The sequence below is a fragment of the Rutidosis leptorrhynchoides genome, chromosome 8, assembly GCF_046630445.1.
Source record: "Rutidosis leptorrhynchoides isolate AG116_Rl617_1_P2 chromosome 8, CSIRO_AGI_Rlap_v1, whole genome shotgun sequence".
In the NCBI taxonomy this organism is placed as follows: Eukaryota; Viridiplantae; Streptophyta; class Magnoliopsida; order Asterales; family Asteraceae; genus Rutidosis; species Rutidosis leptorrhynchoides.
The window spans coordinates 292,779,524-292,851,612 of NC_092340.1; the positions used below are offsets into that span (position 1 = coordinate 292,779,524).

The following is a 72,089-nucleotide window of genomic DNA, read 5'->3' on the forward strand; positions in this document are numbered from 1 at the left end:
ATTAATATTGTAAACTTTATAAAAACAATATATTTAAAATTGTAAATATTTGAAAAATTAATATAAGTTTAGTATGAATTTATAAATTTTTAAATTAAGTTTGGTGTGAATTTTTAATTTTTAAAATATACATTTTTAATTTTATGCATTTCAAATTTTAAGTTTGGTGTGAATTTTTAATATTAATTTTGAATTTTATATTTAAGTTGTGTGAATTTAAAAACAAAAATTTACTTTATCTCATTAAGTTAAGAATATGATTTTTAAAATTCGTCGTAAGTTGAAGACTAGGTCTTTGAACCGAAATTGCTTTACCCGAGGGAGGGACGAGAACTTTTAATATCATTATTTTTAATCTTATTGAATTAGAGTATGCCAAAAACATTGAAAAAACCCAAAAATCTTAGCTTTTAAAACAATCGCTACAAAAAGACAAATTTTAAAATTTTGTCGAAGGACGGACTAGGACATCGATCCGAAACGACCTCGTCCTAAATAACAAGGGAAACAAAATTTTAAAATTAATTACTTAATTGTTTTAATAAGTTAATGATTATAAAAAAAAAAAAAAAAAAAAAAAACCAAACTCCGCGAGTCGCGGAGTTTGGAGGGTAAATCCCCGCGACTCGCGGAGGGACCAATTCCCAGAAAAAAATAAAACGTAAAAAAACAAAGCAGTTCACTCCCCCACCCAAAAACACTGCGAAGAACAGCGAACAAAAACCCCAAAAACCCGAAAAATACACCCCAAAATCCCAATTTTTAACCGTTAATCACCAAATTTTTTGCTAAAATCATGTTGAGAAGGATGCTATCTAAGAATTACTCAAGAAAAACGGTAAATTTCTACACCTAAACACCATTTAATTCGAAATTTGATATTCTTGAGCAATTTTGTCCCCAATTTGATTTTGATGCTTTTTAGTGTAATTAGGCTTAAATTGTTTATGTATTATGCTTGTATAACCTAGATTGATGCTGTTTAACATGATTAGAAGCCTTAAACTTCAAATTTTGAATAATCTAGGGTTTGTGTTCTTGAGCAATTTGGGGCTTTTTGATATAAACAGGTTATGGCCGATTTTTGTCATGAATTGTTGCTAAATTGAGTAGTGTAACATGTCTAGGTAGTTAAATGATCCAAACTTTGAGCCTAAACATGATTTTGAGAATTAAAGTGGACTTTTTCAAGTCTAAAATTCATGAACTTGATTTTTGAAAGATAATGCCATTTGAGACTTGTTTGATTGCTAGTAATGATTATTTTGACATGTTATTTGAGTTGAATGCTTATGAACTTGGCGAAAATTTTTGTATATGCTTATTTGAAAAAATGTAGATTTGATAAAAATGTGAAAATAAGCTTAAGTTTGATATAAATTGATAATGTCATTGTAATTATTTTGATTGATGATTTTGCTGACACTAATGCATATTTGGATGCACAAAAATTGTGTTTGATATGTTTTGCAGAATGAAAGGGGTGAATCTTCATCCCAAGCCCGCAATGCTCCTGCTGAGAATTTGGAACAACAGGAGGTGGATAACTACTACAAGCAGGATATACCTCATCCAGTCATGACCTTTTCCGATATGCATTTGGAAGAGTTGCACCCGAACCTGAGATTTGACAGACTTTGGATAGATTATCCAAAATATCAAAGGGGTTTGTATACTCTTCATTCCAAGGTTGTTGAGGTACCGAGGGTCATAGAATGGGGACCCTTAGAAGCTGTAGAATTGGCCGGGCCAATTAGGGAATTACTTGTACAGAGGTATGGTAATTCTTCTTTTAATGACTGGATATGTTTATTCACCATACGTAGACCTGTATATAAAGTATGGTGTGAAGAATTGTTATGTAGTATAGAGTTGAATGATCGGGTAGCTAGTTTAACCGATCGTTCTTTTATTAGATTTTTGTTAGGCGGTTCGATGCGCCACATGTCTTTACTGGACATGGCTCAGGCTTTACGTATATATACGCCTGAGGAGTTAGCGTCTACCGATTGTAGAGGATTGATACTAAACGGTAGAAAGATAGATGAGAATTTTGATACACACGGTGTGTGGAGTCAAATGACAAGCCATCACCGTTTCAAAGGGGGAAATTACTCTTATTTGGATATAGATAGAGCCGAATTAAGAGTGATACATAGGTTTTTAGCTAATTCGATTACACAAAGGGGTAAGAACAAAGAAAAAGTAAATGAACAGGATTTGTTTTACCATATGTGTATTCGAGACCCACAAAGCGCTGTAAGTATACCATATTGTGTGGGTTATTATTTATCAGCTATGGTTCGGGGGATGCGACCACATAGCATAATAGGAGGTGGTATTTTTATTACTTTGATTGGTGAATATCTCGGTGTGGATATAAGTCGGGGGGGATTATTAGTAGAAGAACCAGAACCCCGCGATACTATATGTTTAAATGTATACCATGGTGCGAAAGTTTTGAAGAGGCGAAATAACGCCGCAGTACGATACCATGGTAGACATCCACAGGTGGAGAGAAACCAGCAGCAAGGTAATGTAGGAGGGGGGAATGAGATGCAAGAAATGCATAGGTTTATAGCTTCTCAGGAATACGAAAATGCTAGACAGAGAGCATTTGAAGATTGGCAAGTTCATCAGAACCAAATCATAGCTCATTGCCAACATATAGGTAGAAACTATATTCCTACACCGAAACCCATCTTCCCTCCTTGGTCTATAGAGATGCAGCCACCGTATCCTACGTATGACCCTGCCGAAGCATTCTATAGCACCTATGGGTATGCCTGGAACCCCTATTGGTACCAATATCATCCTTAGTATACTTATTATTTTTTTTATTTTTTTTTATTTTGTAATTTGTAATTATTGATACGTTTAATACTTTTATTAATATTGTAATCATTTTTATAATTATCTAACTTTTATTCTTAGATTTTAATAATTTTTTGAATGTGGGGTAATATACCAAACTTCAAAAATATGTATATATGTTTGCAGTTTATCTTATGTACACAACAGGGTAAAACAACGCATTTTCAAAGACTGGCATTAAGTTCAGCAAAAGCAACTAATTTTGACGACAAGATGCAAAATATATGTGAAATAACAACAAGACGGAATGAACAAATGATGTGCACCATTTATCATTCAGCAAACAAACGCCAATATATTTGGAAACTTTGGTAAAAATTTAATCATTTTCACACTAATCACCCTCAATAATTTAAATTGTTACTGATTTCTTGCAAATGAGGGCATTGCAAGATCTTAAGTGTGGGAAGGGGTTAAATTCTTTCGGATTTTAAAAATTTTTTACTTTATACACTTGGTTACCATTAAAAATGCTAGTAAAGCAGTAGTTGTATTAGAATCTAGTGCTCTCTGATAAAAAAGAACAGCCCTAGTCTTATATACTGATTACCCAATTCTAGTAAAATTTTTCAAAATTTTCAATTAAATGAATTCAAAATCATGTTTATACATATTTATGAACGATAAAACTAGGTTTTAACACCGAAATTATTGTTACCTCGGAAAGGACATAAATTAAGAAACAAACTAAAATGTCAAAATTCATTTAAAATGGAATAGAGGACGATAAAAAGAAAAATAAAAAGCCAAGTGTGGGAAAATTTACCAAGTTATTTTAAACATATGTCACATATATCTGTAACAAATAACTGAAAATACTTTTGCTTTGGACTAAACTAAACTGTTTTACCCGATGAAAGAAAAGAAGAGATGGATCTACACGATGAATCAATTCCATCATTAAAAGGAAGTAAAGTCTTCTGAAAAAGACACGTGCTTCTTGATTTAGGTCATGAAGTTGTCGTCCAGACCAGCTGTAGGTTGACGAAAAATCTAGAAAAGTCATCACTAAAATCGGTTGGAAATCCACGGACCTCAGCATTAAACAGGGTCGCCATGTGGTCAGATTTATCCTAACCATGAGAAGGATTTATCTCGTACAATGGGGGGGCACCATGCAAATTAGCTGGATAAGACTAATGAATCAGATCCCCAGAAAGGATAATCTCCTTAAAGATTAAAAATCAGCTTTTAAGACTGATATTACTCAATCCTAGAGATTGACCTTAAAGATTGAGAATTACAAACTCATGGAATTCGATGATATCTAAACTCGAGCTTAAACGAGAAAATATTTTGATCAAAATTACAAACCGATTTGTTTTCTGAAAACCCTATTTTCAATGCGTTCATTACCATTGAACGTAAAATCCTAGGAATTCACCTGGAATTCATTAGGTCACCTGAACTAAATCGGGTGTCAACCGTAAGAACGGTGGTTGCATAGTGGTCAAAGACAGGACCTTGTGCCATACCGAAAAATTATAAGGGTGAGCTTTACTATTGCTCCTACCAAGGATAGTAATTGCGTCCGACACGTTATAGACCATAATTAAAAGCATGTCAGGGGACATTGCCTTAACAGTTGCTTGTTCAACGCTTTCCTTTACAACCGGACGGTAGTTTACCGAAAGGTAATATACGGAACAAGTAAACTGGACGTGTTGCTTTCCAAATACAAGGTTAGCAAGTGGGTGACACAAAACAGCAAGTTTTGAGCTAAAATTTTCAAATCTGAAACCCACCAAACCCACAAAAATATTTTGCAAACACCGGTAAAGGGTTATCCCGGAAAACTTATCTAGGGTAAAAACTAGATTTAATTTTCAAAAGATCAAATGTTTTCATAAAGATCCAATTTCCTTAATGGATCTAAATTTTTATAGTCATGTGGGACTGTAAACCATATCGTTACTACCATTGTTTATACCGCCGTATAGAAATCACTTATGTACAAAGTGTGAAGAATAAAGAAGTGATTCTAGTATTTCAAGACAATATTGCTTGAGGACAAGCAACGCTCAAGTGTGGGAATATTTGATAATGCTAAAAACGAACATATATTTCATAGCATTATTCCTCAAGAAAGACAAGCTTTTAGTTGCAATTGTTCTATTTACAAGTGATATTCGTTTAAATAATAAAAGGTGAAGACAAAAGACAGATTCGACGAATTGAAGACGCAAACGATCAAAAAGCTCAAAAGTACAAAAGACAATCAAAAAGGTTCCAATTATTGATAAGAAACGTCTCGAAATTACAAGAGTACAAGATTCAAAACGCAAAGTACAAAATATAAAATTGTACGCGAGGACGTTCGAAAATCCGGAACCGGGACCAGAGTCAACTCTTAACGCTCGACGCAACGGACTAAAAATTACAAGTTAACTATGTATATAAATATAATATAATATATAATTAATTATATTAATTATATATATATTATATATATATTATAAAACCGTCGGCAGAGAAAGACTCCAAGGGTGTGAGCTGTAAATTCATTCTCCGCGACTCGCGGAGTTTGAAGAGGATTTCACCGCGAGTCGCGGAGCCCCAAATTTCGAAAATCCCTATAAAGCCAACCGAATTCTGATCAAAATGAATAATCTATTTCTCTCTTCTCTCATATATACGATATATATATATATATATATAATTTATATTTTAATTTTAATTATAATTATAATTCTAATAATAAGGGTATGTTAGCGAATATTGTAAAGGTGTAAGTCGAAATTCTGTCCGTGTAACGCTACGCTATTTTTAATCATTGTAAGTTATGTTCAACCTTTTTACATTAATGTCTCGTAGCTAAGTTATTATTATGCTTATTTAAAACGAAGTAATCATGATGTTGGGCTAATTACTAAAATTGGGTAATTGAGCTTTGTACCATAATTGGGTTTTGGACAAAAGAACGACACTTGTGGAAATTAGACTATGGGCTATTAATGGGCTTTATATTTGTTTAACTAAATGATAGTTTGTTAATGTTAATATAAAGATTTACAATTGGGCGTCCCTATAAATTACCATATACACTCAATCGGACACGATGGGCGGGGTATTTATATGTACGAATAATCGTTCATTTAACCGGACACAGGAATGGATTAATAGCCACTAGAATGATTAAAACAGGGGTGAAATTACATTCAAGGGTAATTGGTGTAATTGTTAACAAAGTAGTAAAACCTTGGATTACACGCAGTCGATAACCTGGTGTATTCATTAAACAAAGTATTAAAACCTTGTTACAATTCGAATCCCCAATTAGTTGGAATATTTAACTTCGGGTATAAGAATAATTTGATGAGGACACTCGCACTTTATATTTATGACTGATGGACTGTTATGGACAAAAACCAGACGGACATATTAAATAATCCAGGACAAAGGACAATTAACCCATGGGCATAAAACTAAAATCAACACGTCAAACATCATGATTACGGAAGTTTAAATAAGCATAATTCTTTTATTTCATATTTAATTTCCTTTATTTTATATTTAATTGCACTTCTAATTATCGCACTTTTATTTATTGTTATTTAATTGCACTTTTAATTATCGTACTTTTTAATTATCGCAAGTTTATTTTATCGCACTATTATTATTCGCAATTTCATTATCGTTATTTACTTTACGCTTTAATTTAAGTCTTGTATTTATTTTATATTTTACATTAGGTTTTAACTGCGACTAAAGTCTTAAAATCGACAAACCGGTCATTAAACGGTAAAAAACCCCCCTTTATAATAATAATATTACTTATATATATATTTGTATTTTTATAAAAGTAAACTAATATAGCGTTGAGCTTTGTTTAAAGATTTCCCTGTGGAACGAACCGGACTTACTAAAAACTACACTACTGTACGATTAGGTACACTGCCTATAAGTGTTGTAGCAAGGTTTAAGTATATCCATTCTATAAATAAATAAATATCTTGTGTAAAATTGTATCGTATTTAATAGTGTTTTCTGCTAAAATTAATAACTATTTTATATACACCCCCTACGACATCAAATATAATCTTGTCAAGTTACCCCGAAAATGAGACTGAAAAATGGTGTCTCGAACAGGTTCGCCGGTAAACGCTTCAGGTTCATTGTCAAGAGGTGAATTAGGTTGGTGGAAGGGATTGCCTCCTGCGCGTTTCCATTAATTAAGTCGACTACGAACCCATCAGATGAATTGATAATGGCTGATTGGTTGATTCATACCGATGACGCTGTTTTCGGAGCTTAGGTGAACATCTATGTCAGAATAGCTGTCGGAATAACTATCAGAATAGCTATTGGAATCTGAGGGACTCGAACTGGTTACAGGATTCATCTCGTACGATCAGCTGAAGGATTTTCGATAAGAAATAGATTATAGGATGTAGATTAGTACTCTGTAATATATAATTTACATATGCATATATAATACTAAAATCCCATAAGTTACGGGGGAATCTACGGAAGTTGTCAGGCAAAGTTACAGTAACAGATACGCTAAGATATGAAGTAGCAGATATGCTAAGATATGAATTTTGTCTATACAATATTCATGCAGTCAATGCAGTAAAACGTGTCTAGACTAAGAATGATAAGCAAGTGATTCTCTAAGAATGATAAGCAGGTAATTTTTGACACAAAATGATAAGCAAAACTTTTGACATGCAGACACGGTCGAAGTCCAGACTCACTAATGCATCCTAACGACTTATCAGTTAGACACACTAATGCAGACATGGTTCGCTAAGACCACCGCTCTGATACCAACTGTGAAGACCCGTCCTAATCCATCCGGATGAAGTCCACATCGATTATAAACGTTTCACAACAGTTGATTACATCGCGAGGTACTTGACCTCTATATGATACATTTTACAAACATTGCATTCATTTTTAAATGACAACTTTCATTTCATCGTAAGTTGACAGACATGCATACCATTTCATAATATATCTAAACTATAAATGACTTGATAATATTCTTGATGAACTCAATGACTCGAATGCAACGTCTTTTGAAATATGTCATGAATGACTCCAAGTAATATCTCTAAAATGAGCAAATGCACAGCGGAAGATTTCTTTCGTACCTGAGAATAAACATGCTTTAAAGTGTCAACCAAAAGGTTGGTGAGTTCATTAGTTTATCATAAATAATCATTTCATAATTTTAATAGACCACAAGATTTCATATTTCTCCTAAACATACGTCCCATGCATAGAGACAAAAATCATTCATATGGATTGAACACCTGGTAATCGACATTCATAATATGCATATAAGAATATCCCCATCATTCTGGGATCCTCCTTCGGACATGATATAAATTTCGAAGTACTAAAGCATCCGGTACTTTGGATGGGGCTTGTTGGGCCCGATAGATCTATCTTTAGAGTTCGCGTCAATTAGGGTGTCTGTTCCCTAATTCTTAGATTACCAGACTTAATAAAAAGGGGCATATTCAGTTTCGATCATTCAACCATAGAACGTAATTTCGATTACTTGTGTCTATTTCGTAAAACAGTTATAAAAGTTGCGCATGTATTCTCAGCCCAAAAATATAAAGGGTAAAAAAGGTAAATGAAACTCACCTAATGTATTTTGTAGTAAAAATACATATGACGACATTAAACAATTGAACAATGCAGGGTTGGCCTCGAATTCACGAACCCTTTTAAAATTCGCCCCAAAAAGATTTGCCCAAGACCGGGCTCGAACCCCCGACCTCCTGCATAACCGCATCATTCTCTAACCATTCAAGCCACTGCCTGTTTTCTGTTTTATGACCCACCCTTATTTATTTAAACCATATCTATTTTCTGTTCCATTTTCATCTTCTTCCCTAAACAGCAAATCGATCAGAGCTTCTAACCAAGTTAACAATTACTTTGATTTTTTTGTTTTTGATCTTTCAAGAATATATAATGAACCTATTTCATTCCATGATTTGATTGAAAACGAAAAGCAAATAATAAAACAAAAAAAAATAAAAATAAGAAAGCTGCTGTCGCAGCTTGTTCAAAAAAAAAATATATGATTTCATAATTTAGAACGTTTTAGCTTAAGATTCCTACACGAAATATGTTTTAAAACTTTCCTATAATCTTTCTCAAACCTCAATTTCACTTAATTCATAACACTGAATTCGAATTTCAATGAAGAACAATGTTTGACTTTTTGAAAACTAAACTTTGACTCGATGATTCAAACTCGATATGAAGAATTAGCACTTGCAAATTTGCAGAGAGTTTAAGTAAAAGATTTCTAACAACTTGGCATTATTACATTTTGGAATTTAATAAGAAATCGACTTTTGACAGTTTGAGTTTCATAACAGAGAATATCGGCTTTCTTTAAAAAAAAACGTTTGATTTTAATCGCACACTGGTTGAATTGGTTTTTAATTGAGAATGTTGAGGGAAGGACCGAATGAATCCCATAATATCAGATGTTGAATGGCTATTTAATAGGAGATTGATATTCACAGAATTATTATATCGTACAGCAAAAAAATAATAATAAAAAGAATAAAAAGTATGAACTGACCCCTAACTGAATTTGTCTGTTGTTCCTTGGATTGAATATTAATTGTACTAGTTTAGGGACACAAAACAAAAAAAGACAGCATGAAAGCACACTAAACTGATTCCAAATTCCTTACATACGATTTCTTTTAGATATTTAATATTAATAATTAATTAATTGGATTAATATTAATAATAATAATAATTTTATAAATAATAATAATAATCTTAATAATAACAAAAATAAAAAAAATCACCTCCAATTACAATAATAATGGTATTACTAATAATAACAATAACATTAGTAATTAAATATATCCAATTTCATATATACATATATATATATATATATTATATGTACTTATAATAATAATATTGATATTAAGATTACTATTACTAATAATAATGAAAGTAATAACATAAATACTATTATAACTTAAATGTATCAAATTTTTATATCTATATATAATAATATTCATAATACTGATATTAATGAAAGTAATTATAACAACTATATTTTAACTTATAATTAAACTTACTATATTAGTTATTAATATTACATATTATTACTTATGTAATATATATAATAACATATTTTAGATATGTACCATTCAAACATTACAATATATATAGAAGTCATATATCTATTCATTTCAATAACAAGTTAATTATATTATATTACATTTTAATTCAGATGATTAAAGTGTACTTTATTAATTTAATATATTATATATATATGCTTGTATTTATTTAAATATATATATATATATATATATATATACATATATATATTTATATATATACACAATTGTTCGTGAATCCGTCGGGAATGGTCAAAGGTTAAATGTATTCATGTATTCCGTTCCAAAGTTTTCGAGACTCAACAATACAGATTTTGCTTATCGTATCGGAAACATATAAAGTTTAAGTTTAAATTTGGCCGGAAATTCCCGGGTCATCACATAAGCAAACAGCGGAAGACTTCTAGAAACCTGAGAATAAACATGCTTAAAAGTGTCAACACAAAGGTTGGTGAGTTCATAGTTTTAATGTTGCCCATAATCTGTATATAAAGGTGAATCACAAGTTTTCAATTGTTTCATCCAGAAACGTTTATCAAAATATTCTACGAAATTGAGCACCCTGGTAACTAAACTTAACGTATATATAATTTATACCCTTTGTATAATCATCTTAATAATACACGCAAACTAACGTGTACGCTTCTCAAATAGCATACGTCCGTTAAAAGGCTAGTGCTCTATCTCGGACGGGGATATCAAGCCCTATGGATCCATATATAACTACTCGCGCCCACCAGTTCTTATAACTGGCGGTTACTAGTTACCAAAGCTAAGGGTTTTTCGGTTCAAACTCAGTGTAGAATTTAGTATGTACTTGTATCCATTGCGTTTAAAATAAAGTGCATGTATTCTCAGCCCAAAAATATATATTGCAAAAGCAATTAAAAAGGGAGCAAATGGAACTCACCTTAGCAGCACATAAGGTCATTCACCAAAAAGTGACCGAAACTCGAAATGCAAAATTAACCGTAGATCTCAACCTAGAGAACATATGTTGGTCAATACATGTCTAATAAGCTAGGTTTGGTCATAGTGTATCACAATCCTAATGCTCAAGATTATCATGTAAAAGTCAACAAAAGTCAACTTGACTCAAAATGATATCCAAAATCTATACTTGTTTATTATATAACATAAATATAGTCGTTTTAAATATATTTATCGGTTTTTATTAAAGTAAATAATAAAAATCATTTATAAATAAAAAAAATATATTAAAATTTATATATGATAAAAATATACTTTTATAAAATTTATGAAGTTCAATTAATATCGTAAAACTATAGTAATAGGTATTATTAATGTAATTATATTACGCGTGGTAAAAATATCTTTGTATCATATTTATTTAATAAAATAAAATTGACAATAATAATAATGTGTAAAAGTTGTATTATTTTGTAATAATAATAATTACGACGATAATAACGACGATAGTAATAATAATAATCATTTTAATAACAATACAAAAATTCAGTTGGTCGTATCTTTTAATCCGTTCATCGAAATCACACGAATTCTAAATGAAAAGTTCTTAATTTTTCGCCAGCTTTCCAACTACATGCATATCTTATACATTATCTCAACCGCATATGTAACTAATTCAAGATTCAACCTAACCTATCTAATGGCAATATCAAAAAGTACAAGCATGCATAATCCTATATTCTCGAGCACTAGTCAGGGATATACTATTAATATATAAAAGTTAATTTATGAGTACTCACGTATTAATATTGAGATTCAATATTACAGGAAAGGTACGTAGACACAACGGAGATGATAAACACTAGTTTGACCTCATGAGCATACCCCCGAACATTACCCATAACCTCCATAGCTATAGCCCATAATTTTCTTAGCTTCATCCCGCTCATAAAATCCGTTTTGAAATTAATGCACTCATGACCTCGTCGTAATATTTTATGTATATTACTAATAATAATGCTACTTAAAATACTAATACTAATAAAATTAATATTAATAAACTTAATATTAATAATAATAATATTAATAATATATATAAATATTTATGTTTCTGGGAAGATGTGTGATGAAATGAGTTACCAGAACCCGAATTTCGTTCGACTTAAATAGATGTTACCCACCTAACCCTCTCATGCGATCGCATGAGAAAGTGAGGGAGGCCTCATGCGATCGCATGAGGTCTTGTTACCGGCTCATATGCACTAAACAAAAGACTGCCGACACTCAATTTACATTTGGTTAACATAAATAATATTAATTAATATATAATATATTAAATCTTTAGAATTAATTAAATATTATATTATATTTACGTGCGTAGTAAAATTGTAATTTTTGTTCAAATGACTCGTACGTTGTCACTCGACTCATGTACCACTTTCGGTTTTTCGAACGCACTTTCGTATGTTTAGAAAACTAGCCTTTTACGTTACGCGACGTGTACCTTTTACAAAAATTAGACTTAGACAACGATGAATCATTTTATAAGATATGTAACTTATATATTTGAGCGTTGTGGTCATTTGCTTCTATAAATCAGTGGCTCGTTGTTTATCAAAATATATTATTTTAAATCAGGACGTTTTATGACTAAGTTAAAATATATATATTTTTATTTAGAATTGTAAATTTGTACGTAATATATATGTTTGAAATATTTATCTAATGATATAAAGATAAAGTTTAAATTTGTTCGAAAATTTTCGGGTCGTCACAGTACCTACCCGTTAAAGAAATTTCGTCCCGAAATTTGATCGTGGTCGTCATGGCTAATCATAAGAATGTTTTTATGACGAATATGAGTTGGTATATAGAGTTTTATCACTATTGAGTATTATAGATAAAACGATTCGATTAATTGAAGAGTACGAGTGAAGTTATCACAAAAGAGTGAAATGAATAAATGCATATTTGACATATCTTTTGACGTAGATAGGATTGATTTTCGGATTTTAAGGGATTTATAGAAAGTCTTCGTAATAAGATTTGATTCTTCGATAATTAAGGAAATTAGGATCTTCTTTGATTAAATGCGATAACCTATTTCGATTGCTCTGTCGGATATTTTACTATAAATTCACCCCATTTGTTTCTTTATTTCCATAGCTCACCTTCTATTCTTCCTCCCCCAACTCATACTTTAAAGTATTCGTCAATATGCTTCATCCAGTTCTGATTCTTGATATACTCCTAACTTTCATATCTGTCATTCTTCTTTTTCATCTCTCGCCGGAAGAATCTATTCACTTCTACTATACTCTTGGTTTTATAGTGTTTTTAGTCCTCCCTTGTCTTTATATTGCTATATGCATCGATATATACGGTTTATAATTTCTGGGTGGTTGTTGGGTTTTATATCTTCCCTTATATTTCGATGTCTCTGCTTCTGTCTTTCCATAATCATTGACACCCACAGTTAATACTCTCTCCAATTTACTGTGATTTATATTCCCATTGATATTTTGAAGCTTCATGCTTTTGTTTTATCTTCCCGACTTTAAATTAAGCGAATAATGGTCCAGAATACATAGATATTAATTTCGGAATGAACATAATTAATGTTCTAAGAAGGAAATTGTAATGACACGATCTTGACTTGTCAAATTACCAGAATATCCGGAAAAATAGAACTATCAAAAAGATATGTTCTTATTGTGTTTGGAGATGAGGTAGAATGTAAGAGTCGTGTAACATGGCACATGATGACGTTATGATCTGTGAATCATCACGTTCCATTTATAAACTCAGCATGACTTACTGTAATATAATCACGTTGATCAAGTGTCATTATATTATACTAACTCATGTTTCAGCTCCCAACACCACTTCAGAAATATTCATATTTTAAACTCGAAGGTTTCAGAATTTAGAAACTAAAATAGTTTCTTTTATGATGTAACACAGATATCGCAAGGAGAAAATTGATTTCCGATAAGAATGATTATGGAATTATCTCCAGAAATATGGAGGATATTTATAATAAAAGATACGATGATATCTTAGAATTTCTAATATCAGAGGATGATGAAGAATATTGTCCGCAAGGGTTTAGATTCGGAAGTAAGGTATTCGTTAATAGCTTTAGCAGATACTGAATCATTTGGATTCTTTGAAGGCGGGTTTCGTCCTTGTGATTTATCCACAGCCTCCTTCATACTTTTCTTAATCCGTTTTCCAGTTCCAAACCTTTTGTTTTTCTGAGCTTTGCCAACACACTATTCTTTATCATCAAACTTTTTACTGTTAAGGTCGTTTACAGTTTTTGCTGCTTCATCAGCACTTTTCAAAATTTCAAGAACTAGTTCACAGTTTTAGAGTGTTTTTCAGAAACTTCACATTCAAAGTATATAAGTCCAGAAGATAGACGTTGTACGTACACATATAACTGTTGGCATAGACATGCTGCGAGATTTTCGAAATACCGATTGCTAATTCCCAATGAGTCGTATGGCAATTCTCGTTACAAGATGCGGATGAGTAAATGATAGGGTTTTGATAAATATAACGATTTTTCAGAAAATCCTAGATCATTACGGTTGCTGATAAGTTTACTGCTAATGTGGTGGAATATGAAAGGTTCTCCAGTAACAATGATGAAGGGGTAATCGTTATAATAAGGCTTATTCGAATGAACAATTGAAGGTGATTTGCTGGAGTAGTGACAAAACTGTCTATTTTAAAAAGGGATTGAAAAGTTATTTTAGCTAATAAATGCCAAAGGGTCTGACACGGATACGTGTTAAACTATGACTTTAATTTCGAGGGTTTTTCAGGTACAAGACCGCGGTTAACATGTGGTTGGATCATCATCTCGATGATTCATTATTTGAAGTGTCTTCAGAAATTTCGAAGGGTTTGAACACAGATTGTAATCGTTAATATACATATAATGTTCTAGCACAGTTTCGAAGTCAAAGTATAGCTTTAAAAGATTTAGGAATCTAAGAGGGATGATATCGGTTATATCTCGAATTGAATTCTGCAGTTTCAAAATTAGAATATGTAATTGAATTCGAATGAGTATGGTTGTTTTGATTTCTATGAAAGAATGTATATTGTTGTGAAAGTATTGAGTATAGTTGATGTTTGCTGAATCAGAATCGAAGAATGTAACATATTATTTGTGAATTTATATATCTTTTGGGTATTACCTACCCATTAAAAGTTTCACAAATAATATTTTGTACAAGAAAATTTTATTACAATTTTTATGAAAATATTTGTATGTATATTTTCTTCAAATGTAATACAGATTTAATGAGTTAATATCATATTAAATTCATATGATTTTCAGCTAGAACTAGAAATGAATAATCTCTAAAACTTTAGAAATTTTGTAATCTTCGTGGATTATCTCTTCGACGTAAATGAAATTATGAATCAATACTTCGTTATTCATTTTTATTGATATTTCCTCGGTGAATGATATTAGTGCTCGTGGAATTCTTATGAACTTCATAAGATAAATGATGTTTTCTAGAAAGTTTCAAGTACATTGAAGATAAAAGTGTAAAATCAAACATGTAGTTTATTAATACACTAAGTTTATTATGAAATGAAATTCATTGAGTTGAAACAGAGATTGTAGTTAACGATGGTTAAGTCGTTAACGAAGGTTGTACATCATAGCATATTAGTAATATGAATTAACCGAGTAGTACCTACTAGTTAAGATTCACACGTAATAGCTTAGTACGAAAAGATTTTTTTTTATCTTAAAATTCATATATATATATAAAATATACATATAATTTCTTCAGAGGGAATGAGTTAATACTTCATAACTCGTTGATACGATATACGCGTTGTTGATTAGTGATGATGTTTGCGGTGATTATGGATCTGGCGGAGCTTGTGATGTTGTATATACTGCTGATGCTGATGATGCTGACGGTACTGACGGTGCTGGTGATGCTGACGGTACTGTTGATGCTGCTGGTAAAACAGATCTAGCTTGTAAATCGTGCACCATTCTGATCAGGGTTTTATTTCATCATTTCTATTCGCTCACTCATCTGGTTTACAATTAGAACTAGAATAAGTAATTTCTAAAACTTTTAGAAACTACATATTCTCTGCAGAATATTTCTTCGATGAAGTTATGAATCAATACTTCATCGTTTGTTGTTGTTGGTATTCCTTAGTATTTATGGTGCGTATGACGTTGATGTTCGAGGTACAGATTGTGATGTTGAGGTGTGGGATGCGGATGTTGTTGTTGGTGGTGGTAATGATACTGTTGGTGTTGATGATGGTGGTACTGTTGATACAGGTGATGCTGCTGGTGCTTGTAATCTTTGCACCATATTCTCCAAAGCCACAACCCGAGCGCGAAGCTCGTTGACTTCTTCTACTACACCGGGATGATTGTCGGTTCGGACGAGTGAACGAATAAGATCTAGAATTTGAGATAGTATATAATCGTGATGAGATACTCGGGAAATGAGAGAGAAAATGGTATTACGAACAGGTTCGCCGGTAAGTGCATCAGGTTCTTCGCCAAAAGGGCAATGTGGTGGATGGAAGGGATCACCTTCTTCTTGTCTCCAATGATTAACTAGGCTACGAATCCACCCCCAATTCATCCAGAAAAGATGATGGCTAATTGGTTGATCCATTCCGGTTACACTGCTTTCGGAGTTCGAGTGAAAATCCATATCGGAATAGTTGTCAGAATCTAAGGAATTTGAACTAGATATGTGATCCATCTTGTATAATCAGGGAATTGATTTTTGATATGAAATAGATTATAGGACTTAGATTGGTATTCTCCAACACATAATTTACATATGTATATATAATACCAAAATCCCATAAATCACGGAGGAATTTTCGGAAGATGTCAAGCAAAGTTTACAGTAATAGATATGCTAAGATGTGAATTCGTCTGTATACTATATATGCAATAAATGCATGAAACGTGTCTAGACTTAAGAATGATAAGCATGTAATTTTCGACAAGAAATGATAAGTAAAACTCGGTAAAAACAGATACGGTCATAGTCCAGACTCACTAATGCATCCTAACAACTACCAGTTAAACACACTAATGCAAATTATGGTTCCCTATGACCTCAAACTCTGATACCAACTGTGATGACCCGTCCAAATCCCTTTTGAACGAATACATCATTCATCGATTTCATAGTGAGGTTTTGACCTCTATATGATACGTTTTGTAAACATTGCATTCTTTTGAAAAGGCACACCATAAATGAATATCTAATTCCAAGGTCTTTAATATCTGATGATTTCTACGTATAGACAATCACCGTAAATAATAGTTTACAATACTACATCCGTTGACAATGCAGTCAAAATAATATACATGGTGATGATTTTGTGAATGCAAAGTTTTCTTGAATAAAGCATGTATGACTCCATGCACATAGCTTGTATAACGTATAAGTAAACAGCGGAAGACTTCTAGAAACCTGAGAATAAACATGCTTAAAAGTGTCAACACAAAGGTTGGTGAGTTCATAGTTTTAATGTTGCGCATAATCTGTATATAAAGGTGAATCACAAGTTTTCAATTGTTTCATCCAGAAACGTTTATCAAAATATTCTACGAAATTGAGCACCCTGGTAACTAAACTTAACGTATATATAATTTATACCCTTTGTATAATCATCTTAATAATACACGCAAACCAACGTGTACGCTTCTCAAATAGCATACGTCCGTTAAAAGGCTAGTGCTCTATCTCGGACGGGGATATCAAGCCCTATGGATCCATATATAACTACTCGCGCCCATCAGTTCTTATAACTGGCAGTTACTAGTTACCAAAGCTAAGGGATTTTCGGTTCAAACTCAGTGTAGAATTTAGTATGTACTTGTATCCATTGCGTTTAAAATAAAGTGCATGTATTCTCAGCCCAAAAATATATATTGCAAAAGCAATTAAAAAGGGAGCAAATGGAACTCACCTTAGCAGCACATAAGGTCATTCACCAAAAAGTGACCGAAACTCGGAATGCAAAATTAACCGTAGATCTCAACCTAGAGAACATATGTTGGTCAATACATGTCTAATAAGCTAGGTTTGATCATAGTGTATCACAATCCTAATGCTCGAGATTATCATGCAAAAGTCAACAAAAGTCAACTTGACTCAAAATGATATCCAAAATCTATACTTGTTTATTATATAACATAAATATAGTCGTTTTAAATATATTTATCGGTTTTTATTAAAGTAAATAATAAAAATCATTTATAAATAAAAAAAATATATTAAAATTTATATATGATAAAAATATACTTTTATCAAATTTATGAAGTTCAATTAATATCGTAAAACTATAGTGATAGGTATTATTAATGTAATTATATTACGCGTGGTAAAAATATCTTTGTATCATATTTATTTAATAAAATAAAATTGACAATAATAATAATGTGTAAAAGTTGTATTATTTTGTAATAATAATAATTACGACGATAATAACGACGATAGTAATAATAATAATCATTTTAATAACAATACAAAAATTCAGTTGGTCGTATCTTTTAATCCGTTCATCGAAATCACACGAATTCTAAATGAAAAGTTCTTAATTTTTCGTCAGCTTTCCAACGACATGCATATCTTATACCTTATCTCAACCACATATGTAACTAATTCAAGATTCAACCTAACCTATCTAATGGCAATATCAAAAAGTACAAGCATGCATAATCATATATTCTCGAGCACTAGTTAGGGATATACTATTAATATATAAAAGTTAATTTATGAGTACTCACGTATTAATATTGAGATTCAATATTACAGGAAAGGTATGTAGATGCAACGGAGATGATAAACACTAGTTTGACCTCATGAGCATACCCCCGAACATTACCCATAACCTCCATAGCTATAGCCCATAATTTTCTTAGCTTCATTCCGCTCATAAAATCCATTTTGAAATTAATGCACTCATGACCTCGTCGTAATATTTTATGTATATTACTAATAATAATGCTATTTAAAATACTAATACTAATAAGATTAATATTAATAAACTTAATATTAATAATAATAATATTAATAATATATATAAATATTTATGTTTCTGGGAAGATGTGTGATGAAATGAGTTACCAGAACCCGAATTTCGTTCGACTTAAATAGATGTTACCCACCTAACCCTCTCATGCGATCGTATGAGAAAGTGAGGGAGGCCTCATGCGATCGCATGAGGTCTTGTTACCAGCTCATATGTACTAAACAAAAGACTGCCGACACTCAATTTACATTTGGTTAACATAAATAATATTAATTAATATATAATATATTAAATCTTTAGAATCAATTAAATATTATATTATATTTACGTGCGTAGTAAAAATGTAATTTTTGTTCAAATGACTCGTACATTATCACTCGACTCATGTACCACTTTCGGTTTTTCGAACGCACTTTCGTATGTTTAGAAAACTAGCCTTTTACGTTACGCGACGTGTACCTTTTACAAAAATTAGACTTAGACAACAATGAATCATTTTATAAGATATGTAACTTATATATTTGAGCGTTGTGGTCATTTGCTTCTATAAATCAGTGACTCGTTGTTTATCAAAATATATTATTTTAAATCAGGACGTTTTATGACTAAGTTAAAATATATATATATTTTTATCTAGAATTGTAAATTTGTACGTAATATATATGTTTGAAATATTTATCTAATGATATAAAGATAAAGTTTAAATTTGTTCGAAAATTTTTGGGTCGTCACAGCTGTCCACCACCCCGTTGGTGGTGGCCGCCAGTGGGAGCCGGAGATTATCCGGTGGGTTGGTGTTAGGCGATGGTCTGCATCCCTGTTGGTGGTGGCCACCGATAGTGCTCAGTTTTTTGGTGGTTGGGGGTGGCTTATGAGGAGTTTCAGGGGTCGGTGGTGGTTTTGGGCTCTGTCGTGGTGTTGGGTGGTGTTAACCGTGGATTCGTGTGCGAGTTTCTTCCTGTCGAGGACACTTCCGGGTTTGGTCCAGGCGACGATCTCCCTGTTGGAGATCTGGTTCAGACTCGGGGGCTGAAGCGGCTTTTTGCGGATTGGACTCTTTTTCAGACGGTTGGGGCGTCGCTGCTTGCTGAGTTCTCTGTGTATTGTGGTGGCGGTCGGCGTTCTCCTGATCGTCACCGTTGGTTTTCGTTCTTTTTTTAAATTGTCTATGTGTAGTATAACCAGTATTTTAGATTCTTGTTGTTATAGCTTTAGTTGGTTTTGTTTCCTTGTAAAACGCGATTTCTCTCCATGTTGGTGAGCCGTTTGATTAGGTCTGTTTAGTATTAACTAGAGCTCGTTTTGGACTCTATTGTATCGGTTGTACGAGTTGATCATCGGATCCGTTATTAATGTTATCGTTTTTTGCCACACAAAAAAAAAAAAAAAATTAAGTGGTATAGTTGAAATTATAAAAGATAATCATATTACATGAATATCCCTTGAAAAGTAGATTTCCACCCGATTACATTTCACCTAATCCATGATAATTAGTATTATTGGTAATAATATAACAATAATATTACTATTAATACTTTAATATTTTTTAATAACAATAATAATACAAAAACATAAATATAAATATAAATATAAATATAAATACAAATAATAATAATTCTAATTATTAAAATAATTAAAGTGAGTCCATGTGATGACGCCGACGTATATTGTAGTTGAGATTAATTAGTTCTGAGTTAGTGTCGGTCATAAAATGTTGATGTGATATTGATGTGATAGTCATTTCTGTTCGTGGTTGGCAGTGGTACTATAAATTTAAAGTAAACTAAAATATGAACATGATGGAAGTTTTGTTGTGGTTCGATAGTCATCTAGGTTATACGTTTTCATTAATTTTTACAAGTTTATTGTTTATTTAACTATACTACAAGGGATGTACCAAAATCGGTTCAGAAAAATTCGGTTTCATAAATTAGGTTAAAATGTGTGTTATCAAACATGTTAGAAACAAAAGAAAAGAAAACTATGTTAAAAAATAATAATAATAAAAAATTAAAAGTATAAAAAAAAATAACTTTTAAAGATGTTTGTGTTATCATCATCATGTTAGAAACTAAAGAAAAAAAACTTAAATTTTATAAATAAAAAAAATTGATACCGAGTTATTGTATCATCGTGCAAGCTCGCAAACACAATACGCATAAAAACAGAGTCATCTTTTTCGATTAGCAGGCACGAACACAATCAAACAATCTTCATATTCATTTTTTCAAAGTAAGTCTGTTTCCATATCTCTAATTTTGCTATACATAAACCCTAACTTCAGTTACCCCCAATTACTTTTAAACCCTAATTTCTCATTATTTTAGCTGAAATGATCCATCTCTTAAGAAAAAAACAGTCTTTTAAATCATTCCTAATAAACCCAATTCAATTTATATCTAACGAATCAAAAAGCTTTCTACTTTCCCCTAAACCATGTATAAAACCCCAAATTAGGGTTCTATGGAATAAACCCTATTCCACCCAATCATCCAAATTCCCTGAATATGAAATGCCTACAGTTACATGGGGTGTTGTTCAAGGTAGAAAAGAAAAACTCGTATCTAGGGTTATAATTTCTGATTACTTGAAAAGCATAGGAATAATCCCTGATGAATTAGAGGAGTTAGAGTTACCGTCTACTATCGATGTGATGCGTGAACGTGTCGAATTCTTGCAAAAAATAGGGCTAACGATTGATGATATTAACGAGTACCCCTTAATGCTTGGTTGTAGTGTAAGAAAGAACATTATCCCGGTTTTAGGGTATTTGGAAAAAGTTGGAATTCAAAGGTCAAAAATGGGCGAGTTTGTGAAAAAGTATCCACAAGTACTTCATGCTAGTGTTGTTGTTGAACTTGTTCCCGTAATTAGGTTTTTGCGTGGTTTAGACGTTGAAAGACAAGATATTGGTTATGTTTTAATGAAGTATCCCGAATTGTTAGGGTTTAAGTTAGAAGGGACTATGAGTACTTCGGTTGCGTATTTGGTTAGTATCGGTGTTAATCCACGAGATATTGGTCCGATGGTGACACAATATCCGTACTTTTTGGGTATGAGAGTTGGGACTATGATCAAACCACTAGTCGAGTATCTAATTTCTTTAGGTTTACCGAAAAAAGTGTTGGCGAGGATGTTTGAAAAACGCGCGTATTTAGTAGGGTATGACCTCGATGAAATGGTCAAACCGAACGTTGATTGTTTGACTAGCTTCGGGGTTCGAAAGGAGCTACTCGCGTCTATTATTGCTCAATACCCACAAATTCTAGGTCTTCCGTTAAAGGCTAAGTTGTCAACACAACAATACTTTTTCAACTTGAAGCTTAAGATCGATCCCGACGGTTTCGCGCGCGTGATTGAAAGAATGCCGCAAGTAGTTAGTCTTGGTCAAAATGTGATTATGAAGCCGGTTGACTTTCTTATTGGTCGAGGTTTTACATTAGAAGATGTTGGTAAGATGATTATAAAATGCCCACAATTAGTTGCTTTACAAGTTGGTTTAATGAAAAATAGTTTTTATTTTTTCAAGAGCGAAATGGGACGGCCATTGAAAGAATTGGTTGAGTTTCCGGAATATTTCACGTATGGTTTGGAATCGAGGATTAAACCGAGGTACCAAAGGTTACAGCATAAGGGTATAAGGAGTTCGTTGTCTTGGTTTCTTAATTGTAGCGATCAAAGATTTGAAGAAAGATTGTATGCGGATTATATTGAGACGGAGATTGAAGGACCGTCGTTTGTTATGGGTGGGAAATTAGAGTTACCGAGTAATCAGATGGTTTCTGATGAGGAAGATGAGAGTGATGATGAAGTACTTTATAGGCGTACCGTTTCTCTTTAGTTAGTTGTATGTATTTGTTACACAAATGCTTGCACACAGTTTTATTTTTTTAATTAAAGTTATCGATTTTGATATCTGTTATCTGTTGTTCTGGTCTGTTTTGTGTATGGATAAAAGGTTTATTGAGAGATGGTATTTTTGCACCTCAATTGATTGATGCCTTTTTATACTGTAATACCAGGTTTGACTATTCATATATATCAGATATATGACCAAAATTTACCAGATTTGACTATTATAAGTCAGAGGGATTTTGTCAAGACTAAATATAAAGCTGCTTATGAGCACCTTACATTTTATGAAAACTGCAACTTTAATCTATATTGGGTTGTCAATATGTCAAATACATCAATTAAAACCTAATCTATTTTTACAAATCCTTAAACCAAACTAATTATTGACGTTTGTTGCTTTATATTGATCATATTTATAGATCAAATTCGTGACAATCAGCACAAAAGTGGTCAACTTTCAGACTGTAATGAAGCAAAAGCATACAGTAGAATCAACGTTTGCGATGCTTTTAATTGAATTTCTTTTGCTATCGATTGTAAAATTGTATTTGCTAACAAAAATAGAAGAGAGGTGTATATCAAATGTAAGGTACAAATCGAGAGTATTAGTTATGACAAACTCCGTATGATGATATATATGGACATGAATTTTGGTTGCATTTTATCTTCCAAATCGATTGACTGATCGTTAAGAAACTTGGTGCAACAAGTTGAATGGGTCAAAAGTCACCAGAAGTGTTTTCAAAAACTTAGAATGTCACGTACCCAGCCAAACCAACCCAACCCAGCGACCTACCAATTTTGCAACCTTTGATCATGATGAAGTATAAGCATTAGTCTCATTTGCATGGCATTTACAACATGACATCATACTCAGATAAAGGTGGCAATTTTAACCCAGTTTAAAAAAAACACGAATAAGATCACTCTACTTATGTCTATAAAAGGTTCAATAAGTAAACTAAGATTATTGGGTGAAAAGAAAAAGGAATATGTTGTCCCAAGTTTTTAAAGTGTAAAATCTTTTTTAATTCATTTAATCGAAAATGTTAATATTACGCTTAATAATATTGACAAATGGGTCAACCCAACTTGACCCATGGAAAAACAACAAAGTTGCTTGTTAATTTGACCAATTTACCCAGCCCACCCATCTTGCCACCTCTAGGTTAGCTAAAGATGGAGTCACATAAGTAGGATTTCCTATTAAGCATCAACAAAAGTGAGTGTGTCTATTATCACTTGAAACACACAAGGTTAAGGTAACAACAAATAAGTATGGTTATCAGTAAACAAAGCAATAAACTCGTATTTGATTTATATTTTTCATAATCTTTGTGACTTATGAAATTGTGATTTGCATCTGGTTTAGATATCCTGTGAGATTCATTCATACAGGTCATTAGTTGTATCAAAATACGCTGTTCCATATCTCTTTGTAGGTTCGCTTTTTGAAGCAATTGTTGTTGGATCAGTCCATATTAACTCAAAACAGAAGGGAAAGGAGCATAGGTGTGAGCATTGTAGTTGTGGAAACTTGAAGCGTGAAGACTATGGACGTGGCCGATGTTGAGGTCGGGGGTCCGGGAGAGGTCGAGGACTAGGAGATGGTCAAGTACAACAGGACAAGAACCATGTGATTTGCATCTGATTGACTCATTTGACATGAAACTGACCCATAACCTTTGACCTGTAATTCTGTAACAGGTCTTTAAATTCGACCTAAACTGGTACACGGGTCAGGTCCAATTTAGTAGGTTAACCACATGGGTTGGGTTGGATTACGTCATTTTTACCCCCAAACCGAATTGCGGCTGCACTCTCACATATTTAAGTATCCCATAAAATGGTCAAGAGTATAGAATTGGATGAACTTATGGAAGAAGAACAAGCAGTCAATTTGCTCAAAAAAGGGAACAAAAGTCACTAAAAAAACAAATCACTGGGTAATTAAGATAAAAACTCACTCCTATACCTCTTTATCGGATTACACATTAAACACTAACAATTATTTATTCCTATAATTATGACATAACTAAATATAATGATAATAAAAGCACACTGGGTAACAAATAAAAGGCATCATAACCATAACAAGAGATTATGTTCAAAGTGATGCCTGAAGTTTTTGTGGCATATGGGAGAGAAAATTGGCAAGTGACGTCATATAACTCAACGCAGTGTTCAATACCTCGTGAGAACACCCCGGTCTCACTAAATTCTTCACCTTCAAATACAACAGAGATAGGTTAGATTTGTTATATCGACTAAAGTATCTAACTATAGTCTGAAATTTAGTTGATTTGCAGGTAATCAATAATAGTTTACAGCTTTTTTTTTTTTTTTTTTTTTTTTTTTTTTTTTAATAAAACAAAGTTTACAGCTGAATAGGGGTAGTCATCAAGAAAAGTATAACACCAGTTACCACTTACCAGTACTCATATAATTCTAAAATGTCGAAAATGAGATAGCAATAGCATAGTGGTTAACGTTACCATATCAAGTCTATCATTGAACTCCCTTATTTTCTGCATGTAGTCTGCTTCTCGTAGACTCGAAAAATGCTCTGTACAACATAGTTTAACCATCCTGTTAATGTCATCTGTAGAAAGTTTCTCCTTTTCTGTGTTTGTAATACTGTTTTCAAACATAAAATGCCAATGTTAAAACGCAACCAGAGTAATCCAATTTCAGAAAACAAAATGTAAGCAGAGTCAAACAAGATGACTTCAAGATAATACAGTTATAGCTTAGTCATGCTTGTCCTTATATGCTTTATAATTCAATTAGTTAAATTAAATTAAGTATGAAGCATGAGGCCCAACAGACTACAACATAATCTACTAGTTTATTTATAAATGAATTATAATTGTAAGACTACAAGATCACCTAGTACTTTTTTTCATGATTTTTTTCACCTGGTTCAGCAAAATCACAAATCTACATAAGCTTTTCAATTCATAAACACGATAACTTTGTTTCGTAGTTCATCGATATTGTAGTTAGGGAAAGACGATAAATTATAACGAGAAGCAATGGCATTACAAACCTGACTAAAGCATCACTTGATGTAGTTGAAGCATTAAACAGCAACTTCTCATCTGCCCACTTAAGACCAATAGCCTATAAAGTTACAATTGTTACAACCAATTGAAAATTGACAAATCTATCATGTAAACTTATTCATAGATGTTAGAAATTTAAGAAATAAAAAACATTTTTGTAATCAGTATCAGATTCAAGAAGGTAAAGCAACACACTTTAATCAAAATTGATACACATATTAATGTAATTGAAAACTGTAAGAAAAATTAAATTAATTAGAGTTAATATTTGAAGGATGAAATTAGTCCAGGAAACATCAAAAATCGTAGTGTAAATATGATATGGGCTTACTATGTTGGGATTCTAACAAACATTTGGTGAATAAGTAATAACGTTAGTTCAATATTTGAGACATTAAAGAATGTTTACAAAGAAAAAAAAATATTTGAGACATTAAAGAATGTTTACAGTTGCGATACCGGGGTTTCCATCGCAAAATATTTCTTCGGGCGCTGATGATAAAAACCAATTCTATTTTTTATTCTTTCAAATTAAAGAATGTTTACAAGATATCCCTTTTTGAATCTGTTGTTATAGTTCTTATTATTATGTCATATTCGGAGTATTCTTATGTTTTGATGATGCTTTGTATTTGTATTATCTGGCCTTGTATTTTTATTGTACTCCCTCCTCAATTTTAATTGTATAAAAAGAACATATAAAAAATAAGCGTTTTTAAAATGAAAATGCTAACGACAGCCTAAGGGGTTGTCGTTAACATGCATCAAGTGATTGTACATGGCGGTTATTAGTCATTTTTATAAAGACGGTTATCAAAATTTACAATATTTTAAAGCGTGTTAACAACAACTCTAAGGGCTGTCATTATCATTTTTCTTTTTGAAAAAATAATATTATATTATTGTTATTGCACATAGACAAATATTGGATAATACGAAGTAGAATAGTAAAAAATGAAGTATTTGTTTTTGTATTCGATATTTTATAATTTTTGTAAAAAGTGTAGTTTGACATGACGATTTTAATAGATAGGTGATCCTCATACACCACTTTTACTTTTTAATCTATCTACACTTTTGTCTCATAAATTTAAAACTTGCGTTACTCGCGTTACTCGCATGTAAATCTCATGTGAGTTCGAATATGACAATGGTGACACATGTAGAATTTTATATTTTATAAAAAATAAAAATAAATAAAAAGCCAATTTAGGAAAACAGACTTCTCTCAGATTCATGTCCATCGTGAGTAATGCACAAAATGCAACGTGTTGACTGATAACTAGCAAAGCATACTATCTCAATATCAATATACTATGTTTACAAACACAATGCAAATATATTAACTGATAACAAAATTGCTACATCTCTTGGAACAAAACTGGAAACCACTACATCATGGACATGGTGGGTGATGTCGGTAGTAAAACCAATAAGCAACAAACAAATAACAAAACTATGCTCCATAATCCTCGTTTTAAGATGCCCCGAAACTCTGTTGCAGTTGCTGGTAATACTGCTTTTGCTGCAACAAATCAGACAAGAAATATATGTCGATTATTATGAGTAAGACAGGATTATGCAAAAGTCATGATAGCATACTGATGTGAGTTCGTCAACTATTGATGTTGACAATGATTGATATAGGGAAATGTATCACATCAACATGTGGCAACCTTGGCTCATTTGTCTCTAAATGGGTCGATACAGATTTTAATTTTTTCACAATGGGTTTAAACAGGGTCAAAAATGTCAATGGATCAAACGGGTCAAAACTCAAAAGTGACTGAAATGTTTTTAAAAGCTTGAAACCTCGTACCTTGTCCGACACAGAAGGCGAAATCTTTTGCAATGCTTGTTTAAAATGTACAGCTTTAATCGTATGTGGCATGCCAAGTAATGCACTCTCTGATATTGACATACTTGTCCCTTCATTAGCAGCAGCAGTTGCAGCTTCAATTCTGCTAAATTTCTCTTCAACAGCAACCATCGCAGCTTCATTAATCTGAAAATATAAAAAAAAAAAAAAAAAAAAGGTCAAGCACAATTCTCAAGATTTTGAGCATTTGCAGGCATTTACAATTTACAATATGACATTAAAGATGATATTTTTACCCATTTACTTACGAATAGATTACCCAGGTTATGTTTTATCCTTATTGAGTTTAACATGTAAAAAATAAGTATTAGCATAAAAGAAGAGGATTAGCATAGAAAAAAGGATCATATGGGTCGAAGTTGTCACAAGTAGTCTAAAAGCATAAAACTTGCTAAATCGTTTTAATCAATCTCAAGGTTACTATTGTAATAATAGAAAACTACAAATATTGAAAAAAGGGGTCAACCCAACTCAACACATAACATAACAATAACAAATAACAATAAGTTAAAAAAAAAATAGACACCTGTTTTAACCCATTACCTAACCCACCATTTTTGCCACCTTTATGTTAGCTCGAAAAAGGGTCATGCAATTAAAAATTCCATTTTAAATGTGTTTGTTTTCCTGTCCTATGCACATCGTCTATATCGGCTTAATGAGAAACAATATATACTCATTTGCTACACGCATTTTTATATTCATGACTCTTGAAATTTACAATTTCATAGTATTTTGAGTTGTAGAAAAACACAAACCAGTGAAGAAAGATCGGCTCCGGTTAGATTTTCACAAGCATCCCTTCCGATAGCGATTAAGTCCACGTCAGCATCTAACGGTTTTGTTCTAGCAAGAGCTTTTAAGATCAATCCACGCCCGTCTGCATCTGGCATAGGAACATACATAGGTTTCCCAAACCTTCCGGGCCGTAAGAGTGCCGGATCCATCACCTCTGGCCTAAAATAATCATACCATCAAGATCAATATCTAATTGAATGAATTATGACTAAACAATTACATAATAAAGAGATGATGTGTAACACCTATTGGTGGCACCGATTACGTAAACTCCCTTGCGATGATCAGCACCATCTAACTCTATCAATAGCTACATAAAAATAAAGATCTTTCATTACTCATGTAAATTAAATTTAAATTTAATAAATAAATAAATAAGTTTGGTATTGATTCAGATTTAATGAATTAGGTTAAATATATCATTTTTTAAAATTTGTACCTGATTTAGGAGTCGCTCAACGACCCAACCCCCTTCCTTTCCACGCTTTGTTGTCAGTGCATCAACCTAACAATCCAAACAAGTTCAAAATTGAGATTATATCACAACTCCAGATTATGTATAGACTAAGCATTTGCTTATACAAGTTTCAAGAAAAACAAAAATAAACAAGAAAGATTTTCATGGTTGGTCCCCAAAGTTTGTACCAAAAATCAGTTGGGACCTATAGTTTAAATCAATCATGGTTGGTCCCAACTTTTAAACTTGGGACCAATCTAAACCATAGGTCCCAAGTACATACTTTGGGGACCAACCATTAAATTTTTTCAATAGACAATTTAATAATTAACATTTTAGAGGAAGGACGACCTCATCAAAAAAGAGTATACATGGAGCGCATGTTCTTGCACGACTGAATATCGTCCGCACTGCCAATTCGCTCTCACCAACATATTTGTTTAGAAGCTCAGGACCCTTCATAGTAGAAAAAGAACATATCATACTATTTACTCTAGAATTCATCACATTAATAAAATATATAAAAGAGTAAATTTGGGACAGACCTTAATGTGTATGAAATTTGCTCCGGCTTCATTAGCAACAGCTTTAGCAATCAACGTTTTTCCACATCCAGGGGGTCCATAAAGCAAAAACCCTGTCTCTAGATCCACTCCGTATTCCTAAAGGGTAAAGTATATGAGTTAGAATAAGCGCACTTATCAAGTAATAATAACATATTAATAACTACAAAGTAATTTACATTAGTGTCAACAATTTACCTCGTACTCATCGGGATACTTGATGCGTCTAACAATGTAGCGATCAAACTCCTTCCTCAACAAGTCAAGACCACCAACGTCTTCCCATTTGACGTTTGGAATGCTCGAAAATCCTTCTCTTCTAGATGAGGGTTGAACCATTTTCGCTGCTACCTGCATATAATTATATAAAACATAATCAACAATAACAAGCCAATAATCATACAATTTTGATAAAGATTAACAAAAATTGGCTAGGGATAGGTTGGAAACAGCCAGGGATCCTGATGTACTACATCAGAGTATGGGGTTGAATTACTTGCCCTCTTGGCTAGCCTGAATAGGGAAAACCTTCTACCTTTTAAACCATCACTAGATAACCCAGTGGTTGGGGGTGTGAGTTTCTGGCAAGAGTTCCCAGGTTCGAATCTTGTCTAGGACGAATATTTAGTAGTGGCAAGGGGATGGGTTGGAAACAACCAGGGAGTAATCCTGCTGGGCTGTGTACATCAGAGTATGGGATCGGATTACTCGCCCTCCCGGGTAGCCAGAACAGGGAAAACCTTCTAACATTTTTGACTCTTATTACCTCAAAATCGGACATTGTGATGCTAAGTTTTTCCATTTCTTCCGGGGTCCAAGCCTTCCTCCACCAATCTTCAATTTCTTCTATATTTGTATTTTCGTTAAGAAGTTCCGATTTTCTCCCATCGATAATCCTCTTCATAGCAAGATTACCAGCTTTATTCACCAATGCTGCCAAATCGGCACCAACAAACCCGGGTGTTAACCTAGATATTTTCAACAAATCAACCGCACCTTCAAGTTTTAAACTTTGTGTAAGCACAGATAAAATCTTGATTCTAGCTTTTTCATCAGGAACGCCTAAACTAATCTCTCGGTCAAACCGTCCAGGTCGTCTTAATGCCGGGTCAACAGCATCGGGTCTATTAGTGGCCCCAATCACTAACACATAACCCGGTTTGCCATCACTATTTGAACTATCATCCGGTTTAGCAACCCTATGAGATTCATCCATACAAGTCATTAATTGTGTCACAATTCGCCTTTCCATTTCTCGTTGAAGATTCTCTCTTTTTGAAGCAATTGCATCGATTTCGTCGATGAATACTATAGACGGTGCAGTTCTATAAGCTTTTGAAAATAGCTCTCGTATATTTTCTTCGGATGCACCTGATAAAATTTGCAACATATTAGACTATTATGCAAGGTTGCAAAAAAACTGCTACTCGAAGAGTACTCGGTCGGGACTTTACAGGGATTAATGGGCGATTCGGGAATTAATCGGATTTGACTTTTTAGACGTTTAAATAATAAATTTCAAAGTTATATATGTATATAGAGAAAACCATAAACAAAAACATTCGGTCGGGACTTTACAGGGATTAATGGGCGATTCGGGAATTAATCGGATTTGACTTTTTAGACGTTTAAATAATAAATTTCAAAGTTATATATGTATATAGAGAAAACCATAAACAAAAACATAAGCTTTAACATTATTGTCTCAAAGCATAAACATAATCGTCCATTTGCTCAAAAACTATAAAATTATAGTTCAATTTGATGTTAAAATGTTGACCAATTTTGACTTTGAACGAAAAATCCGAGATTGACACGTTAATCGACGTTGTCCTATTCATTAAATAGATTTTCAAAAATCAGATCGGTCTGTTCTTAAAAATGAGTAATCGAGGATTAATCGGGAATAATCGGGTTTTTTATAACTAAGCTATTATGTAAACTTTTAAACTGACTATAAACTCAAGAGAGCAAGAAAGGCTATTTAAGGTCATGCATCAGTAGAACAAAAACTAAGTACCTAATCCATTATGCAATATTATAAACTATTACTGTATGTAAACTTCTGAATTCACTATGAACTCAAAGAAAAATAGAACGGGGAAAGTTATTTGATGTTATAGTGATATAGAACAAGCAAAGCCCAGCACAATCGAAGCCCATTTAGTGTAGGGTTAGTATGGACAATAAATAATATATATTGGAGTTGTGTGTGCTTCTAAGTGTCTTTGATTTTGGGTATTGAACTAGGTATTTGGCCATTTGGCTTCGGCAGTGAGATTTGAGATCTCATCCAAATATTGCATCTCCTGTTATTCTCATCTGAATCTGAATATTATATTTCCTATTACTATCAGTTTAAGCATTCAACTATTATTCTTCCTTTCATTATTCATATGTTCTTCATCATCCTTTAAACTCTCTATCAATTATCTATCAATCATTACTTTATCATAATCTGTCCTTCATAAACTGCTGCTGCTGTTTATTGTTTTCTATCATATAGTTACCTTAAGTTTGTCATAACATGTATTCATTAAAGTGACTTACCCAAAACTCAAACCACAACACTGACAAGTTTTCAACTTTGGCCCATAAACATAGATACAATATAACAACTCAGCTAATAAACTAATTCCACAAGTCAAGATATTTACTTTAAAGCATGTATACCTGAAATACCAGAGACTAACTCAGTAGCCGAAATCTTATAAAACGGAACACCAGTCTCATTAGCAATCGCATGAGCCAGTTTCGTCTTCCCACACCCCGGTGGCCCGTGCAACAAGATCCCAGCCATTGGACGAACCCCCAAACTTTGCGGTAACTCAGGATGATACAACGGAACAATCACTTCCATTTTCAATTCATCCAACACATGATCCATTCCACCTAAATCCTTAAACATTGGCCCATCTTTTTTCACATTATCATCATCATCACCATTTTCATCATTCGATTTCCGTACCTTCGATTTTGCGATTGTTTTAACACCTCTATCTTCCTTCATTACATCAACCTTTTTCAATTGCTTATTATTACCATTAGTAACCACTTCCAGCTCCACATTTTTAGGCATCTCATTAACCGTTTTCGAAGCACTGTACCTATTCCTCAGCATTGACTTTGTTAGGTCAAATTCAGGTTCAAATTGCAAACTATAAACTTCATCTTCATCAGAAGTGGAAATTGCACTTCTATCTTCTTCGTCTGCACGCGATTCTGACTCCGATTGTGTCGCAATTCGTCTCTGTGTAACATGTTCAGTTTCCATCATCTGCAATCGTTGCTCACTACTATCAATTTTCTTCGATTTATTACTTACTGGAGTTCGTAATTGCGATGACGTCATGTTATCGTCGTCAATTTTAGATTTACGTTTCCCGTTGTTGTCAATTGAAGATTCTAGGGTTTGTTTGACCATTCGGGTGAAAAGTTGTGATTTATGGCGGCCGTATTCAGGGTATTTAGCACGAAGGTGGTCAGTGAGCTGGTCAATGGACGGAGATGAGTTACCGTAGGTTTCTTGTATACGATGGCGTAATACTCTTTCAAATAAGGATGATTTTGCCGGCGTCTTACCGGATTTCCTCATTGGTACGGCGGCGGCAGACTGTTTTAGTGTATTTGAGGTTTGTGTTGTTAAAGTCGTATATTAACCCCTGAAGTTTATTGAATTTTTTCTAAGGATTTTTATATACGACATAGTTATCACGCATACATCACTAGAATTCGAGACAACAGTATCTTTCAAAACACTTGTCAGTAGTTGTGATATATGTCAACCTCCTTCTAAAATCTCAAAAATCCTCTCAATATCCTTGTATACCTGGCCGCTTGTTTCTTAGAAAAGTAAGTTCTTTTTTCCTCATTTACAGGGTCATCTCGTTAAAATTATGTGTCCTGTTCGGCATATATAAACTAGGCCTTCTATATAATAAAAATTTTCATATATAGTGAATAAATGAATAATAAATTCAACAGTACTAATAATCTCGTGAGTACTAGCAACTTTCAAAATAAGGATTGTAAAAAACCTAATACGAAACAATTATATATATATATATATATATATATATATATATATATATAGGGGCAGGATCAATGGGGAAGTAACCAATCGGGGGGAAGCGGGGGGAAGCAAAATATTTTTTTTTGAATTTTTTTTGAATTTTTTTTTTCCGGCATCAAGATCACACGAAAATATGAACATTTAGAAGAGACACTTCGTGATGAATGTTATTATTTAGGCGGAAAAACGATCGACAAAAATAACATTCAAGATAATATTGTTCGTGAAGAATGTGAACGTTTTTTTTCTTCATGTTTTGTGAAGTAAAATTTAGCCCGATTTAGAGTTTAGGGTTTAGGGTTTAGGGTTTGGTGTTTTGGGTTTATTCCATAAACCCAAAACATCAAACCCTAAACCCTAAACCCTAAACTCTAAACCGTTCGTGTTAAAAACTCAATCTAAATCCTAAATCTAAACCCTAAATCTAAACCCTAATCCCTAAATTTCTAAACCCTAATATCTAAACCCTATAAACCCTAATATCTAAACCCTAATATCTAAACCCCAATAGCTAAAACCTCAAAATACGCTCGAAAAACACGATAATTGTTATATATTACTTCTTCGAGCGTTTTCCCGCTAAAATAAAAACATTTATCACAAAGTGTCTCTACTAAAAGTTCATATTTTTATCTCGTCTATAATGTTCGTGAACAAAGTTTTTTCAAAAAACGAAAAAAAAAAAAAGTTTTTGCTTCCCCCCGCTTCTCCCCGAATGGTTACTTCCCTCTTGATCCTACCACTATATATATATATATATATATATATATATATATATATATATATATATATATATATATATATATATATAAAATTATTTGAATAATGTCGTTCTTCTAGCATTCTTGAAAGCAAACTGGTTTGTCAACTCTTCATAATCAACACTCTCCAACAAATCACTCTCTATAGATATAAATGCCAATCCATTAAGTCGCTCTTGCGTCATTGTTGACCGTAAGTATGATTTCAACAACTTCAGTTTTGAGAAGCTTCTTTCGGCAGATGCCACTGTAACCGAAATTGTCAACAATACCTTATATGCGATTATTGCATTAGGGAAACAATCCTTTTCTTTCAATAAATTCAAAATATCGATAGGTCTCATTGTTTCACTGGGCAAGAACTTCTTAAACAACCTTAATTCCATGTAGAGTTCATTTGCATCAATATCTGACTGTTCGTTATACATGAGAGCGGCTTCAAGACGTATACAACACGACTTAAGATGCTCGTCGTCTAATGAATTTAACTTTTCACAAGTAAACAAGAAACCAAAAATTTTCTCATACTTTTCATATTGTTCAAACCTTGTTTTGAGTGAAACAATTGCTTGATCAACAATATAAAAGAAATAATTAACTTTGAATGATTCCTCGGAAGAGAGTTGAACATCTTGATCACTTGAAGTTTCATCGGGTTTTTTCTTACTACGAATTTCACGCTTCTGAGGGAATATGGGTTCAATGTTTATTTCAACTGCAATTTTCTTAGCCTCATCAATTGCTTGAGCAAACCCCGTCTCTCTATAGCCCTCAAAGTAAGTAATCAACTCTTTTACTTGTTCAATAGCAACATCGAGAAGCATATCACTAGATTGTAAATTTTTACTCACTAAATTTATGGTGAATAATATTTCAAACCAAATGACTATTGATACTAAAAATTCAAAGTCACCAAGCTCATTTGTTGCTAAAGATTTAGCTTCATTTTGAATTTTAGAGTCATTGTCATTTTCCGAGACTTGAAGTAGAGCTTCTCTTATATCCGAAATTTGAAATCTTATAGCCTTTACACTACACGACTCTCCCAACGAGTGTTGGATAATGATTTTGGAGTCAATCCTTTGACGTTATCTTTTAAAACTTTCCACCTCTTAGAAGAATTAGCAAATATGGTGTAAATACGTTGTATGACTCCAAAAAAATCTCGAGCTTTGCCACAAGTGTTTGCCATGTCACACAGTGTAAGATTAAGACTATGACAACCACATGGAGTATAAAAGGATCTAGGATTTATCTCTAAAAACTTCTGTTGTACTCCTTTATGTTTTCCTTTCATGTTTGATCCATTGTCATAACCCTGACCACGAACATCATCAATATCAAGATCAAGAGACTTTAATTCTTCAAGTGTAACATCAAAAAGTCCTTGACCGGTGGTATCATCAACATGCAAAAATCCTAAAAAAGACTCCTCAACAGTAACACACTTAGAGGAAATATCAACATACCTTAATATCAAACACATCTGCTCTTGATGGCTTGTATCTGGGGTACAATCAAGTATCACTGAGTAATATTTTGCTTGCTTTATTTTTTTAATGATCTGAAATTTAACTGCACGGGCTAGTGAAAGTATCAACTCATTTTGAATGCTATGACCAAGAAAATGAGTATGGATCTCATCACTTGTAACTCGTCGCAAGTGCTCTTTAATCATCGGGTCAAACTCTTCCATCATTTCAATCAAACCCAAGAAATTTCCGTTACTTTTTTTATATAATCTCTCTTTTTTTCCACGAAAAGCTAAATTATATTTAGCTAAAAATTTTACAGCTGAAATGATTCTCATAATAACATTTTTCCAGTGATCTTTCTCTTTTAGGAACTGTTTGTGTGCCACTTTATTAATAGTTTGATCGTTTCTCAATCTTTGACGCATATCAAACCATACAGCCATATTCGTGAGATGTTATAAGCTGACTTCATGCTCTTTTAGTCTAGTGCCTAAATGTATCCAATCTGAAAAACCCTCATTAACTATCCGACCCGTCACGCCCCCTTTTCGAAGTACTTTACAACAAAAACAGAACACTTTATCAAGTTCTACTGAATATACTAGCCATTCTCTATCATAATTCTCTCTATTTGGTAGAACTTTAGTATACCAAGTGGCCGCGAATCATTTACCATTCTTGTCTTTAGGACCTTTCTTAAACGATTTGTCTCTTTTAGGACCCTCTGCAACTAAAATGTTTACCAAATCAGAAGTAAGTCCATCCCAATGTCTCGGATCAAATATATCAACACGATGAACACCAACATTAGCACCTGCATTACTTGCATTAGAATCAATAACATTATCCTCACAATAACGTTGATCGTCGCCACCATCTTCATTATCATCACCCTCGACACGACCTTCACCATCAATATCAACGTTATCATGACCAACACTATCGTGATTAAGATTAATGTCCTCAGTGTCATCACTACCGGCCATGTTTTCAGAACTACCACGACCATCTTGATTATTAGAAGAAACGGGTCCTTTCTTTTCAACAAACTTGTCTAAAGACCCATATTGAGACTTTATGAATGCTTCTTTACGTTTTCTTTTTAAACGTTTTTTATGTCCTGATTCGTGTTTAGGACCCATAAGTTCTGGTTTCTGAAAATATTGAAACAGTTAAAGTAAGTACATCGATAAATTTCATATTTCTTCAACAATCAAAATTAAATGAATTTTGTTAATAATTACAGATTACAAGTAAGGGTGCATATCAATTTTTAATTATTAATGATTATATACTAGTAGCTAGTAATGGATTATTATTTTTTTAGATATTACAGAATTGTATACTAGACTACTAATTATACTAATAATGGAGCTATTAATAATTTTTAAAATTTTAATAGTTCTATCAATAAATACGAGTATATACAAACAAGGATGGATAACAGATTACATAATAATATAATTTTTATTATTTATTAATATTAATAATAATTAAAAATCATAGTCCATGAGTCTATGACTCCATGTTATCCATGTATCAATCATAATCAATGACTCAATGTATCTATACGGAGTATGTAAATAGAAGAAAGACTAAACAACAAATCAACAATCTATACGACATGACAAATAACTAAATAATTAATATAATGAATAATATTATAACAATAAATGAACAAGTGGTCAATTGTACCTTTCACTTTTTCAATTTTTAACTTGTAGTTGAAGAGTGCAGATGCGACTGCGCAAAGTTGAATGGGGAAGGAATAAGGGAACCGTGGTATATTTTTCTTTTTTAAATTATAAATTTTTTAGACTAGTTAATGGGCTTTAATGGACTACTTACTATACCTATACCTAATATATATTGAATTTTTTTGGGGCCCCTATGGATTATGGGCCCTGTTCCATAGAACATGTAGAACATGCCCAAATCCGCCCCTGCTCATTTGCTTTTGAAAATGCCTTAACAAATGATGTCCACCCGAGGTAAACTCCGTCGGCTTAGATAATATCCTCTTTTGTACTCAACACCATTTTACGGCTCTAGTTTTTGAGTCGATAGCAAGCGTCGATTTATTGGCAATTTGACTGACTCTTAGAGCCTAAAGTAAATTTCAGACAGGATTTAAAACCCATGAAAATTTGATATTACCATTTTCATGGCGTCTCAATTTTATTTTTAATTTAATTTAATATTTTTAAAAAAAATTCCTACTTATTGGCTGGAGATCTACTCGGAATCAATCTCTCTATCCGTCGAATAGAGAGAGGGATGACTTTCTCTACTTTTGAGAGTGTTTTTCACTCTGGGTGGAGAAATGACTTGTCTTTATTCTCGGATAGGGGAAGGATTGTCTATATCTCACCTCCCCCGTAAACCACTTATGTGGTATTGGGTTTTGTTGTTGTTGTTGTTGTTGTTGTTGTTGTTGTACTCAACACCATTTGCAGTTAAAGGTATGTCTTCCATTCCTTCATTAAGCATTGAGTTGAAGAGATTACTAATGTTTAACACGTTTAAATCGTTATTTGAACCCGCAACTCCAAAGAAAGCATGTCAAATCCAGTTATCATATGAGGCTACAACATCAAGCATAATAGTTGGAACTTTGTGATCACCTTGAGGAAATTGACCTTTCCATTCAACTGAACATTTTCCCCATGCCCAATGCATACAATCTATGCTGTCGATCGAGCATTCCTGGAAAATCAAGAATTTCTTCATGAGCCTCATACAATCATAACATATCATCCTTGGAAGGCTCTAGCATATAATTAACCCTATATAAATCAATAATACACTTTGTGAAGTTCATAAGCGATTCACGACATGTTCTTTCCGACATTTGCACGTACTCGTCAACAAATCTGGTGTATCACCGTATGCCAATTGACATAGAGCGGCAGTTATTTTTAAGTAAGGACTAATACTCAACTCGCCGCGCGCATCAACTCTTAAATGAAAATAACTAAAATATTCAGGTAGCGGTTGTTTCGAGTAGTGGATAATGTGTGATGACCCGGGAATTTCCGACCAAATTTAAACATAATCTTATATGATTCGACTCGATAAGCAAAGTCTATTAAACCGAGTCTCATTATGTTTGAACTATTTCATGATAACATTTGACCTTTAACTATTTCCGACGATTCACGAACCTTTAATTGTAAATAAGAATGTAAATATAAATAATTATATATAAAACTAATTATATTAGTATTAATGAACTATTAAGTAATTTTGTTATTATAAAAGATAACATTTAATAACTAAAGATTTTCATTTTGAATATATATAGTATATTGTATATAAATGATTCAAACATATTTTACCAACGTTATCAAAATATTAAATGTACAATGTTATACTTTGTAGTTAATTGGTTAATATACATAATTAATCATCTACTCAACATTTAAAACATGATTTTATATATATGGTAGTATACATATATACATAAATATAACTATATATATATGATTTTATACATAATTATTATATTATGTATATGTAGAAATTTATATTTATAATATATCTATGATGAAATAATGTACTATTTTAATAAATATATATAATACTTACATATATAAAACATTTATATTTTTCATAATTACATACATAAGTATAATATAATTAGTATGTAAATAAATATTATAATATATTTATATTAAAATGCATAAATATATAATATTCAGTATATGTTACAATACATATTACATAATTATTAAATATTACATAATAATAGATGATATTAATAAATTAAATTTAAATACAAATATAGTTGTTGTAGTAATGTTATTTGTATCGTCAAATATCAATATTTGTATTCATAATATCACTTTATATCATATAAAGATGAAATTGGATGTATAAATTAGATTATTATTACTAATATTATTATTATCGATAAAATATTAATATTATCATAATTAGTATGGTATTATTATTATTATTATTATTATTATTATTATTATTATTATTATTATTATTATTATTATTATTATCATTTTTACAATTATTATTATCATTAATATTATATTTATCATTATTATTAATTTTATTAATATTATTAGATATTAATAGTATTGTTATTATATATTATTATTATTAATTAAAAAAAAACAGTAGGGATCTATATTATACGCTTGACCTCTGTATCCTTTATCTCTATTATTATTATTATTATTATTTTTGTTTCTTTCCTGCTCCAAACTCGTGAACCTGTGTTGACATTTTCTCCATTTTTTATCAACCGATCTCTATTATTACAAAATGATTATGTATAATTGCAAACCAAATAAAAAGGAAATCCAATGGGATTAAAGAGCACAGCGATATTTTTTTTTTCTTCTTCTCTGCACGCTCCAATTTTTTTTCTTCTCTTAATTCAATTTCGAATAAAGTTTCAAAATCTAAAAATGCAGAAAGGTTAGAAATCTTTCTTTGAATCTATCTGCAAAATCTCAACTCTCAAATCTTTATATCGATCTTGAATTTTGAAGTCAAAGTTTAGTTTAAAAAAAGTCAACAATTGTTCTTGAGACAAATTCGCATTCGTGTATATGTTTCTGATCAAATTGACGATTCCAGTAGTTTTTATACATGTTTAGAAAACTATTTCGTGTTATAAACATTATCTATAATGTTATCTATTACGAAATCAATTTTTTTTGTTTTGTTCCAAGAACCGACGCTGCAGTAGGCCTTTAGTGTTTTTTTTTTTTATTTTAGAACCCAAATTATTTTTTTTCTGTAATGTTTTGAAGCTTTAAAAGGAACCCTGATTTTTTTTTTTTTTGGTTATTGATGTTTTGTTGAATCCGTGAGACTTGTGGAGAAGAAGAGGAATATAAGAAAAACAGTTTATATATAAAATTTAAATTCGATATTAGTACAGAGAATCAGAATTGGTGGGATGGTCGAGAGTGTTTGCGTGTGAGCATGTGGTTACGAGATCGAGTCCAGAGGACGGTAGTTTCTTTTTTTTTTTGAAACTCTTTTCATGTGAGGTAGTTTTCTTTTCTAATTTTATTATTGTTATTATATATTAATTATTATTAGTATTATTATTATTATTGTGATTGTTTTGATTGTTATTGTTATTGTTATTATTAGTATCATACTTGTTATCATATTTGAAAGTATTATAGACATTACTATTATTATTATGATAGGTATTAATAATATTATTATTAGTAATAAACTTATCATTTTAGTATTTTATCATCATTAGGATTATGATTATCATTATTATTATTATGAAGGAAATAAAAATATATTATTATCATCAATATTAGAATTTGTACCGGTTTATAAATAATAGTATCATCAGTACATTTACAATTAATAATATCATATTTATCAGTATCATCATTAATATTTACTAGTATTATTATGATTATCATTTATCATTTTATAAATATTAGAACCCTTATTATTAACATAAGTATGGTATTAGTATTAATATTATTTTAGAGTTATTATTATTAGTATCATTAACAGTTATCATTTTCATTTTTTTTGCTATTAGTATTATCATTATTAATAAAATTATTATTATTATTAGTAAATCATTATTATCTAAATTATTATTTTAACAAATAAATCTTTTGTACACTATATATATACTTATGGTATATACTAGGATTGTATTAATAATTCACATAACAAACTAATAAAATTTCATAAATACAATACTAACCACAAATATATGTATATAAATATATTAATGTCACTATTTATATAAACGTAAATCATTATAGATATATATACATAAAATCGATATATATATATAAAATATAACTTAAAATATAATATAAGTATACGTTTTAAAATAAAGGTTAGAATAAATTCTACAAAACTATAATATATAAATAATACATATTAATAAATGAAATTTTGTAACTTACATTATACGTATTAATATATACACAATTGATATAGGTTCGTGAATCCGAGGCCAACCCTGCATTGTTCAATGACGTCATATGTATTTTTACTACAAAATACAGTATCGTGAGTTTCATTTGCCTTTTTACCCTTTATATTTTTGGGCTGAGAATACATGCGCAACTTTTATAACTGTTTTACGAAATTGACACAAGTACGTGAAACTACATTCTATGGTTGGATTATCGAAGTCGAATATGCCCTTTTTATTAAGTCTGGTAATCTAAGAATTAGGGAACAGACACCCTAATTGACGCGAATCCTAAAGATAGATCTATCGGGCCCAACAAGCCCCATCCAAAGTACCGGATGTTTTAGTACTTCGAAATTTATATCATGTCCGAAGGAGGATCCCGGAATGATGGGGATATTCTTATATATGAATATTGTTAATGTCGGTTACCAGGTGTTCAATCCATATGAATGATATTTTTGTCTCTATGCATGGGACGTATGTTTATGAGAAATGGAAATCTGAAATCTTGTGGTCTATTAAAATGATGGAAACGATTGTTTAAGTTAAACTAATGAACTCACCAACCTTTTGGTTGACACTTTAAAGCATGTTTATTCTCAGGTACGAAAGAAATCTTCCGCTGTGTATTTGCTCATTTTATAGATATTACTTGGAGTCATTCATGGCATATTTCAAAAGACGTTGCATTCGAGTCGTCGAGTTCATCAAGATTATTATCAAGTCAATTATAGTTGGATATATTATGAAATGGTATGCATGCCTGTCAACTTTCGATGTAATGAAAGTTTGTCTTTTCAAAAACGAATGCAATGTTTGTAAAATGTATCATATAGAGGTCAAGTATCTCGCGATGTAATCAACTGTTGTGAATCGTTTATAATCGATATGGACTTCGTCCGGATGGATTAGGACGGGTCTTCACAGTTGGTATCAGAGCGGTGGTCTTAGCGAACCAGGTCTTGCATTAGTGAGTCTAACTGATAGTCGTTAGAATGCATTAATGAGTCTGGACTTCGACCGTGTTTGCATGTCAAAAGTTTTGCTTATCATTTAGTGTCGAAAAATTATTTGCTTACCATCCTTAAAGTCTAAGACACGTCTTACTGCCTTTATTGCATAGACAGTGTATAGTTAAATTCATATCTTAGCGTATCTGTTATTGTTACCTTTGCCTGACAGCTTCCGTAGATTCCTCCGTAGCTTATGGGATTTTAGTATTATATATGCATATGTAAATTATGTATTGCAGGGTACTAATCTACATCCTATAATCTATTTCTTATCGAAAATCCTTCATCTGATCGTACGAGATGAATCCCTCAACCAGTTCGAGTCCATCTGATTTCGATAGCTATTTCGATAGTTATTCCGACAGCTATTTCGATATGGATTTCCACTCGAGCTCCGAAAGCAGAGTAACCGGAATGAATCGATCAATTAGCCATCATCTATTCTGAATGAATTGGAGATGGGTTCGTAGTCGACTTAATCAATGGAAACGCGAAGAAGGCGATCATTTCCACTAACCAAATTCACCTCTTGACAATGGACCTAAAACGTTTACCGGCGAACCTGTTCGAGACACCATTTTCTCTCTCATTTCCAAAGTATCTCATCACGATCATATACTATCTCAGATTCTAAACCTCATTCATCCGCTCGTCCGAACCGACAATCATCCCGGTGTAATAGAAGAAGTTAACGAACTTCGCGCATAAGTTGTAGTCTTGGAAAATATGGTGCAAAACGTACCAGCTTCATCCAAATCACCGGCACCAACGGTACCACCAACAACCCAAATTTCAATATCACATGCCTCAACATCTCAATCTATACCTCGAGTATAATCATCATTCTACATGACATTCTACATCAGTTATCTTCGTTCGACATGGTGATTATGTAATCTCTAATATTTTAGAGATTATTTATTCTAGTTCCAACTGAAAACTAAATGAGTTTAATATCATGTTAACTCATTAAATTCATGATTACATCTGAAGAAAATATATATGTATATATGTTTTCATAAAGATTGTAATTAAAAATTCTTTTGTACAAACTGTTAATAATAAAAATATTTTAACGGGTAGGTAATACCCGAGGAATATTTAAATTTCACATTAATAAGTTACACTGTATATTCTTCGAATCTGATTCAACAGTTATTCACTATCCTATTTACAACCACCGGGATACTTATCCGTTCACCAAAGAATAACTATTTTCATTCAAATTCAATTTCATATTTGAATTTTGACCTATCAGAATCCAACAAGTGGCATAATGAAGAAATAATGGACACAATAAAAATTGATTAGAAACAGACTAATTAACAATATTAAATTTTATTAAGAAACCACGCTAACAAAATCCTAGCTAACTGTTCCTAGCTAACTGTTAATTCCGTATTACATTTTATTTATCGCAATTTATTTATCGCAATTTATTTTATCGCAATTTATATTCTCGCAATTTTATTTATTATCATTTAATTTCTGTTATTTACTTTACGCACTTTATTTATCGTCATTTAATTTCTGTTATTTATTTTACGCACTTTAAATATCGGGACACGTATACAAGGTTTTGACATATCATATCGACACATCTATATATATTATTTGGAATCACCATAGACACTCTATATGCAGTAATGATCGAGTTCTCTATACAGGGTTGAGGTTGATTCTATAATAATATATATACTTTGAGTTGTGATCGAGTCTGAGACATGTACACGGGTCACGATACGTATTAATTAATTCAAATATTATATATTAAACTATATATGAATGATTGCACTGTCAACTGTGGACTATCGACTGTGGACTAATAACATTGGACAATTAAAATGAATTAAAATATTGAATATAACATATGAAACTAAACAATTCTTCAAGTTTGCCACTTGATTTCGTCTTAAACCTCATTTGTATCTTCACGATTACATTCTGCGTTCAAACCTTTCATGATTCTTGAAAACACCTCAATCGATAGGATGAATCAACCGCACTTCATCTACGGAAGGAAAGATTTATGCATATAGTTATGCACCTGAGAAACTCTAGGCAATTGAGTAAAAGTTCAACACGTAGCCGCGTCAGATCCTTTGGCATTTATTAACAAAAACAACTTTGCGATCCCTTTTCAAAATTAGCCAATTTTGTCACAACTCCAACAAGTCAACTTCGACTTTTCGTACGAAACAACCTTATTATAACGTTTATATATACGCGTGCTCTTTTATTGTTACCAGGTAACCTTTCATATTCCATCATATTACCATCAGCGTTTAATCATCTAAAAACACAATTCTCCTGAAACCACCTCGGATTAATAACCGATGATTCAGATATCATAGCATTAAATGCAGAGGAAACAGAAAAATGGTAGATGGTCTAAACGGACAAAAGTTTGATGATAAAGAAAGGAGTGTTAGGAACGCTCGATAGAAAATTGGGTATTGAAAAACAGATTGAGTTACCCATGAAGGAGACCAAGGACAAATACAAGGACCAAATCCTATATTCAAAGGATTCAGGTAATTCTGGATCCGTTGAAATCTTTAGAGAATATCTTGCTCCGAAGTCATGTTAAAATCTTGCGGAAAATCTTTCTCCATCAACCGTCGAACTTAGAAATTTCAAAATATCATCATCAATATCTTTGATATTTCTGAGGATATTTTCATAAATATTCTCGTCCGAAATTATATACCTCTTCGTGCTTCCTGTGTATCAATATATTGGAAACATTCAATAGAAAATATAGTACCGAAAAGCAGATTATGCGAAACTATGAAGAAAGCCGTGGATAAATCACAAAGAATAAGTTTGACTTCAAAGAATCCAAATAATTCAATGTCTGCTAAAGTCTATAGTGAATAACTTGCTCCTTACTCTAAACCCTTGCAGACAATAGTTTCTATCATCCTCTGATCTTAGATATTCTGAGATATTATCGTACCTTTCATTATAAATATCCTCCATATTTCTGGAGATATTTTTATAACTATTCTTATCTGAAATCATTAATCTTTTCGTGCTATCAGTATTACATCATATAGAAACTGTTAGTTTCTATATTCTGTAAATTTTCAAGCTTAAAATATGAATGTTATTGTAGTAATGATGGGAACTGATGCATGAGTTAGTATAATATAATGACACTTGATCAACGTGATTATATTACAGTAAGTCATGCTGAGTTTCTAAATGAAACGTGATGATTCACAGATCATAACGTCATCATGTGCCATGTTACATAACTCTTTCATCCTACTTAACTCCGTAACAAATCAAGAAAATGTATTCTTGATGGTTCTATCTTCCGTGATGTTGATAAATTTGAAAATCAAATCGTGCTATCACGTTCCTTCATGCTTAGAACATTATAATCATTCGAAACTCTATATCTATAAATTCTGGACCATTATTCGCTTGACTTGAAGTCGGGAAGAGAAAACAAAAGCATAGAGCTTTGAAATATAAGGGAGAATATAAAGTCCGATAACAACACATAAATTACAAACCGTGTATATCAATGTTTATCGCAACATAAAGACACGGGAGAATTAAAAACATTATAATCCCGAGGGCGAAGTAGAAGAAAGCAGATTCCTCTGGTGGAAGTTGGAAAAGGAGAATGATTGTTGCGATAGTAAGGATGAGGACAAGGATCAGAACTGGATTAATCATTTTCAGAATCTTTTGGATGTATGAACTAAGAAAGAAAGTATAAGAATGGTGAGAATAATGGAAAGGAAGAGCTTAATTTATACTGGAAATATCAGACGTAGTAATCGGGGCAGATCATCGTATTTAATTAAAGAGATCTTAATTTCCATAAATCCCGAAGAATCAGATTTTATAGATCTTCAAGATTTTCTTTAAATCCCTTAAATTCCGGAATTCAACCAAGGCAATGTCAAAAGTTAAGACGCGCCTTATTTTCTAAATTCAAACCTGACTACGTCAAAAGTTAAAAACAAATCTTTGTTTCTCATTTCATCCTTTTGTGAATAGCTTCATTCGCACTCTTCGAATAATTGAATTATTTTTATCCATATTACTCAATGATGATAAAACTCAAGTTATCAACTCATATTCGTCAGGAAAACATATTTATTGTTAGCTATGACGACCTCACTCAAATTTCGGGACGAAATTTCTTTAACGGGTAGGTACTGTGATGACCCGGGAATTTCCGACCAAATTTAAACATAATCTTATATGATTCGACTCGATAAGCAAAGTCTATTAAACCGAGTCTCATTATGTTTGAACTATTTCATGATAACATTTGACCTTTAACTATTTCCGACGATTCACGAACCTTTAATTGTAAATAAGAATGTAAATATAAATAATTATATATAAAACTAATTATATTAGTATTAATGAACTATTAAGTAATTTTGTTATTATAAAAGATAACATTTAATAACTAAAGATTTTCATTTTGAATATATATAGTATATTGTATATAAATGATTCAAACATATTTTACCAACGTTATCAAAATATTAAATGTACAATGTTATACTTTGTAGTTAATTGGTTAATATACATAATTAATCATCTACTCAACATTTAAAACATGATTTTATATATATGGTAGTATACATATATACATAAATATAACTATATATATATGATTTTATACATAATTATTATATTATGTATATGTAGAAATTTATATTTATAATATATCTATGATGAAATAATGTACTATTTTAATAAATATATATAATACTTACATATATAAAACATTTATATTTTTCATAATTACATACATAAGTATAATATAATTAGTATGTAAATAAATATTATAATATATTTATATTAAAATGCATAAATATATAATATTCAGTATATGTTACAATACATATTACATAATTATTAAATATTACATAATAATAGATGATATTAATAAATTAAATTTAAATACAAATATAGTTGTTGTAGTAATGTTATTTGTATCGTCAAATATCAATATTTGTATTCATAATATCACTTTATATCATATAAAGATGAAATTGGATGTATAAATTAGATTATTATTACTAATATTATTATTATCGATAAAATATTAATATTATCATAATTAGTATGGTATTATTATTATTATTATTATTATTATTATTATTATTATTATTATTATTATTATTATTATTATTATTATTATTATCATTTTTACAATTATTATTATCATTAATATTATATTTATCATTATTATTAATTTTATTAATATTATTAGATATTAATAGTATTGTTATTATATATTATTATTATTAATTAAAAAAAAACAGTAGGGATCTATATTATACGCTTGACCTCTGTATCCTTTATCTCTATTATTATTATTATTATTATTTTTGTTTCTTTCCTGCTCCAAACTCGTGAACCTGTGTTGACATTTTCTCCATTTTTTATCAACCGATCTCTATTATTACAAAATGATTATGTATAATTGCAAACCAAATAAAAAGGAAATCCAATGGGATTAAAGAGCACAGCGATATTTTTTTTTTTCTTCTTCTCTGCACGCTCCAATTTTTTTTCTTCTCTTAATTCAATTTCGAATAAAGTTTCAAAATCTAAAAATGCAGAAAGGTTAGAAATCTTTCTTTGAATCTATCTGCAAAATCTCAACTCTCAAATCTTTATATCGATCTTGAATTTTGAAGTCAAAGTTTAGTTTAAAAAAAGTCAACAATTGTTCTTGAGACAAATTCGCATTCGTGTATATGTTTCTGATCAAATTGACGATTCCAGTAGTTTTTATACATGTTTAGAAAACTATTTCGTGTTATAAACATTATCTATAATGTTATCTATTACGAAATCACTTTTTTTTGTTTTGTTCCAAGAACCGACGCTGCAGTAGGCCTTTAGTGTTTTTTTTTTTTTATTTTAGAACCCAAATTATTTTTTTTCTGTAATGTTTTGAAGCTTTAAAAGGAACCCTGATTTTTTTTTTTTTGGTTATTGATGTTTTGTTGAATCCGTGAGACTTGTGGAGAAGAAGAGGAATAGAAGAAAAACAGTTTATATATAAAATTTAAATTCGATATTAGTACAGAGAATCAGAATTGGTGGGATGGTCGAGAGTGTTTGCGTGTGAGCATGTGGTCACGAGATCGAGTCCAGAGGACGGTAGTTTCTTTTTTTTTTTTGAAACTCTTTTCATGTGAGGTAGTTTTCTTTTCTAATTTTATTATTGTTATTATATATTAATTATTATTAGTATTATTATTATTATTGTGATTGTTTTGATTGTTATTGTTATTGTTATTATTAGTATCATACTTGTTATCATATTTGAAAGTATTATAGACATTACTATTATTATTATGATAGGTATTAATAATATTATTATTAGTAATAAACTTATCATTTTAGTATTTTATCATCATTAGGATTATGATTATCATTATTATTATTATGAAGGAAATAAAAATATATTATTATCATCAATATTAGAATTTGTACCGGTTTATAAATAATAGTATCATCAGTACATTTACAATTAATAATATCATATTTATCAGTATCATCATTAATATTTACTAGTATTATTATGATTATCATTTATCATTTTATAAATATTAGAACCCTTATTATTAACATAAGTATGGTATTAGTATTAATATTATTTTAGAGTTATTATTATTAGTATCATTAACAGTTATCATTTTCATTTTTTTTGCTATTAGTATTATCATTATTAATAAAATTATTATTATTATTAGTAAATCATTATTATCTAAATTATTATTTTAACAAATAAATCTTTTGTACACTATATATATACTTATGGTATATACTAGGATTGTATTAATAATTCACATAACAAACTAATAAAATTTCATAAATACAATACTAACCACAAATATATGTATATAAATATATTAATGTCACTATTTATATAAACGTAAATCATTATAGATATATATACATAAAATCGATATATATATATAAAATATAACTTAAAATATAATATAAGTATACGTTTTAAAATAAAGGTTAGAATAAATTCTACAAAACTATAATATATAAATAATACATATTAATAAATGAAATTTTGTAACTTACATTATACGTATTAATATATACACAATTGATATAGGTTCGTGAATCCGAGGCCAACCCTGCATTGTTCAATGACGTCATATGTATTTTTACTACAAAATACAGTATCGTGAGTTTCATTTGCCTTTTTACCCTTTATATTTTTGGGCTGAGAATACATGCGCAACTTTTATAACTGTTTTACGAAATTGACACAAGTACGTGAAACTACATTCTATGGTTGGATTATCGAAGTCGAATATGCCCTTTTTATTAAGTCTGGTAATCTAAGAATTAGGGAACAGACACCCTAATTGACGCGAATCCTAAAGATAGATCTATCGGGCCCAACAAGCCCCATCCAAAGTACCGGATGTTTTAGTACTTCGAAATTTATATCATGTCCGAAGGAGGATCCCGGAATGATGGGGATATTCTTATATATGAATATTGTTAATGTCGGTTACCAGGTGTTCAATCCATATGAATGATATTTTTGTCTCTATGCATGGGACGTATGTTTATGAGAAATGGAAATCTGAAATCTTGTGGTCTATTAAAATGATGGAAACGATTGTTTAAGTTAAACTAATGAACTCACCAACCTTTTGGTTGACACTTTAAAGCATGTTTATTCTCAGGTACGAAAGAAATCTTCCGCTGTGTATTTGCTCATTTTATAGATATTACTTGGAGTCATTCATGGCATATTTCAAAAGACGTTGCATTCGAGTCATCGAGTTCATCAAGATTATTATCAAGTCAATTATAGTTGGATATATTATGAAATGGTATGCATGCCTGTCAACTTTCGATGTAATGAAAGTTTGTCTTTTCAAAAACGAATGCAATGTTTGTAAAATGTATCATATAGAGGTCAAGTATCTCGCGATGTAATCAACTGTTGTGAATCGTTTATAATCGATATGGACTTCGTCCGGATGGATTAGGACGGGTCTTCACATAATGTCTTCCATAATTCTAATAAAACGTGTCGTTTCATCCGAAACCTCCTTTTGAATTTATCGTCGATGTATTTGCAACCTTCAACTAAATAGTCGGTAATAAGACGTAGATGTGCTTCTTCATGTTTACGTTGTATGTAACGAACTGTGTTTAAACTTTCCGCCTCATTTTCGCTTTCCATTGCATCACTGTCTATTATATCGAGCACTTGCATCATATACTCTTCGTGAGACGATATAGATCCTGAAGACATTATTTTAAATAAAAGTATTTATGGAATAGAGAAATAAATTTGAATATGTATTTGTTTAAGAAAAGAATGTGTTGTGGTTGTGTAAAAAATATATGTGTTTATATTGATGAAATATGGATAATGTAAAAAATATTTAATTGAAATATACCCGTTGAATAACGGATATATTTCAAAAAAATCAAAGAATCACCAACGTCGGCTACCCGACACCGAGCTCCAACACCGGTTTAAAGCCGGTAGGGAGTCGACGCTGCCACCGTCCCTAGCGCCCAATTTCGTCGACGGTGAACAAAAGTCTCGACTCCCAATGCTCTTAACTACTGATAATTGTAATCGTGACATAAAGTGAAAGTGAGTTTTTTTGGTTAATTGTGATGACCCAGAAATTTCTGACCAAATTTAAACTTAATCTATAACGTTTCCGACACGATAAGCAAAGTCTGTAATGTTGAGTCACGAAAGTTTTGGAACTATATTTATGTAATCAATCATTCTTTGACTGTTCTCGAAGATTCGCGAACAATATATATATATATATATATATATATATATATATATATATATATATATATATATATATATATATATATATATATATATATATATATATATATATATATATAACTTAATGTGCATATATACATATATATATATATATATATATATATATATATATATATATATATATATATATATATATATATATATATATATGATTTCAAGTTATTTAGTAAACGATAGTAACATTTGATTATTGATTAGATTGATATTTAGATAAGTTAACTAAAACGTTTAAGATGAACCAGTAAAACACTAATTTGCTACAGTATTTTTGAATTGCTACAGTACCCGAAAAGCTACAGTGTTTTCGAAAATCACTATTTGCTACAGTAAAAAAACTTTGCTGCAGTAACTTTGCTACAGTAAACACTATTTTAAAATGAAAATGTATATATGTATATGTATATACTACGAGATGATGATTTATAGAAGTAAATGACCAAAACACTCAAATGTATAAGTTACATCTCGAGTGGTATAGTTTATGGATAATTTAAGTCTAATTTTTGACAAAGGTACGACTCACGAAACGAAAAATACAAGTTTTCTCAGCGTACGAAGGGACATTCGAAAAACCGGAACCGAGACATAAGTCGAGTGACGACGTACGACTTATCGGAACAAAAGTTACAAGTTAACTATGCACGTAAATATAATATAATATATAAATAATTATATAAATTAAATATATTATATATATTATATAAAATTATGTCGACAAACAAAAAGTTAAACGATTGTGAGCTGTCATGGGCACCCATGCGATCGCATGGGATTTACCCCTTCAAGCCATGCGATCGCATGGCAGGGGATTTCAGGATTCATCTATAAAACTCGACATTCTGTTCGACACAAGCACACACACAAATATTCATTTACTCCCTCTGTATAATTATAATTATTATTTATATTATTAAGATTAATCTTATTATTAATCTTATTATTATTAGTAGTATTAGTATTATTATTGTTATTACATAAAATATTACGACGAGGTTATGAGCGGGTTATTTTCAAAAATGAGTTTTCGAGCGGGATAGAGCTAAGGAAACTATGGGTTATAGCCATGGAGGTTATGGGTAATGTTCGTGGTATTGTTTTCAAATCAAACCTAGTGTTTATCATCTCAGTTACGTCTACGTACTTTCATGCAATATTGAATCACAATATTGATACGTGAGCATTCATATCTTATCTTTTATATATTAATTGTGTATCCATATCTAATGCTCGAGTATATATATATTTATGCATGCTTGTATGCTAAATTTCCTCGTTAAACATTTTATGATGAGTCACGTATTAAATACATATATTACTGATAAAAGGTATATGATATGCATGTTTTTGGAAAGCTGGCGAAAAATCAATAACTTTTCATTTAAAAATCGCGTAATTTCGATGAACGAATTAAAAGATATGGTCAACTGAATTATGATTGACGTTAATTGGAATTGCTTTTGAATCCGCAATTGATACTTAAACAACTTATTTATAAGATTGATAAATTGGATTTTTGTATATTATCAGCCGAGTAAATGAATCCTTATATAAGGCACGTCTTGTTTTGTTGAACAATTGTCAAAATTGATTATTTTATCATATTTTAAACCTTATAAAAACTATAGTATTGAATCATATTGACTTTTTGAAACGACTTTGGATAACTTTTGTATGTCGATCTCGAGCATTAGGATTGTGATACACTATGACCTGACCTAGCTTGATAGACATTTATTGACCAACATATGTTCTCTAGGTTGAGATCTACGGTTATTTGGTATTCTGAGTTCCGGTCACATTTCGGTGAACGAATTTATGTGCTGCTAAGGTGAGTTTCATTTGCTCCCTTTTTAATTGCTTTTGCAATCTATATTTTTGGGCTGAGAATACATGCACTTTATTTTAAACGCAATGGATACAAGTACATACTAAATTTTACACTGAGTTTGAACCGAAAATCCCTTAGCTTTGGTAACTAGTAACTACCAGTTATAAGAACTGGTGGGCGCGAGTAGTAGTATATGGATCCATAGGGCTTGATATCCCCGTCCGAGCTAGAGCACTAGCCTTTTAACGGACGTATGCTATTTGAGAAGCGTACACGTTGGTTTGCGTGTATTATTAAGATGATTATACAAAGGGTATAAATTATATATACGTTAAGTTTAGTTACCAGGGTGCTCAATTTCGTAGAATATTTTGATAAACGTTTCTGGATGAAACAACTGAAAACTTGTGATTCACCTTTATATACTGATTATACGAAACATTAAAACTATGAACTCACCAACCTTTGTGTTGACACTTGTTAGCATGTTTATTCTCAGGTTCCCTAGAAGTCTTCCGCTGTTTGCTTATATGTTAGAAAAGCTATGTGCATGGAGTCTTACATGGCATATTTTTCAAGGAAACGTTGCATTCACCAAATCATCACCATGTATCTTATTTTGACTGCATTTTCAACGGAAGTACTATCGTAAACTATTATTTACGGTGATTGTCTATATGTAGAAATCATCAGATGTTGAGAACCTTTGATTTAAATATTCATTTATGGTGTGCATTTTCAAAAGAATGCAATGTTTACAAAACGTATCATATAGAGGTCAAATACCTCGCAATGAAATCGATGAATGACGTGTTCGTCCATATGGATTTGGAGCGATCGTCACAATTGGTATCAGAGCGTTGGTCCTAGCGAACCAGGTCTTGCATGAGTGTGTCTAACTGATAGTTGTTAGGATGCATTAGTAAGTCTGGACTTCGACCGTGTCTGCATGTTAAAAGTTTTGCTTATCATTTCTTGTCGAAAATTACATGCTTATCATTCTTAAGTCTAGACACGTTTTCATTCATTTATTGCATAAATAGTGTAAAGATAAAAAATCATATCTTAGCGTATCTGTTACTGTAAACTTTTCCTGACATCTTCCGAAAATTTCTCCGTAATTTATAGAATTTTGGTGTCACACCCCCCAAAATGGACCAGGGGTAATTGTGACCAATCATATCATAACACAGTTGTATAAACGAGAACGACTCTATATGAGACTTTTTAAATAAAACCTTTGTTAATAAAACAGCGGAAGCAGTAATACATGTTTACATTATTATTAAAACATAAAATAAATGTTTATGAACTAAAATATAATATGCGATGTGGACTCCATGCAAGCATCAAATCTATCATCACAAAGTTGCAAACAGCTAGCTCAATCATCACCTGAGACAAAACATGCTTAAAGTGTCAACCAAAAAGGTTGAGTGAAATTCATAGGTTTATAAATAATATCCAAAGTTTTAGACCACAAGATTTAGTTTAAAGTTGATCAATATAGATATATCAATCTAAAAGTGTTGCTGTAGTTTGTAATATCGCTACTAAACAATTTACCCTATGACACCTTGTACTGTCAGTGTCGTGGAATCATTATTATGTAACCAAAGACCAACGGTCGAATGGTTAGAGACGTTACTCTCAATAGGCCTACTCACAATAATTAAGTTTGCATTTAAACGTAGCAATTGACGATATTACGGTAGGGATTTAGCATGAATCAAAGCATGACAGCATAGTTAACAATTTAGTACTTGTGTCTAAGCATAAAACAGTTATAAAGCAAGCATGTGTCTCACCCCAAAAGTTGTAAAACAGTTATGAAATAGTAAAAAGTGGGGCTATGAAGTTCACCTTAGTAGCACAAAAGAGTATTCCACGAAAGAATTGAACGGAAGGACGTGACCGAGATCTCAACCTAGAGATAGAACGTATGATCAGACATTGCCTAACAGACAATAGTATATAGTACTATATTGATAGTAATGGTTCACTAAAGAATTTCCATTTTTGGAAGGTTACTATTTATGAAAAGTTTCCACTTATAGTAATTTTCCAACTTTAGAAAGTTCGGGTTAATTTTTAGCAAGACGTTGTATAACTTTACTCAAACTTCGTTGCTATCAAATAAGTCAGGAATAACCAGATGTAACCAGGGGCCCAGGACTCTTGACCAGAATCTAAGTCATGGCATTCGAGATCCACAAGCTTACCCATAAATGGCAACCTATACATCATTCACTTACGACCATGAGTAGCGATGAAGTTCACATGAATTGTATATTATCTTTGATTAACCTTCACTTTAGGTTTATATGTTATTATATATGTTATATTATATTTATTAATGTATTAACAATTTGATTATCTTATATTATATACTATAAGTTATTATTATTAAATTAGTATAGTTATAAAATAAGTGTTTATTAATAATGTATTGTTATTAACTTATATTATCAGCATTATACTTTATTATATAGTATACTTAGTTATTAACCGTAAGTTATAATAATAATATTAATTTAGTATATGTAATATACTTATGTTAATCGAAAATCATACTAATATATGTTAATTCGAATATTAATTCATTAAATATTATATTTATAATTTTTATAAACTTAGTTAATTATACAATTAAGTAGGATATTTTATAAAAATAATTTTATCAAGTTTTTGTATTTATTTCCCACTTTTCTTTATATATATACTCGGTTTATATTAATCAAATTTAATTAGGTAATAAATATTAAATCGACCTAAATAAATAATTTTATATTTTTTAAAGGTTTTATATTATGTAAAAATGTTATAAAAATTATTAAATCAAATTTTATATCAAAATATTATTTATTTAATGTTTTCTAATTATTTAACCATTGTAATCGGCCTATAATTAAATAAATAGGAAAAATAATTTAAAAATAATTTTTTTTAAGTATCTAGTGATGCTACTAATCATATAAAAATTTTATAAAAATATTTAATACACGTTTGTATTTAGTTCGTATTTTCTTTATTATTTCTCTCGGTTTAGAATAATGCAAAATTAAATTCTTTTTAAATACTAATCGTCCCATTTATTTAAGTTTTATAATTGTTGCTTGTTTATAAAAGTATAATAATCTCAAAAAAAATTATAATTATTTTTATTACTGTTTAATATTTTATTACGAATTTTATATTGTTTTTATGTTTAAATACTACATAATTCGTATTTAATTATAAATAATATTCCATAAATTATCAAAATTATTTTTATACATCATAATACTTATAATACTAATTATAACATGTAAAAATAATTTATATATATTAAATTCGAATTTTTAAAGAATAGACAAAAAAATAAAAGCAATTCGATAAAAAATATAGAAAATACCTCAAGTACTTTCCCAAGTTTGTGAGAGAGTTTTTTCAAAGATTTGATACAAGTTTTTATGAAATGGAATTGGGTATTTATAGAAAAAAATGGTTGGTGAAAAGAAAAAAATATAAATAAAATAAAGGTGCCAATTTTGACAAAAAATAAAAACATGTTAAAAATGTTTTTAATAAGTTTTTGCTTATGAAAATATTTAGTCAAAATTCATGGGCTCATTATTTAATTTATAAAAAAAATCTCTTTTTTTATAAGCTAAAAATATATATATAATGATTAAAATAACTTATCATTTAATTAATAATTATGTTTCATATAGTTTTAAATATAATACGCATTAATATTAATATTAACTAAAGTTATTTTATATAATTAGTGTAAACTTTAGTTAACAAAAAGTGTCGACTAAAAATAAATATTTGATCAATGTCAAATTTAATTATATATTACGTATGGATAACAACCCTATAGTCGAATTAGTCAATTCATGTATGAAAATATGAGGGTTGTTATAGTACCTACCCGTTAAAAGAAATTTCGTCCCGAAATTTAGTTGTTGCCATTAATCGGTGTTGTTCTTACATAGACGAGGATATTTACGTTTTATTTGGTTTTCACGTTTCCAGGTATGCTCGGGGCCTTGCGTGAATTCCAACGGATAGAATATTGTTCTGTTTCAAGAATTAAAATTATACAAACCATAATTTCTACAAGTTCTTCTACGAAGTGCATTTTATTATTAATGCGGAGATCATTCAAAATGATGATGTTTTACAAGTCATTTCAGTAAATTAGATACATGAAATATGTTATGAATAATATTGTGCTCATTTAAAACCTTGAGCGTTTATGCCACAAAATTGGGGCAGATAAGACAGAGAGGAGTTCGTGAAATCATATTCATGAAATTTGATAGAGATCATCATTGTTTACAACAAGAATATCTTAATGATGAATATGAGTTGAAAAATAAAGTTTTATCACTATTTAATAATATAGATAAAACGATTCGATTATAGGAAGCGTATAAACGAAGCTATCGTAAAAGAGTGAATGAGAAAATTAAATGTTCGCCTTAACTTTTGACGTAGTCACGATTGATTTCCGGAATTCAAGGGATTAAAGGAAATCTTCGTAATCTATAAGATTTGATTCTCTGGTATTCACGGAATTTTGAGATTTCTTTGATTAAATGCGGTGAATTGCCTTGATTGACATGTTTGAAAATTTTGCTATAAATTAGCTTCTTCCGTTTCATTATCTTCACCACTTCTATACTTTCTTCCTAAATTCATACTTCCAAAAGATTTGTTAATATGCTCAATCCTGTATTGATACTTGTTATTATATTGGCCATATATGCAGTCATTCTTCTTTTTCTTTTACCACCAGAGGAATCTGTTTACTTCTACTATGCTCTTGGGGTTATAGTATTTTTAATTCTCCCGTGTCTTTATATTGCTATACGCATTGATATACACGGTTTGTAGTTTCGGAGTCGTTATCGGGCTTTATATTTTCCCTTATATGTCGGAGCTTTATGCTTTTGTTTCTTCTTCCTGACTTCAAGTAAAGCGAATAATGGTCCAGAACTCGTAGGTATGAAGTTTCGAATGATCATAATTTATAAAGTAGAAAGGAAAGGTAATAGCACGATTTGATTTGTCAAATTACCAGAATATTCAGAAAAGACCGAATCATTAAGAAAAATATTTTCTTGATATGTTTAGAGGTTAAATAGAATGTAAGAGTCGTGTAGCATGGCGAATGGTGATTTATACAGTCTATGAATCATCATCTTCCATTAAAAATTTAGCATGACTTACTGTAATATAATCACGTTGGCCTGACGTCATTATATTATACTAACTCATGCTTCAATTCCCAACACTTCTTCAAATCATTCATAATTTAAACTTGAATTTTACAGAATATAGAAACTAATACAGTTTCCTTTATGATGTGATAAAGATATCGCAAAGAGATAATTAATTGCGGACAAGAATCGTTATGATGATATCATTAGAAATATAGAGGATATTTATGATGATATTTTGGAATTTCTAAGTTCGAAAGTTGATGAAGAAAAATTTTCAGCAAGCTTTTAACATGACTTCGGAGCAAGATATTCTCTAAAGAATTCATCGGATCCAGAATTACCTGGATTCTTTAAATATAGGGTTTGGTCCTTGTATTTATCCTTGGTCTCCTCCATGGTTAGCTCAATCCGTTTTTCAGTTCCAAATTTTCTTTTGAGCTTTTTCAACGTACCATTCTTTATTATAAAACTTTTGGCCATTGAGACCATCTACAATTTTGCTGTTTCCTCTGCATTTAATGCAGCCATATTTGAATCATTGGTTATCAATCCGAGATGGTTTCAAGAAATTTCATTTTTAGATGATTAAACCCTGATTGTAATCGTCAACGGATCTAATGGTTGATGAATAGGCGTTGTTGATTTCAAAAGAAATGAACGATAATTTCGGTGGTTTGATGTGATAATTCATCATAGAATACGAATGAATATATATATGAATTTAGTAATCTTTAGGAAGATAACACCTGCTAAAGCTTTACTTGGATTCTGATATGTCAAAATTAGAATATGTAATTGAATTTGTACGAAAATGGTTGTTCTTTAGTGAACGGATACATATATCTTGTGAACGTAAGTAGTATAGTTACTGTTTATTGAATCAGAATTGAAGAATGTACAATGCAACATATTAATGTGAGATATAAATATTTCTCGGGTATTACCTACCCGTTAAAATATTTTCACAATTAACAGTTTGTACAAAAGAACTTTAATTACAATCTTTATGGAGATATACGTTCATATATGTATTCTTCAAATATAATATAGATTTAATGAGTTAATATAATATTAAAATCATTTGATTTGCGGTTGGAACAAGAATAAATAATCTTCAAAACTTGAGAGATTACATAATCGTCGCAGAATATTTCTTTAATGGAGTTATGAATCAATACTTCATCGTTCATTGTTATTGATATACCTCGGTATATGATGTTGGTGCTCGTGGAATTCTTGTGAAATTCACAAGACACGAATAATGTTTTCTAAAAAGTTTCGAGTACATCGAAAATGGAAGTGTAAAATCAGACATGTATTTGAATAATGCACTTGATTTATTATGAAATGGAGTTTATTGTGCTGAAGCAGTGATTAACGATCATTAAGTCATTAACGAAGGATGTACATTATAGCATATTAGTGATATGAATTAACCAAGTAGTACATACTAGTTAAGATTTACACGTAATAGATTAGTTCGAAAAGATTTATTATTGTTTCAAACCATATATATATATATAAAGTATACATATATAATTCTTCAGGAAGAATGAGTCAATATATCTTAACTCATTATTACTAATATTCCTTGGTATCTATGGGGCGTATGATGTTGATATCCGAGGTACTGAGTGTGATGTTGAGGCGTGAAATGCAGATGTTGTTGTTGGTGATGCTGATGCTGTTGGTGGTGATGCTGATGGTACTGGTTATTGAAAGGACCCGTCCTAATCCATCCGGACGAAGTCCATATCGATTATAAACGATTCACAACAGTTGTTTACATCGCGAGGTATTTGACCTCTATATGATACATTTTACAAACATTGCATTCGTTTTGAAAAGACAATCTTTCATTACATCTAAAGTTGACAGACACGCATACCATTTCATAATATATCCAAATATAATAGACTTAATAATGATCTTGATAAACTCAATGACTCGAATGCAACGTCTTTTGAAATATGTCATGAATGACTCCAAGTAATATCTTTAAAATGATCAAATGCACAGCGGAAGATTTCTTTCGTACCTGAGAATAAACATGCTTTCAAGTGTCAACCAAAAGGTTGGTGAGTTCATTAGTCTAGCATAAGTAATCATTTCATAATTTTAATAGACCACAAGATTTCATATTTTCATTTCACATAAACATACGTCCCATGCATAGAGACAAAAAATATCATTCATATGGATTGAACACCTGGTAACCGACATTCACAATATGCATATAAGAATATCCCCATCATTCCGGGATCCTCCTTCGGACATGATATAAATTTCGAAGTACTAAAGCATCCGGTACTTTGGATGAGGCTTGTTGGGCCCGATAGATCTATCTTTAGGGTTCGCGTCAATTAGGGTGTCTGTTCCCTAATTCTTAGATTACCAGACTTAATAAAAGGGCATATTCAGTTCGATCATTCAACCATAGAACGTAATTTCAATTACTTGTGTCTATTTCGTAAAACAGTTATAAAAACAGCGCATGTATTCTCAGTCCCAAAAGATATATTGCGAAAGCATTTAAAAAGGGATTAATGAAACTCACGCATGTAAATATTGTAAAACAGTTAATAAAGCATTTGCATGTATTCTCAGCCCAAAAACGTAAAGAGTAAAAAGGGCAAATGAACTCACCTAATGTATTTTGTAGTAAAAATACATAGAACGACATTGAACAAGTATAGGGTTGGCCTCGGATTCACGAACCTATATCATTCATATATATATATATATATATATATATATATATATATATATATATATATATATATATATATATATATATATATATATATATATATATATATATATATATATATATATATATATATATTAAAACATATTCTTGTAATCGAATAATTCTATTGATTATTATTAATGATGTATTTGTTATCTTTAATAATTTATAAGCTTCATTATTTATTTATATATTTTCATTTTTAGATATACAAATCTTAATGTAGTTAAGTTATGTAATTTAGATATATTTGTGTATATGTAATTTTTATTTTATACTTATAATTTTAACAATATCTTCAAAACCTTTATTTTTCATAATCATAATAATAATAATAGTGTTAATAATCATAATCCTTTGTTTAAAAAGAAATTTCATAACCCTAATTATTTTATATCATAACCATATTCATGTTCTAGTTCAAATTATAACCTATGCATTTATTGATCATCATTTTATAAAAAGAATCTTCGCAATGCATCAATTAACTCTACATTCATGTTCTAAATCTTAAACATTTTATAATCTTTTATAACATCATAATCTCGTTCATAATATTACCATTTTACTTAGTCAATTCCTAATAGATTTATTATCATTTAATGATAATAATAATATTTGTAGTAATAATAATAATAATAAAAAATGATACTTAATAATACTTATAGTGTTAATCTTGATACTATTAATAATACTAATAACAATAATACTTAGATAATAAATGATAGTTAATAATAATAATAATATCTATATTACTTGTAACAATAACACTAATAATAATATCCACAATTATAACAATTATAACAATAATAACAATAACAATAATAATAATAATAATAATAATAATAATAATAATAATAATAATAATAATAATAATAATAATAATAATAATAATAATAATAATAATAATAATAATATTGATGATGATATTAAATGAAAGAAAAAAATAGACTACCTCATTAATTAAGCTTTAAAAGAAAACTGCCCATGCCAAGAATCGAACCCAAGACCACTCGCTCACCAAGCTAACACCCAAACCAGCTGAACCAAACTGTTTTTCTGTTTTAATACATAACGTTTTTATATATAAACCGTGTTTCTGTTTCTTCATCTTCTTCACATAACAAATCGATCAAGAGCAATTCTCAACACACTTTTCGTTTTGGATTAAGGTGAGGATTTGAAACAGAGTAAATGAAATGGTGATTGCCAATTTAACAGGCACGAGAAAGAGAAAAAAAAAATACATAAATTTTAGAAACAGCAGAAGCTGTTAGCGAAAGAAAAAATAAAAATAAATACTAACTCAAATCGTGATTCAATTTTCCAGGCGATTTTACACTATGATTTCATCATGAAAGATGTTATAAATCATTCTTAGAATCTTTGTAAACCATCAATTTTAACAAAAACAACATAGTGAAATCAAATTTCTTAATGAACACCTCGGTTGACTTTTAAAACCGAAACCTTTGACTCCTAAATTCGATCTTGATATCAAAAATTGAAGATTGATAATTTGCAGAAAGTTTATACGACTGATTTCCAACAGAACTACATTTACACAATTTAAAATACAAATCGAATTTGAGCTTTTGGTATATTGACTCAAGAACAGAGATATCGGCCATTAAAATAAATTCTGTATAAATTTCTACACTTAGACTCTATCTAAAATGATTGTAAATGTTATTGAGGGAGTAAAGTCGATAGAATTCTCAATAACCTGTAAGTAACTGTTTATTTTTATAGCAGAGAAAAGGGTCGACAGGAATGATCAGATACAGAGAATAATGAAAAGAAAAAAAAAAAAAAAGCTGTTTGACAAAAAAAAAAGTACGATCCTCAACTGCCTTTGTTAGTTTGTGAATAACTTGGAATCAATTGGTACAGTTTATGTGACATAAAGCAATCTCTTACAGTATGAAAACGATAGAGACAAATTATATAACTTAATTGTATCTAAATTTGTATATCACAATTTTCATTTATATATTGGATCATAATTATGTTTATATATATATATCAATATATATTCTGTATATATATAACTGCATTATATATATATATATGTATACATGTATATATATATATATATATATATATATATATATATATATATATATATATATATATCTGTTTATATATATGTGATTATATATATTTATATATTTATATAATTCATAATTTCTAATATCTATAATGTTATTATTAATAAATACTAGTACATGTCAAATTTCATATATACTTTATTTAATAATAATAATATTAATAGAACAATTTATACGTATCAAATCTCATATATATATATATATATATATATATATATATATATATACACTATATATTAAAATAATACTATTATTAATACTGATATCAAGTTTAATAATGAAAGTAATATAATAACTATATTTCGACTCATAATTAGATTTAATATAATAATATTACATTTTATTAGTTATGTAATACTTATAATAACACATTTGGATATTTAATATTTGTGTATATTAGATATATTACTACATACGTATAATATTAATTTTGTACAGAATTTATATACATATTCATATATCTAATTTAATAATAACTTACTATTTTGTAATTTAAATTACATGTTTAAATCACATGCCTAAATGGTATCTTATTTATTTACATATTTATTTATACACACTTGTTCGTGAATCGTCGGGCATAGTCAAGGGTTAAATGGATGTATGAAATAGTTCAAAATTTTTGAGACTTAACATTACAGACTTTGCTTATCGTGTCGGAATCATAGTAAGATTAAGTTTAAATTTGGTCGGAAATTCCCGGGTCGTCACAGTACCTACCCGTTAAAGAAATTTCGTCCCGAAATTTGAGTGAGGTCGTCATGGCTAACAATAAATATGTTTTCCTGACGAATATGAGCTGATAAATAGAGTTTTATCATTATTGAATAATACAGATAAAATAATTCGATTATTCGAAGAGCACGAATGAAGCTATCACAAAAGATTGAGATAAAGAAATGGAGATTTTCCATAACCTTTGACGTATTCGCGATTGAATTCCGGAATTCAAGGGATTTAAAGAAAATCTTGAAGATCTGTAAGATCTGATTCTTCAGGATTTATGGAAGTTAAGATCTCTTTAATTAAATACGGTGATCTGCCTCGATTGCTCTGTCTGATATTTCCATTATAAATTTACCTTTTTCGTTCCATTAGTTTCCACCACTTCTATGCCTTCTTTCTCAGTTCATATATCCAAAAGATTATAATAATGCTTAATCCGGTTCTGATCCTTGTCCTCATTCTTACTATCGCAACAATTATTCTTCTTTTCCAACTTCCACCAGAGGAATCTGCTTACTTCTACTTTGCCCTTGGGGTTATAGTACTTATAATTCTCCCGTGTCTTTATGTTGCGATAAACATTGATATACACGGTTTGTAATTTATGTGTTGTTATCGGGCTTTATATCTCCCCTTAAATTTTAATGTCTATATTTATGTTTCCTATAATCATTGTCATCCACAGTTAATACTCCCTCCTATTTACTGCGATTTATACTCTAATTTCTATTTCAGAGCTTTGTCCCTTCGTTTCTTCTTCTGGCAATTTGGCATCTCTTGTAATGGTCCAGAATTCGCAGATATAAGTTTCAGAATGAACATTGTTAATGTTCTAAATAAGAAGGAACGTAATAGCACGATTTGATTTGTCAAATTACTAGAATCACTGAGAATAGAACTATCAAGAATATATTTTCTTGATGTGTTCAGGAGTTAATCAGAATGAAAGAGTTATGTAACATGACACATGATGATGTTATAATCTATGAATCATCATGTTCCATTTAGAAACTCAGCATGACTTTTTGTAATATAATCACGTTGATCAAGTGTCATTATATTATACTAACTCATGCATCAGTTCCCAACACTACTTCAATAACATTCATATTTTAAGCTCGAAAGTTTACAGAATATAGAAACTAATAGTTTCTATATGATGTAACACTGATAGCACGAAGGGATTAATGATTTCAGATAAGAATAGTTATGAAAATATCTTCAGAAATATGAAGGATATTTATAATGGAAGATACGATGATATCTTGAAATTTCTAATATCGATGAATGATGAAGAAGATTTATCCGTAAAGGTTTAGATTCGGAAGCAAGGTATTCGCTAAAGATTTCATCGGAAACAGAATCATTTGGATTCTTTGAAGTCAAACTTATTCTTTGCGATTTGTCCACGGCGTTCTTCATAGTTTCGCATAATCTGCTTTTCGGTACTAAATTTTCTATTGAATGTTTCCAATATAATGATACACAGGAAGCACGAAGAGGTATATAATTTCGGACGAGAGTATTTATGAAAATATACTCAGAAATATCGAAGATATTGATGATGATATTTTGGAATTTCTAAGTTCGATGGTTGATGGAGAAAGATTTTTCCGCAAGATTTTAACATGACTTCGGAGCAAGATATTCTCTAAAGATTTCAACGGATCTAGATTTATCTGGGTTCTATGAATTTAGGGTATGTTACTTGTATTTCTCCTTAGTTTCCTTTATGGTTAGCTCAATCCGCTTTCCAGTTCCAACTTTTCTGTGCTTTTCCAACATACTAATCTTTATCATCAAACTTTCGATGATTATGGTCGTTTACAGTTATCTACAGTTTCTGCTGCTTCATTCAGCTTTTTCAACATTCAGAGTATTGATTTGTGACTGAGTGCTTTTCAGAATGAGAGATCATAGTTCTAAGAGATAAATGTCATATATATAACTGTTGATGTAGATATGCCGTGAGTTTTCAAAGTACTGATTGCTGATTCCCGGTAATTTTTATTGCAGTTCTCGTTATAAGATGCGGATGAGTATATGATAGGGTTTCAATTAATAAATATAATGATTTATCAGAGAGATTTAAGCCCAAAAGCAACGAGGTTGCTGGTACGTCTGCTGGTAATATGGTGGAATATAAAAGAATTCTCCGGTATCAAAAGGGTAATTGTATATATCAGGATTATAGAAAGGTTACTTCGAATGAAAAGTCGAAGCTGACTTGCTGGAGCTGTGACAAAATTGGCTACTTTAAAAAAAAGGAATCGCAAAGTTATTTTTGATAATAAATGTCAAAGGATCTGACGCAGCTACGTGTTAAACTTTTACTCAGTTTCCGAGAGTTTCTCAGGTGCATAACTATATGCATAAATCTTTCCTTCTGTTAATGAAGTGCTGTTGATTCGTCCTAACGTTTGAGGTGTTTTCAAGAATCATGAAAGGTTTGAACGCAGATTGTAATCGTCAAGATACAAATGAGGTTTAAGATGAAAATCAAGTGGCAACTTGAAGAATTGTTTAGTTTCATATGTTATAATCAATATTTTAATTCATTTTAATTGTCCAATGTTATTAGTCCACAGTCGATAGTCCACAGTTGACAGTCCAATAATTTATATATAGTTTAATATATAATATTCGAATTAATTAATACGTGTCGTGACCCGTATACGTCTCAGACTCGATCACAACTCAAACTATATATATTATTGTAGAATCAACCTCAACCCTGTATAGAGAACTCGATCATTACTGCATATAGAGTGTCTATGGTGATTCCAAATAATATATATATAGATACGTCGATATGATATGTCAAAACCTTGTATACGTGTCCCGATATTTAAAGTGCGTAAAATAAATAACAGAAAATTAAATAACGATAATTAAAGTGCGTAAAGTAAATAACAGAAATTAAATGACAATAAATAAAATTGCGAGAATGTAAATTGCGATAAATAAACTGCGATAAATAAATTGCGATAATTAAATGGTAATACGGAATTAACAGTTAGCTAGGAACAGTTAGCTAGGATTATGTCAGCGTGGATTCTTAATAGAATTTCATATTGTTAATTAGTCTGTTTCTAATCAATTTTTATTGTGTCCATTATTTCTTCATTATGCCACTTGTTGGATTCTGATAGGTCAAAATCCAAATATGTATTTGGATGAATATGGTTATTCGGTGGTGAACGGATTTGTATATCGGTGGATGTAAGTAGGATAGTATATGACTGTTGAAACAGATTCGAAGAACGTACAATGTAACTTATTAATGTGAAATTTAAATAGTCCTCGGGTATTACCTACCCGTTAAAATATTTTCACCATTAACAGTTTGTACAAGAGAATTTTTAATTACAATCTTTATGAAAACATATATACATATATATTTTCTTCAGATGTATTCATGGATTTAATGAGTTAATATAATATTAGACTCATTTGCTTTTCGGTTGGAACTAGAATAAATAATCTTTAAAACTTTAGAGAGTACATATTCGACATGTCGAACGAAGATCATACTCAAAGTACAGATGATGATATTGAAGCATGGATTGTTGATGGTACTGGTGCTGTTATTGATTGTACTGTTAGTGCCGGTGATGTTGCTGAAGCTGGTACATTTTGCACCATATTCTCCGAATTGATTATTCAAGCGCGAAGTTTGTTGACTTATTACTCCAGGATGATTGTCGGTCAGAACGAGCGGATGAATAAGGTTCAGAATTGTGGATAGAATATAATCTTGTCAAGTTACCCCGAAAATGAGACTGAAAATGTGTCTCGAACAGGTTCGTCGGTAAACGCTTCAGGTTCATTGTCAAGAGGTGAATTCGTTTGGTGGAAGGGATTGCCTTCTGCGCGTCTCCATTGATTAAGTCAACTACAAACCCTTCAGATGAATTGGGGATAGTTGATTGGTTGATTCATTCTGGTGATGCTGCTTCCGGAGCTTAGGTGAATATCCATGTCGTAATAACTGTCGAAATAACTATTGGAATAGCTATCGAAATCTGTGGGACTCGAACTGGTTGCAGGATTCATCTCGTACGATCAGATGAAGGATTTTCGATAAGAGATAGATTATAGGATGTAGATTAGTACCCTGCAATACATAATTTACATATGCATATATAATACTAAAATCCCATAAGTTACGGAGGAATCTACGGGAGTTGTCGGGCAAAGTTACAGTAACAGATACGCTAAGATATGAAGTAGCAGATACGCTAAGATATGAATTTTTGTCTATACACTATTCATGCAGTCAATGCAGTAAAACGTGTCTAGGCTAAGAATGATAAGCAAGTGATTCTCTAAGAATGATAAGCAGATAATTTTTGACACAAAATGATAAGCAAAACTTTTGACATGCAGACACGGTCGAAGTCCAGACTCACTAATGCATCCTAACGACTTATCAGTTAGACACACTAATGCAGACATGGTTCGCTAAGACCTCCGATCTGATACCAACTGAAAGGACCCGTCCTAATCCATCCGGATGAAGTCCATATCGATTATAAACGATTCACAACAGTTGTTTACATCGCGAGGTATTTGACCTCTATATGATACATTTTACAAACATTGCATTCGTTTTGAAAAGACAATCTTTCATTACATCTAAAGTTGACAGACACGCATACCATTTCATAATATATCCAACTATAATATACTTAATAATGATCTTGATAAACTCAACGACTCGAATGCAACGTCTTTTGAAATATGTCATGAATGACTCCAAGTAATATCTTTAAAATGATCAAATGCACAGCGGAAGATTTCTTTCGTACCTGAGAATAAACATGCTTTCAAGTGTCAACCAAAAGGTTGGTGAGTTCATTAGTCTAGCATAAATAATCATTTCATAATTTTAATAGACCACAAGATTTCATATTTTCATTTCACATAAACATACGTCCCATGCATAGAGACAAAAAATATCATTCATATGGATTGAACACCTGGTAACCGACATTCACAAAATGCATATAAGAATATCCCCATCATTCCGGGATCCTCCTTCGGACATGATATAAATTTTGAAGTACTAAAGCATCCGGTACTTTGGATGGGGCTTGTTGGGCCCGATAGATCTATCTTTAGGGTTCGCGTCAATTAGGGTGTCTGTTCCCTAATTCTTAGATTACCAGACTTAATAAAAGGGCATATTCAGTTCGATCATTCAACCATAGAACGTAATTTCAATTACTTGTGTCTATTTCGTAAAACAGTTATAAAAACAGCGCATGTATTCTCAGTCCCAAAAGATATATTGCGAAAGCATTTAAAAAGGGATTAATGAAACTCACGCATGTAAATATTGTAAAACAGTTAATAAAGCATTTGCATGTATTCTCAGCCCAAAAACGTAAAGAGTAAAAAGGGCAAATGAACTCACCTAATGTATTTTGTAGTAAAAATACATAGAACGACATTGAACAAGTATAGGGTTGGCCTCGGATTCACGAACCTATATATATATATATATATATATATATATATATATATATATATATATATATTAAAACATATTCTTGTAATCGAATAATTCTATTGATTATTATTAATGATGTATTTGTTATCTTTAATAATTTATAAGCTTCATTATTTATTTATATATTTTCATTTTTAGATATACAAATCTTAATGTAGTTAAGTTATGTAATTTAGATATATTTATGTATATGTAATTTTTATTTTATACTTATAATTTTAACAATATCTTCAAAACCTTTATTTTTCATAATCATAATAATAATAATAGTGTTAATAATCATAATCCTTTGTTAAAAAAGAAATTTCATAACCTTAATTATTTTATATCATAACCATATTCATGTTCTAGTTCAAATTATAACCTATGCATTTATTGATCATCTTTTTATAAAAAGAATCTTCGCAATGCATCAATTAACTCTACATTCATGTTCTAAATCTTAAACATTTTATAATCTTTTATAACATCGCAATCTCGTTCATAATATTACCATTTTACTTAGTCAATTCCTAATAGATTTATTATCATTTAATGATAATAATAATATTTGTAGTAATAATAATAATAAAAAAAAAATGATACTTAATAATACTTATAGTGTTAATCTTGATAGTAATAATAATACTGATAACAATAATACTTAGATAATAAATGATAGTTAATAATAATAATAATAATAATAATAATAATATCTATATTACTTGTAACAATAACACTAATAATAATATCCACAATTATAACAATTATAACAATAATAATAATAATAATAATAATAATAATAATAATAATAATAATAATAATAATAATAATAATAATAATAATAATAATAATAATAATAATAATAATAATAATAATAATAATAATAATAATAATAATAATAATAATAATGATGATGATATTAAATGAAAGAAAAAAATAGACTACCTCATTAATTAAGCTTTAAAAGAAAACTGCCCATGCCAAGAATCGAACCCGAGACCACTCGCTCACCAAGCTAACACCCAAACCAGCTGAACCAAACTATTTTTCTGTTTTAATACATAACATTTTTATATATAAACCGTGTTTCTGTTTCTTCATCTTCTTCACATAACAAATCGATCAAGAGCAATTCTCAACACACTTTTCGTTTTGGATTAAGGTGAGGATTTGAAACAGAGTAAACGAAATGGTGATTGCCAATTTAACAGGCACGAGAAAGAGAAAAAAAAATACATAAATTTTAGAAACAGCAGAAGCTGTTAGCGAAAGAAAAATAAAAAATAAATACTAACTCAAATCGTGATTCAATTTTCCAGGCGTTTTTACACTATGATTTCATCATGAAAGATGTTATAAATCATTCTTAGAATCTTTGTAAACCATCAATTTTAACAAAAACAACATAGTGAAATCAAATTTCTTAATGAACACCTCGGTTGACTTTTAAAACCGAAACCTTTGACTCCTAAATTCGATCTTGATATCAAAAATTGAAGATTGATAATTTGCAGAAAGTTTATACGACTGATTTCCAACAGAACTACATTTACACAATTTAAAATACAAATCGAATTTGAGCTTTTGGTATATTGACTCAAGAACAGAGATATCGGCCATTAAAATAAATTCTGTATAAATTTCTACACTTAGACTCTATCTAAAATGATTGTAAATGTTATTGAGGGAGTAAAGTCGATAGAATTCTCAATAACCTGTGAGTAATTGTTTATTTTTATAGCAGAGAAAAGGGTCGACAGGAATGATCAGATACATAGAATAATGAAAAGAAAAAAAAAAGCTGTTTGACAAAAAAAAAAAGTACGATCCTCAACTGCCTTTGTTAGTTTGTGAATAACTTGGAATCAATTGGTACAGTTTATGTGACATAAAGCAATCTCTTACAGTATGAAAACGATAGAGACAGATTATATAACTTAATTGTATCTAAATTTGTATATCACAATTTTCATTTATATATTGGATCATAATTATGTTTTTATATATATATCAATATATATTCTGTATATATATAACTGCATTATATATATATATGTATACATGTATATATATATATATATATATATATATATATATCTGTTTATATATATGTGATTATATATATTTATATAATTTATAATTTCTAATATCTATAATGTTATTATTAATAAATACTAGTACATGTCAAATTTCATATATACTTTATTTAATAATAATAATATTAATAGAACAATTTATACGTATCAAATCTCATATATATATATATATATATATAT

The 72,089-nt window shown here is 30.5% G+C and overlaps 3 protein-coding genes and 1 pseudogene across 3 annotated transcripts; 1 reads left to right on the top strand and 3 right to left on the bottom strand.

The window, feature by feature from the left end:
* Positions 1–21,306: 21,306 nt before the first annotated feature.
* On the top strand, positions 21,307–22,952 carry LOC139862537 (transcription termination factor MTERF4, chloroplastic). Its single transcript, XM_071851153.1, has one exon. It carries the CDS (start codon positions 21,307–21,309, stop codon positions 22,813–22,815), a length of 1,509 nt encoding a protein of 502 aa, XP_071707254.1. The 3' UTR covers positions 22,816–22,952.
* A 1,939-nt stretch (positions 22,953–24,891) lies between these two features.
* LOC139861647 (uncharacterized) lies at positions 24,892–26,385 on the bottom strand. Its single transcript, XM_071850108.1, has 4 exons — positions 26,354–26,385; positions 25,879–25,952; positions 25,325–25,466; positions 24,892–25,056 (listed from the first exon to the last, which is right to left on the bottom strand). The coding sequence occupies exons 1-4, from the start codon at positions 26,363–26,365 to the stop codon at positions 24,937–24,939; spliced, it is 348 nt and encodes a 115-aa protein (XP_071706209.1). The 5' UTR covers positions 26,366–26,385; the 3' UTR covers positions 24,892–24,936.
* A 743-nt stretch (positions 26,386–27,128) lies between these two features.
* Positions 27,129–33,202, bottom strand: LOC139861633 (cell division control protein 48 homolog C-like). The gene is made up of 10 exons (XM_071850081.1): positions 32,265–33,202; positions 30,358–30,962; positions 29,790–29,942; positions 29,574–29,690; positions 29,380–29,484; positions 29,011–29,076; positions 28,817–28,881; positions 28,532–28,730; positions 27,714–27,899; positions 27,129–27,419 (listed from the first exon to the last, which is right to left on the bottom strand). Exons 1-10 carry the CDS (start codon positions 33,184–33,186, stop codon positions 27,372–27,374), a joined length of 2,466 nt encoding a protein of 821 aa, XP_071706182.1. The 5' UTR covers positions 33,187–33,202; the 3' UTR covers positions 27,129–27,371.
* Positions 33,203–34,477: 1,275 nt separating this feature from the next.
* LOC139864313 (uncharacterized) lies at positions 34,478–51,125 on the bottom strand (annotated as a pseudogene).
* Positions 51,126–72,089: the final 20,964 nt, after the last annotated feature.

What these genes read in the sequence shown, in the direction of transcription:
- LOC139861647 (XM_071850108.1), bottom strand. An exon ending in TCAAGTGATGCTTTAGTCAG is followed by an intron (nt 25,467 to 25,878) that starts GTTTGTAATGCC and finishes GTTTGAAAACAG; the next exon opens with TATTACAAACACAGAAAAGG. An exon ending in TCAATGATAGACTTGATATG is followed by an intron (nt 25,057 to 25,324) that starts GTAACGTTAACC and finishes TTGTATTTGAAG; the next exon opens with GTGAAGAATTTAGTGAGACC.
- LOC139862537 (XM_071851153.1), top strand. Translation starts at nt 21,307, where the DNA reads ATGATCCATCTCTTAAGAAAAAAACAGTCTTTTAAATCATTCCTAATA.
- LOC139861633 (XM_071850081.1), bottom strand. Translation starts at nt 33,186, where the DNA reads ATGAGGAAATCCGGTAAGACGCCGGCAAAATCATCCTTATTTGAAAGA. An exon ending in AGTATCCCGATGAGTACGAG is followed by an intron (nt 29,691 to 29,789) that starts GTAAATTGTTGA and finishes TTTACCCTTTAG; the next exon opens with GAATACGGAGTGGATCTAGA. An exon ending in GTATACTCTTTTTTGATGAG is followed by an intron (nt 29,077 to 29,379) that starts GTCGTCCTTCCT and finishes TTGGATTGTTAG; the next exon opens with GTTGATGCACTGACAACAAA.